General features: G+C 35.8%; 3 protein-coding genes across 3 annotated transcripts; 1 reads left to right on the forward strand and 2 right to left on the reverse strand.

Moving 5' to 3' along the window:
- Positions 1-12,845: 12,845 nt before the first annotated feature.
- Positions 12,846-17,141, reverse strand: LOC110611523 (protein FAR-RED ELONGATED HYPOCOTYL 3-like). Its single transcript, XM_021751907.1, has 3 exons — positions 17,089-17,141; positions 13,666-13,748; positions 12,846-13,126 (listed from the first exon to the last, which is right to left on the reverse strand). Exons 1-3 carry the CDS (start codon positions 17,139-17,141, stop codon positions 12,846-12,848), a joined length of 417 nt encoding a protein of 138 aa, XP_021607599.1.
- An 8,668-nt stretch (positions 17,142-25,809) lies between these two features.
- On the forward strand, positions 25,810-29,326 carry LOC110612369 (protein RGF1 INDUCIBLE TRANSCRIPTION FACTOR 1). The gene is made up of 4 exons (XM_021753142.2): positions 25,810-26,259; positions 27,779-27,853; positions 27,994-28,134; positions 28,855-29,326. The coding sequence occupies exons 1-4, from the start codon at positions 25,963-25,965 to the stop codon at positions 29,173-29,175; spliced, it is 834 nt and encodes a 277-aa protein (XP_021608834.1). The 5' UTR covers positions 25,810-25,962; the 3' UTR covers positions 29,176-29,326.
- A 1,248-nt stretch (positions 29,327-30,574) lies between these two features.
- On the reverse strand, positions 30,575-42,434 carry LOC110611299 (protein SUPPRESSOR OF FRI 4). The gene is made up of 7 exons (XM_021751523.2): positions 42,076-42,434; positions 41,358-41,458; positions 35,927-36,050; positions 32,570-32,973; positions 31,853-32,007; positions 31,709-31,762; positions 30,575-30,983 (listed from the first exon to the last, which is right to left on the reverse strand). The coding sequence occupies exons 1-7, from the start codon at positions 42,267-42,269 to the stop codon at positions 30,912-30,914; spliced, it is 1,104 nt and encodes a 367-aa protein (XP_021607215.1). The 5' UTR covers positions 42,270-42,434; the 3' UTR covers positions 30,575-30,911.
- Positions 42,435-69,518: the final 27,084 nt, after the last annotated feature.

The following is a 69,518-nucleotide window of genomic DNA, read 5'->3' on the forward strand; positions in this document are numbered from 1 at the left end:
CATAGCGGAGGAGCCCTTTGTTATCGAATCTGAACTCGACACTGGTGCCTGACTGAACAGTCCTGGCAATTTTTACTAACTCTGGGTCCTCATGCTGTTTCTGAGCCACCTGCTCCAGTAACACTGGTATCACTCTCATCTGTGCTATCAACACACCTGTACCAGATAACTCTAGCTGTAGCCCTTCGTCGATGAGCTTGTAAAACTCCATCACCACAGGTCTTCTCTCTGCTGCTATATGGGACAAACTGCCTAGTGATTTCCGGCTTAAGGCGTCTACCACAACATTCGCCTTACCCGGATGGTACTGAATCGTACAATCATAGTCACTCAACAATTCAACCCACCTTCTCTGCCTCAAATTCAGCTCTCTCTGACTCAGGATGTACTGTAAACTCTTATGATCAATGAAGATCTCGCATTTAACCCCGTAGAGGTAATGCCTCCACATCTTGAGTGCAAAGATAATTGCCGCCATCTCTAGGTCATGGGTGGGGTAATTCAACTCATGCTTCTTCAGCTGTCTAGAAGCATAAGCAATCACCCTGTCATTCTGCATCAAAACACAACCCAATCCCACTCGAGACGCATCACAGAACACTGTGAAGTCCTCATTATTGACAGGCAGAGCTAACACCGGTGTTGATGTTAATCTTCTCTTTAACTCTTCAAAGCTCTCTTCACACTGGTCCGACCACTCGAATCGCTGATTCTTCTTAGTCAGTTTAGTCATAGGAGCAGCTATCTTTGAGAAGTCCTGAACAAACCTCCGATAGTAACCTGCCAGTCCCAAAAAGCTTTTAATCTCTGTTACTGATATGGGTCTGGGCCAGTTAGCTACAGCCTCTATCTTCTTGGGGTCTACCTCAATCCCTTCTGCTGACACGACATGCCCCAAGAACGCAATGCTCCTTAACCAAAACTCACACTTCGAGAACTTGGCATACAAATCTTGCTCTCTCAGTGTCTGTAGAACTATCCTTAGATGCTGGGCATGCTCCTCTGCATCTCTGGAATACACTAAGATATCATCGATGAAAACAATAACAAAGTGATCCAGATACTCACTGAAAACTCTGTTCATGAGGTCTATGAATGCTGCAGGGGCGTTAGTCAACCCAAATGGCATTACCAAGAACTCATAATGCCCATATCTGGTCCTGAAAGCTGTCTTTGACACATCTGCCTCTCTAACTCTCAACTGATGATACCCGGACCTCAGATCTATTTTAGAAAAATAACCTGCTCCAGCTAGCTGGTCGAATAGATCATCAATGCTAGGTAGAGGATACTTATTCTTGGTAGTGACCTTGTTCAACTGTCTGTAGTCGATACAAAGTCTGAAGGATCCATCCTTCTTTCTGACAAACAACACTAGAGCACCCCGAGGTGAGGTACTAGGGCGGATGAAACCCTTATCTACCAATTCCTGCAACTGCTCTTTCAGTTCTTTTAACTCTGCTGGCGCCATCCTGTAGGGAGGAATAGAGATAGGTCTAGTACCAGGCAGCAATTCTATTTCAAACTCTATCTCCCTACCAGGTGGTAGTCCTGGAAGTTCGTCTGGAAAAACATCTGGAAATTCACGGACTACTGGTATTGAGGCTGGTTCCCTAACCTGACTATCTAGCTCCCTCACATGAGCTAGAAACCCCTGACAACCCTCCTAAGCAAACGACGAGCCTGAAGGGCTGAAATCAAACCTCTAGGTGTCCCCCTCCTGTCTCCTCTGAAGACACACTCTGACCCATCCTAGTCTCTGAGACTAACTACCTTGTCTCTACAGTCCAAATGTAATACCCGGCTAGACTCCGGTATCGGAATTCCTACCGTCCGGTGGAATCTCTGGTGTCGGAGACTTCTAGAAGGGTAAAATCATGTTTTTATAAAAGGTTTTAATGTGTTTTGATGATTTTAAGTAAAGAGGAAATGAGTTTTTGAATGAAAACAACCTTGGAGGAAAACTCAGGTTCGGCCGCCGAAACTCAAAGTTCGGCCGCCAAACATGCATGCATTTCGAGTGTGCCTTAGGCTCCCAAAGGCATAAGTGAGGGAAGTCCAGGTTCGACCGCCGAACCTCAAGTTCGGCCGCCGAACATGGCATGCATGCGGAGGCACGTTCGGCCCCCGAACGTGGCCTGGCCAGCCACTATAAAAGGGTCCCTTAGCCGAAAACGGGCGAGCTTTTCTCCCCATTGTCGGCCAAGGTGAGCTCTCCACCGTTCCTCACCAATCTTTGAGTTTTTCCTTCAAATCTTTCACGATTTTCACAAGTTTTCATCTTATTTTGAAGATTTTCAAGTTTTGAGCAAGTTTTGGAGCTGTGAGGTTCAAGAACTCAAATCTCTCCCATCTCCGAGTTTAGGTCGTCTCTCTCTCGATCTTCAAGAGGTAAGAGCTGATCTTAAGCTCATTGCATGTTTTAAGTAAGTTTTATGAAGATCTATGGGGTAGAATGCATGTTTAGCTTATGGTTAGGTTTATGAGCTTATGTTGTGTCTTTGAGCAATGTGTTGTTGTTGTGTGTTGTAGTTGGGGTTTAAGATAGTTTGAAGCCCCTAGGAGACAATGTATGTATATTTGCATGATTTGAATGAGTTATATGCATGTTGGAGTGAGAAGGAGAGGTTTTGTGCAAAGGGAACCGAGTTTCTGCCCTTTGGCAGAAACCAGGTTCGGCAGCCGAAGGACTTTCGGCCGCCGAACCTGCCTGGGAGGTAGGCCTTTCGGCTGCCGAAGTTGCCCCCGAAAAGAGACTTTCGTCTCTGTCTGGGACTTTCGGCTGCTGAAGGTACCGCCGAACCTGCCTGGGTTTCGGCTCTGGAGGGACTTTCGGCCGCCGAAGGTGCCGCTGAACCTGCCCTGTTCAGCCTTCCTTTGCATATTTTGCATGATTGTTTTAAGGTGTTTTAGGGGGTTTTTGGGGGATGTTTTTAGAGTTATGTTCTAGTTGTTTGGTCCCTCATTTGAGTCCACCTGTGTAGGTTCGGACCCGAGGAACCGAGGACCTCAGCAATGAGTCAGCTGCTTCTGTCAGTGTCAGAGCTAGCCAGAGGTGAGTAGAACTAAATTAAACCTTTTATCTTACGAAATCAAATGCTTAAAGCATATTCATGCATCATGTTTATATATAATAGGTTGATTGCATTAGTCACACGAATATGTTGCATTGCATAAAATGTTGTTGATGCGGATGAATGTTGAATGATCCATTAGCCCTCATATGTTATGACATGATAATATGATATGGAAGTCCAGGTGTGGCCTGCACTACGCCCCTGGCACTATGTAAGAGAAAGACCGGACGTGGCCTGCACTACGCCCCCGGCACCATGGATTATGTATGTTATGTTATGTATAAGAGAAAGACCAGGTGTGGCCTGCACTATGCCCCTAGCATGATTGGAATATGTAGAGGGCTAAATGGTGACAAGTTCATCCTTGATATGATTAGTTGTGATGTAATGCATTTCATGTTATCATATGTTTTAAATGTTTTATTATTCTGCTCACTGGGCTCTTGTAGCTCACCCCTTTCCCAAATTCCCCAAGTTTGCAGGTACAGAGTAGACCAGGAGGTCAGCAAGAGTATTGAAGTCATTTGTATGTAATAGATAGAATGTGGACATGATAAAATGTAAAGTTATGAATAGTTATGTTATGTATAATGATATTGAGGTTTAGAAGTGTGCTTGACCATAGTTTATTGTAATCCCTTGTTGATACATGATCTTAATATTTATTGATGATTATGATTAACCAACTCAACACATGTTATGCCACCCATTGGGGGCATTGATGAGGTCCCACAGAGGGATCAAAGTTTATAGTTATGTCTATGTTCAGTGCATGCACAGGTTGAGTTTGGTGTATGAGAGAATGAATGAAAGAAAAGTTTTAAAATTTTTATGTATGATTGTTGATCATGTATGGGATTAAACAGGTTTACAGGTTACATGTTAGGCTTGTTACGGGTCCCGGCGGCCTTAAGCCGACCTGGATCCTAGCGCCGGTAGCGGTCCGATTTTCGGGTCGTTACACCAAAGTTGTAACAGCCCATGGGCCCACACCAGTGAATATTGTCCGCTTTGGGTTCACGCCCAGCGTTCTTCCCCTCACGGATTTGTTATGACTCGTCCACTGGGGTCTCTTGGGGCTTGCCCTTATAAGGCTTCCCCCCTCCTTACCTCTTTCCGATGTAGGATACTTTTAATCCACCTCATGGGGCTTCTACCCCCCATAAGGTCTGAGCGTCCTCGCTCAGCACACCGTACTCATGAGGCCCAGGCTCTAATACCACTTGTAACAGCCCATGGGCCCACACCAGTGAATATTGTCCGCTTTGGGTTCACGCCCAGCGTTCTTCCCCTCACGGATTTGTTAAGCCCCATGAGGTGGATTAAAAGTATCCCACATCAGAAAGAGGTAAGGAGGGGGGAAGCCTTATAAGGGCAAGCCCCAAGAGACCCCAGTGGACGGGTATCAGAGCCTGGGCCTCATGAGTACGGTGTGCTAAGCGAGGACGCTCAGGCCTTATAGGGGGTAGAAGCCCTATGAGGTGGATTAAAAGTATCCCACATCGGAAAGAGGTAAGGAGGGGGGAAGCCTTATAAGGGCAAGCCCCAAGAGACCCTAGTGGACGCGTCATGCGGAACAAAACCGTGAGGGGAAGGACGCGGGGGAAGGACGCTGGGCGTGAACCCTGGGCGTAAACCCAAAGCGGACAATATCCACGGGGTGTAGGCAGTTCCACTGTGCTACTCTGGTGGACGCGTCATGGGGAACAAACCCGTGAGGGGAAGAACGCGTCATGGGCCCACACCAGTGAATATTGTTCGCTTTGGGTTCAAGCCCAGCGTCCTTCCCCTCACGGGTTTGTTTATGGGTCAAGGGATTTACTACCCTGTCTTCCCAAAACGCGTCCACCAAAGTAGCACAACGGAACTACCTACACCCCGTGGATATTGTCCGCTTTGGGTTCACGCCCAGCGTCCTTCCCTCGCGTCCTTCCCCTCACGGTTTTGTTCCCCATGACGCGTCCACTGGGGTCTCTTGGGGCTTGCCCTTATATAGCTTCCCCCTTCCTTACCTCTTTCCGATGTGGGATACTTTTTAATCCACCACATGGGGCTTCTACCCCCCATAAGGCCTGAGCTTCCTCGCTCAGCACACCATACTCATGAGGCCCAGGCTCTGATACCAATTGTAACAGCCCATGGGCCCACACCAATGAATATTGTCCGCTTTGGGTTCACGCCCAGCGTCCTTCCCCTCACGGGTTTGTTTCTGGGTCAAGGGATTTACTACCCTGTCTTCCCAAAACGCGTCCAGTGAACCCTGGGCGTGAACCTAAAGCGGACAATATCCACGGGGTGTAGGCAGTTCCGCTGTGCTACTCTGGTGGACGCGTCATGGGGAACAAAACCGTGAGGGGAAGGACGCGGGGGAAGGACGCGTTTTGGGAAGACAGGGTAGTAAATTCCTTGACCCAGAAACAAACCCGTGAGGGGAAGAACGCTGGGCGTGAACCCAAAGCGGACAATATTCACTGGTGTGGGCCCATGGGCTGTTACAAAAGTAGCACTATATGCAGATAGCCAATCCATCCCTAGAATGACATCAAAATCCGTCAAATCTAGAACCACAAGGTCAGCTGGAAGGCATCTACCCTCTATAAACACCAGACTGAAGCGACAGACTGACACTGCCACTGACGGGTCACATTTGGGTCCACTGACCCAGAGAGGACACTCCAACTCAGAAATGATCAAACCCAACCTCTCCACGGCTCTTGAAGCAATAAAAGAGTGAGAAGCACCGGGGTCCATCAAAGCATATACATCAGAACACCTAATGATGAGATTACCTGACACCACTGTGTTCGACGTATGTGCCTCCTCCTAAGTCACAGTGAAAATCCGTGCTGGGGCTACCGGACCTCCACCTCGGGAACCTGCTGCTGACATAGAGGCTGACCCTCTCCCTCTATCTCTGCCACTACTCTGAGGCATGGCTGGAGCTGCTGGCTGTGCTACACTGCCTGAGATCATCTGCTGGGATGGTGCCACAAAGGTCGCCTGAGGACATTCCCGAGCAAAATGTCCCTCCTGCCCACACCTATAGCAGGCTGAAGATCCCACCCGACAAGCTCCTTTGTGTGGTCTCCCACATCTCCCACATACTGGACTATCTGTGCCAGAGCTTGAGCCACTACCAATTCCCAGACCCGACTTAATCTTGCTCCAGAACTTATTCTTTGTACCTTTTGCCCTTGCCCATCTCTTGCTGCCTGACATTGCTGTACTCTGTGAAAAGGGATTAAGCTTGGATCCTGAAGACTGTGCCTTAGATTGTTTAACTGTCCCCTGAATAATGGCACTCGCCTCCATCTTCCTGGCAGCATCCACGATAGAGTGGAAACTCTCTTTCTCTGCTGGAAGAATCAAGGAGGCATACCTAGGATGCAGTCTCATAGTATATCTCCTTGCCTTCTTCTGGTCAGTATCATAGGCTTCACCCACATACTGAAGCAAATCCAGGAACTTATCTGTAAATTCATCAACACTCATCTCTTCCGTCTGTCTCAACTGCTCAAATTCTATCACTTTCATCTCCCTAGAATTGTCAGGAAAAGCCCACCCGGCAAACTCATTGGCGAACTCTCCCCATGACATGCTGTCCATCCTGGGATTCACATAATTCTTCAACCATTCGCGTGCTTTCTTGCACTTCAATGTGAAACCCGCCATTTCAATGGCTCTGCTATCATCAGCTCCCAACTCATCGGTTATCATTTTCACCGTTCTGAGGTACTCAAATGGATCATCTCCCGTATTGAATTTAGGAGCATCCAATTTCAAATACTCTGTCATCTTCACTTTACTTCCCCCAGATGAGCTAGGTTGAGGTGCTTGGACAACAGGGACTACTGGTTCAGGTGGGGGTGGAAGAGGTACTGTATCACTTGGCTCTGAGTATGCTGTACTTGGATGGATAGGTGAGGGTGGATACATGGGATATGGTGGGTAAAAAGGAGGATAAGACATCTAAGGCATGTAAGTAGGATATGGGGCAAAACTAGAGTACTCCGACGTACCTCCCATCGGATACCCCGGGCCCTGAGGAAAGGGTGGATAGTGGGGTGGATAACCAGACCCCGAGGCCTGAGTGCCTCCCTGAGATTCTCCCACACCCTCTTCAGACCTGCCCACACCCATGCTTTCATCTATTGACTGATCAACCTCCATAGCCTCCCTCACTTCCTCTGACCTCCCTCCTCGAACTGTTCCTCTTCTGCTCTCATCAAAAGACCTTCTAGGGTCCCTTGACGTACCTTCCCTACTTGATCTCTGAGACCTCGCCCTTGGCAATGCAGAAGGACGAGCATCTGAACCCTCACTTTCTGATGGGACTCCAATCAATCGTGCAGATCGACGAGTTCCTCTCATCTTAACTCTGAAAAAACACAACACATAACATTGCACATCAGCATATAAACAGCACATCTCAGTAATGCACAAGCATACATCATGACATTTCACAGCATCAAAGAGACAGGACTCACCATCCTATCCTAGTGGACATGATTTCCTATTGTGCTTGACCTCCTCTAACCTCTATGAGCCCGACACTCTCTATAGGTCCGATCATATGAACCTAGGGCTCTGAGACCAATCTGTAACGACACGAAAATCGGACTATCACCGGCACTAGGATTCAGGTCGACTTAAGGTCGCCGGAACCCGTAGCTAGCCTGCTATACTCTCTGTGTACCTGTAAAAATCCCATACATGATCATATATTTTCTGTGAAAATAAAAACTCTTCTCTAATCCAAGGCTCAACCTGTGCATGCACTCTCTCTGTGCACAGACCCCTTACTGGGTCCACACAATATCTGGTAAACCTGGTTTTTCACACACTCATAAAACAGTTACATAAACAGATCATGTATACAAAAGGATTTACAAACCAAATAAGTCAAGCACCATTCTAACTTTATACACAACTATTACATCTTTTTATAATATTACATGTCCACACTATACTATTACAAAACTCTTTTATCTTCCTGAACTCTTCTGAACTTTTCCTGTACACTGAACTTGCAACACTGGGGTTAAGGGAGTGGAATGAGCTACTATAGCCCAGTGAGTAGAACAATAAATCAGTTATTACACATGCTTTCATGGAATGCATCACAACACAAGTAAGTCACATCAACTCGGGTGATCATGTCCCCAAATAGTCTCGACATCCTATCCTCGTGCCAGGGCATAGAATGGGCACCTGGTCTTCCTGTACACAACATCTGATACTTACCATATACCGTGCCAGGGCGTAGACTGGGCACCTGGTCTTTCTACCGTGCCAGGGTGTAGAATGGGCACCTAGTCTTACTCAGAGACTATTGGATCATCCACTTTCACCCACACATCACAATGATAGAATGCAATGCAACATATTCGTGATTTCTAATGCAATCAACCTATTGCATAGTTATGGTGCATGAAATATGCTCAAAGCATTCAATTTCTCAAGTAAAAGAATTAAGTTTAGTTCCACTCACCTCTGACTATCTCTGAATAGACTCTGCAAACTCTGAAGCAGTACTCACTACTGCACTCTCTGGTTCCTCTGGTCTGTGCCTACACAGATGGACTCAAATGAGGGACCAAACTAACTCAAGAACAACTCTATAAAACTCCCCAAACATCCCCTTAGACACCCTAAAACAACCATGTTAATCATGCAAAGGAAGGCTGGACAGAGCACATTCGGCGGCAGGTTCGGCAGCCGAATGTCCTCTCCAGAGCCGAAACTCATGCACCTTCGGCGACCGAACTTTTACTTTCGGCAGCCGAACCCTTTTGGGGGCAAGGTTCGGGGGCTGCCAGGCACTCCAGAGATGAAAGTCCACAACCTTCGGCGGCACCTTCGGCGGCCAAAACCCCCCTCCAAAGCCGAAAGTCCAAACTCTCGGGGGCAAGCTTAGGCAACCGAAGCCACCTCCTCAGCATGTTCGGCGGCCGATCCTTCCTTCGGCAGCCGAAGCTGGGTTCTTTGGCAAGGCAGAACCTTGCTCTGCCTCACGCCAAACTTCTCCAATCTTACCCAAACTCAAACACCACAAATCCTCAACACACATATACCCAAGTATATGCTCAAAAGGGTCAAAAACTACCTTATAACCCCAACAAACAACAGAACACAACATATATACATGCTTTCATCAACAAAACACCAAAAACATACCAAGAACCCTAATCATGAAACTTTACCCATAAACTCGATAAAACCTCCACAAATCATAAAAAGAAGTTCAGGATCTTCACTTACCTCTTGAAAAACAAGAAGATGAACGATCCTAGCATGGAGATATGGAGAAACTCTCCCATAAACTCTCCAAACTTCAAATCTTGGGTTTTTAGCTCAAAACCTTCAAAACAACATCAAAACCTATCAAAACTTTGCAAGATTTGATGAAAACATGAAGAACACCCAAGGAAGACATGGTCTCACCTCTGTTTGTGAAAGGAAAAGCAAATCTTATCCTTTAACTGACTGAGGGCCTTTTATAGATGGCTGGCCTGACCACCTTCGGCGGCCTAACGTGAAACCAAAAGCCATGCATATTCGGCGGCCGAACATTACCTTCGGCGGCCGAACCTGACTTTTCTTCCTTGGTGCTTTTCTTTCAAAAACTCATTTCCTTTTCACTTTAAAACTATATATCCTACGCAAATACTTTAGAAAAACATAAATCGTACCCGTCGAGAGGATTCCGACATCCTGGATCCCACCGGAAAGTAGAATTCCAATGCCGGACTTGAGCCGGGTATTACACAACTAGCCTTGGACCAGATCTAACTTTTGCTGTCGACGTCCGATGGAGACTCACGATAGTTTTTCAGAAAGGGAATTTCGAGACGCATGACTTTTAAAAGTGTGACGAGGACTGTAGGCCTGGTAACAAAATTCGATATGAAAATTGCATCGTTTAGAGGTCAATTTTGCATTTTAATTATTTTTTTTAGATATTTTCGTATTTTTGCATATTAGGGTTTTGTTTCTATTATAAATAGTCTCCCTTAGCTATTAGAAACTCACTTTTCAATCTTTGAAGAATTTAAATAAGACTGTTCATCTTTCAGCCTATCTTTTTTCTTATATCGTCTTGGCCAAATAATATTAGTTAAAACTCCTGACAGAATCTAATTAGTCCTTTATCAGCATATGCCGAATAATGATATGTGAAAAGTGTTTGTACGAGAAGGAAAAGATTTTGCATATATGCATGATGGGATCAGAGAGTTTCTACTGCATTTTGGAGTAAATAAAGATTATACTCCGCAATTTGTTCTTCTGAGTCCACAAAATTTTGCTATACGAATTTTTACACTTAATGGAAGTGAGATATCTTATCCTCTATGGTATACAGGTATGTTTTATGTATTTGAATATGGATTTATATGTATTATTTTATTTTTTTTATCATAAATGCTTTTTAAATATTTAGGAAGCAACTTACACATTCGTTCATGGAGTTTTAAGTTAGTTTACAAAACAAAAGAATGGAAATATAAAGTGGTTTGTTTTTATGTATCATTTAAATATTTCATTTTAAAATTTCTCTCATATATTTATCATCTTGTTTATCCATTTCTACGGTTTATTTCTATGCAAGAGTCTATGACTCAGATTGGCATAGAAAATTACACTGTCAATTTTAAGCGTGTATAGAGATCAATTTCTTTTAGAGTTGGATACGTATGTTGATGCATTCAAACGAAATCTATGAGTAGTCCCAGATGGATAACTCGATTTGAAAATAAATGGATCTCATTTGTGCGATTTTACAAGTTAAAAAAATGTGATGTCTACAAATTTACTTCGCATGGTATAGATCCAACAGTCTTCTATGTATTTGTGAAGCGCCATGGCAATGAGATATAGAATAAAATTGTCTATTATTTTTGTACTTTGTAAATAAATTTGAAGCTGTATAAATGAAATTATCTATGGTTTTTATTACATTAGTGAATAAATTTGAAGTTATATACCTGTATTAATAATACTTAATTTCACTATCTTAATATGAATAAATTTGAAATTCAAATGATTATTGTGTATTTTATGGTATCTTGCATGTAGAAAAATAAGATTTTAATATGTATATGCAATAGCCACTATATAAATTGTTTGTATACAGCCACACAAGAAAATTTATTCATAAAATAGTAATGAAACTAATGCTATAAATAACTTCATTTAGAATGAATAAGTGTCCAAATTTCACATGAGGCATGTTGAACATCGCAAAAGTTAAACTTTATGACTATGTAATATAAAAATAAATAAATATCTTCAAATGCTAATCCAATGTTTAGTTGTATCAGTAGAGTAAGCAAAAAATTCATCACTAATGTTGGGAGACAAATTTCCAACAGCAATATTTGAAATCTGATAAAAGAAAAGATTTAAATGTTAGAATAATTATAAAGTTTGTAGAATTAAATTAACGTAAATATCACATACTTGATTTTGAAATTCTTGAGTCAAGACATTATTTGCAACTCGTCTATTTACACGGCCTCTTGAACATCCTCTGCCACACCTACCAGTAACTTGTTGTATAGGATTAAGACGTGGCCTTCTTTCAAATGTACTCCTAAACCAATTACTTTGTGGACGTCCTCGGCATGCTGCAACAACTAGATTTCAAACAAGAATAGTCAGAATTTCTAAATCTTCATTGCCATCACAAGGATCCTCGACATTTAAGTCTTTATAAGCATTTTTTGATCTAGCATCCTAATTAACAAGAATGAATTTCAAATTCTCTAAATGTTCCTTCATATACTGAAGTCTCGAGATGCTTTCCATAGCTATATCTGCAGCTTCATTAAAAATTTTGTCAATTTCTTTGAAATTTTTATATTCCGCTGTAATGTGAAGGTACCCTGCATCACAAATTATCTTATTGTGCCTAGGCTAAACATCTCTTCTTCATCTCCTCAAGACATATCTCTCATAAATCTCTATGATATTTTTTTTAAGGGATATCAATTTTAATATGTGAGTATATAGTATGCCTCTAGACTCAAATTTCCTACAATTGCATTTGAATACATTACCTTCTGCATTGTAAAGTACAGTATATATATGCTCCTTCATATAATAGTTGTTCATCAAACTTTTTTCCATCATTTTATGCTGTTCAAATTTTGGCTCTATAAATTCTTCATCGCCATCATTAGCATCAACACCTGCAGCTGGTTGATACAAATCGCAATACCAAATTCGCTTGATATCATTTTGAAATTGTTTAAATATGGATGTAGTGTATGCCTCTTGAAATTGTCGCTCCCATTTAAATTCAAAAATTCAATTCACAACTACATCTTTGGATCTAAAATCAGCAAAGAACTCATTCTCATCCTTGTCTCGTATTGCAATCTCATATTTCTCTACAAATTGCTTTAAAGTGCTCATGGCATTAACATATCCATCAAAGTAAGCATGCATGTCTTTGCTCCTTTGAGTTGACAACATTCCAGCCCAGAAAAGGTGATTGACATAAATAGGAACTCAAAACTCCCTTTCATTGTACAACTTCAACAACCATTCATTATTTTCTAGATTGTACTTCATCGTAAATTTATGTCAATTTCTCTTGAATATTGTAGGGCTTAGGCTATCATAAATAAGTGCAATAAATTCATTTCTTGCTTTGTCATACTCCCTAGCTCCTCTAAACTTCTTAGAACCTTACACAATGTGTTAAATAAAAAATCTATGGATTGTATTAGGCATGACTTCTCTGATTACACTTCTCATGCTCTCTCATTGATCAGTCATGATTGCATAAGGAGCACGACCTCTCATCGCTGCAAGCCACATACTGAAAATCCATTTGAAACTTTTAGAATCCTCATGAGAAATAAGTGCACTGCCTAATAGAATTGATTGTTCGTAATCATTTATTCTGATAATGCTAGCAAATGACATTCTATAATGATTAACAAGATATGTTGTATCAACTATAACAACATCACAAAATTCTTCATAAGCTGCGATGCTTCGAGGATGCACCCCAAAAAAGTTAGTAAGCCTCTGATCCTCATCTGTATTAATCAAGTGAAAAAAATTGGTATTCTATTGTTGCATTCTTAAAAATATCCTATTGATGTAATCAGTATCTCTATTTTCAAGCTTAAGCCTTCGTGTTCTATCAATAAAATTTCTATAATATCTTGGGAGACAACTTAAATGTCCAAGACCCCAGCTTGCACTTCTAGGAGTCTAACACTTTTGCTTGGCCTTATTCCAGGAATGTCATGTGCTTCAAGTCTTCTTTTTATGACTTGAGGTAGACTCCTGTGTGCTCTCATGAACATAGACATGTTAGGGTCTAACTCATGGTTATGATCTGTGTGTAAATTTATCACTTGCCAATAGCCATTACTTCTTAAAAAAGCATTTAGACGTGCAGGAAAATTTATTCTCTTTGAATACGATTCAACATAAGATTTTATTCCCCTATCACAGCTAATTGTCTGGTATTTACATATATTATCATTGCCTTTGGAAGCATATTTTTTTTAAATACTAAATACTTTCTCTCTAGTATAAGAAAGGTAAGCATCAAATAGAATATTAATACTTTCATAATACATGCCAACAGCTGGAGCTTGATCTCTTCCTACTGACTGAATTTCATCAACATTGTTATTGTCGCAAGATCCACTAACATTAGATAACCCATCTAATTCATTATCATTGAAATCTAATTGTACTATCTCGACTCTCTCTCCATCTCCATCTTGACCGTAGCTTTACTCATCTCCGCTTACACTTTGACTTTGACTGTGTCCAAAAATATCAAAAAGAATACTATTATTATCATAAATATATTCATAAGTAAATCTTCTTATACATATGGCCAGCTGATTCTTGCATTTTTTAGTGATGGAGAAAGCGTGCAAATAAAGAATTGAGAGATAGAAGTATAATCTTCAACGTGGACAGAGGAAACAAGTGTGAAATTTTCATTTTCATTTTAAATTTTTATGTCTTGAAAATGAAAATTTTATTTATTATAGTTACCTCAAAATTAGATAATATAGTCAGAGGGAAATTATCATGAGAGAGAATTTAAAATGGTGGAAAATTTTACCTCCAAAAATAATAAAGGGTAATCTAAGTTATACTATTGTGAGACTCATTTGATCCACAAGAATGCCGACCAACTTAATCTATCAAATTTTTTTCTAAAAAAATTATATTTTTTAATATATATAAAAAAGTAAAGTGAATAAAAATTATAAAATAGATAGAGTAATAAACTACTTAAAATAAGCTTAAATGAATTAAATGTGGAGCACTAAAGTTGAAATTAACGATATTAATTTTTTTTTTAACTTGAAATATTACTTTCAAAAATATAAAATTTTTAAGTTAAATTTAATTAAAATAAATGGAAACAAAATTCTCACTGTAGCAATCAAAGGAAAACTAGCTAAGACATTATGTAATATCATTAACAAATAAGGAATACGAGAAAAATAAAAACCAAAATAAGATCAGCTGCTAAGGATCAAATATGAGCAATATCAACACTAAAAGAGTAAGCACAAAGCTAAAAAAAAAAAAAAAAAAAAAAAAAAAGGTGAGGGAATTCTCATCCTTTCTCTATTAATATAGGGAGAGAAAATTCTCTCCACTTTACTATTTTTTGCTAGGGATTCAAGATCATTTTTCTGCTGCTTTTGGTTGGCTTCTACTGCCTATTGAGCATGAAAAGCCTCTATCCCCTAACTTGATTCTGGAATTCCCTCTCTATTGCCAAATAGAGTTGTGAATAGTTTTGCTTTTGATTTAGGGTTACCTCTATTTTTTTTCCCAGTATTTGTATCGTCTCTCTATGCTTTTCTATAGATTCTAATAATTGCATGTCAGTCATTGTTGTTTCTCCTTATATATTGGAATTGATAGGCGCAAAAGCTAGTATCCGACTTTTCTAGGTTTTGACTTCCAAATATCAATGAATGAAGTTTTCTAAAGTGACTTGAGAGAGTGATATCTCGCTGGATTAGAAACTGAAGTTTACCACTTATTAGGCATGAGTGAATAATCAATGATACAGCTAATTATTAGGTCTACTCTTCTCCCCTTCATCCAAATTCATGAAATTCTTATGTCTGATAAGAAAAATTAAAAATAAAAACAAACTCATAAAACTGCCTTGTTCTACTTCTGTCAGACACATGTAAAATTGCATTAATTTTTGTAACACCATCAAAATTAATTCATCGTTACTCTTAATAGATAAATAAATTAAAAAAATAATGATTTAAAAAATTTCTAAACTATTTGTATTTTAACTAATATATTTTAAATTATAAAAATTATTTAATATGTTTTATATTAACCACTTAAATTTATATATATCAATAATTAAATTGAATTATTAAATTTTACAAAAATTAACATATGATTATTCTAGTCAGCACTCTAAATTAATATTTAATATAATCTAAAAAATTATTCTGAGAAATATCATTGTTAAAATTGATAAAATTTTTTAGAAAAAATTATTTTATTATTCTTGAAATATACGTAATTATGAATTTATCTATTTATGTTTAAAATTGAATATTTTAGTTTTTAAAATTTAATTTCATCAATTCTTCTACTTTTAATATGTTGTCCTACCCAATCTAGTCAATGAATTGGTGAGAATACGTACATAGAGTTAAAGACTTTTAGGTCCAATCGAGATAGAACTAAGATTTAACCAGAATATTATAAAATAAATATTATAATATTAATAATAATTTCTTAGTATTGCTTTATATATCTTAAAAATAATTATTAAAATAAATTCACCTAAATTTTGAGATTCAGAATATTTTTTGAAAAATAATTTAAAATTCCATATAGTAATATTCAATTTTATATAATAAAATACTTAAACTAAAATTTCATAATAACTAATAAAAATAAATAATAATGTATTGAAATTTATAACAAAATAACTAAAAAATTTATGTATTTTTTTACTTTATAAAAGATAGTAAAATGAAAAATATATAATAATTTATTTTACTTAGTAAAATTAAATTATTAAACACAATTAATTTTCTAAATTGCACTTTAAAAAAGTTTTCTTTTTATAAATAACCGGTTATTGCTAATAATTACTTATATTAATATCACTTGCTTCGTTGTACAATTATTAGTTGCGAAAAAATAACAATTAGTTTGGTAGCCTTAATGGTTAAATTAATAAAATTGATTGTTGGTGATACAGGGTTTCGATCTTGCTATAAACATTAGAAATTATTTTTTGTTAAAGGTAATCGGTTTGATTTAAAAAATTCAACTCAAACCGAATAATTTAACAGTTTGTTATTTAATCAGCTGGTTCACAACGGTTTAAAACCAATTCTCTAAAATTAAGAGTTTATAGATAAATCCAACAGGACTTTAATTCAATTTTCAGTTAAATTGGTTTGACTTATGGATTCGGCTGAATTTAATAACCATAATGAAGGCAATAACCAAAAGCTTTAATTCAATTTCTACAAATAAATAAAAATTTAATTATTAAAAAATAATAAAATTTATTATTTAATCTATTGAAAAATTATTAATCAATTTTAAAAAATTATATTAAAATAACTTCGAGATTTTAAAAATTTATAATTAGCATTTTACTTTTTAATATTATAAGTATTTTATTATTTAGTATGTGTAGTTTAGAAGAATTCATTGGCTAGTACTTTAGTTTTATTTAATTCATCCATATTGAGAGTATTTTAAATTTTTTATAATATTTTAACGGTTAAAATTAATAAAAAGACTAATTAATAGATTTTTTAAAATAATAGAAATATTTTAATATATTTTTTTTTAGAATTGAAAAAAAACTATTTAATAAATTTTTCTATAACACGTAGTTTTTTCTAAAATATTTCATCCTATCAAACTCATCAGAGATAAAATCCATGTTCAAGACTCAAGAAAAACAGTGTCATCGAAGACAATCAACCAAAGGGAAGGTGTATGCACAGTGGGAACAAACCATAGAGGCAAGGCATCACTGAGCACACCCCTCACGCCGTTGTTGCTCGACATCCGTCCCTCTGAGTGCTCACTCGTCCATCTGATGTTTGTTCATCTCTCCACCATCATTTAGCCCACCATCATCATGTTGTAGTTGGTTGTTGGTCCAGTGTTCAGTTATCGATGTTGATCATTGCCACTTACCACTCGCTGCTCTACACTGATCCTCACTACTCATCACTCCATGCTACTCCTTGCCATCTTGTCTCCAATTACTTTTGGGTTGAATGAATTTTTGAGCTATGAAATTTGAGAGTTGAATGTGTTGTTGAAAGAAAAAAAAAAGAAATTATATTTTAATTTATTTTTTTGCCAAATTTATTTTTTATTTTGACAGAATTAAATTTTAAGAATTAAAACGTTATGTTCTAAAAATAAAAGAATATATTTATTAATTATGTAATATCTTAAATATTAAAAAATATTTTTTTTATTATTATTATCCATTTTGAATTATATTAAAATATTAATTTAGGATGTTGATTAGAATGATAATACAGTATTTCATTAAATTTAATTGTCTAACTTAATAGAAGGGTGTAAATAAATTTAAATAATTAGTATAGAGCATATTAATTAATTTTAATAATTTGTATATGTCTACTAAAATGTAAATAATTTAGAAATTTTTTGTCCATCATCCCAAAAAATTTATAAAGTGTATGGTATTTTCTATCATTCCTCCTCTTTAGATTATAAATTCATTGTATATTTTTTTAAAAATTTTTAATTTAGATTCTTTTAGAAGAAAATTAATTTTATTATCATATTTATTTTCTTTGACTCATAAAAATAAAAAGTAATTAAGAGAATAAAAAAGGAAAAATATTCTTTATATTTCTCTATTTAATTTTTTAAAGAAATAATTTTACATTTATGTTGAAAAGTTATATACAATAGTAAGAAAAAAAATCATATCCCTCTTTTTTTAAGATATTATTTAAAAAATTTAAAAAAAAATATTTTAATTTAAATATAAATTTTTATTTATAAAAAATTGAATTATTAATGTTTTCAAAAACTTACGTATAAAAAATAAATTTTATATTTTTTACATGTTCAAAATATCTATTGTTAATGAAAAATTTTATTGTAGAAAGATTGAAATAAAAAATAAAAAATTATGATAAATTTGTAAATTTATGAAAATAAAAAAATATAAAAAATTACATTTGTTTTTACAATTATATCCTACTATTAACATAGTGTTTAACAATGGTCTACAATGGCAAGATACGATTAATTAATAGGCATAGTTTGAGATATATAATTGTTAAGAAAACAAAATTAGGGTATAATTATTAAAATGGAAAATTTTAAAATTTTTCACCATTATTCTATTTTAAATTAAGATATTTGACTTAAAAAAGCCAAACGTTTACCTGTATTAGGTGATTTTATCTAAACATTTTAATTTAATATTTTAATTCAAAATTAAAAGATTTTATAAAAATTTTATCCTAATTTAAAAATTAAAATTGAAAAAATATGCTTTTGATAACGTAATACTGCAGGTAGCTTTTTTATTATTAAGCATGAGTTTCATATAAAAAAATAATTGATATTAAAAATTAAATATTTACCTGTTTTAGCGATTTTATCCAAATCTTTAAACTTTAATAATTTAATTCAAATTGAAAGATTTACATAATTTTATCCAAATTTAAAATCATATTTAGGGAGAGTGTGATTTACATATGCAATATGATATAAGGCTTTCTTTATTATTAAAAGTGAGATCCATTTTATATTTAAACTAATCTTACCAACAAATGAATATTACCAAAATTTATTTTAATCAATTAAAATATATTTTTAATTAGTGTCCCTCATTTCTCACACTTTTTCTGGATCTCTTTATTTGTTTCTATTCTTACATATTGCAAAGTCTTGAATACTATCAGGTCTCACATGATTTCTGCGAAGTATATTATCATAGTGTTTGAGAAGTAGTTAAAGACGGATTTTCAATTTCCTCTGGACCCATTTTTTTATTGACATTTTGGTTGCTCAGCTACATCCCAATAGTTAGAGAATCTTGGTAAGTTTTCGGTTTGTTTGCCTTAACAACCATATTGAATCGAATGTAGTCTTCTTCTTCCACCTGTACCAGTTGGGTACTCGATAAAATAAAGAGTTTTGGTATTTTAGTAGGCAGAAACACTTGACCATATTTGATCAGATATCTTCTTCATTGAAGTGGTGGAAAAATAAGTTTTTTTTCCTTCACCATCGAATGCCTGAGAATTTTGGACACCTTCAAACAAGCTAGCATTTTTAGGTGGAAGTGAAGAAGGATGGGTCCCCCCACGGAGAGAGGAGGATGAGGCTTAAGCCTCTCTTTTATCTATGGTCAAGTCTTTGAAGAAAATTGATATCACCCAGGCAGTGAGGGGCACTGTTTTGTCCTTGTGGAGTCCTCTTCCAGCGAGCCAAACTCGAAATCCTCACCTGCCCAGCTTCCCAGCTTTTGGGAAGGCGTCTCCCTAGCTGGAGATCAGGGTACTTTGTTTTCTAATTTTTTTTAGATTTCCAACTGTCTTGCTTACTTACTTCTTTGCTTTTTGCAAATATGGCTGGGTCAGGAAACAGATTTGCCGAGGCGGTACGTATTGCACGCAAAGGCAAAGCTGCTGCCAAGACAACTGATCCTCCCTCCAAGTGCGCTTGTCAGGTGGAAGAAGTGGTCATGCTTCCTCCTATCCCCCAACCTACAGAAGAAGAGCTGACTCTCTCGCAACCTAGGTCTTTTTCCATGGGTGCTTTTACTTCTACCCCTATTCCTGCTGACCCTGCTCCTGCAAACATGGGGATTGAATCCTTGTGGCCTCCGAGAATCCAACACCTAGCCATGGTGCTAAACCAAGCACCCTCTCTCCTCGACAATTTGACTCTTGTTGTTCTATTAATCAAGAGTACCCTTAGGCCTGCTAATTGTTGCCGCCTGAATGGTGTTGAGACATATGAGCTTTTTGACAATGTTTTACATTCTACCTTGGAGAGTGCTTTGTGTACTTATGTGGCCAAGCAGAACCAAAAACCCTAAGGCGAGAGTTTGGCATTTAAGAGACATATAGGAGGCTCTTGATGGAGGAGTGTTCGAGGTTGAAGACTCGAGTCGAGAAAGTGGAGAGCACCATAAAGAAAACCATGGAGTTAGTAGATAAGCTTCAGACAGAGTTGAATGAGGCCAAAGCTTCCTAGCTGGTCCTTGAGACTCGAGTAAAGACTGTCGAGGATCAAGTGGCCATGCTGCAATGCCAAGTCATAGAGCTACAGGCTCAAGTGAGGGGGCTCGAGCCGCCTCTACCACGGCTACTGAGCTCGAGAGGGAGCTGCAGAAAATAGTGGTCCAAGGTGGGGAGATGTTCATGCGAGGCCAAGATTCGGTAAAGAAAGAGTTGGTGAAATGATTTTCTTCTGAAGATTTTTCTTAGATAGACGACATCTTCTTTGAGGAGGAGGGAGATGGGGTTGAAGAGGAGGAGGGACATGCTTAGCTCAGTCCCCATGATTGGGCCTTTATAGACAATGTAATAGATGTAGAGAGTACTGATGTAATAGAGACTCGAACGGGGGAGGCTGAAGATGTTCCTCCTTCTATATAACTGTTTATGATCTCAATAAAAACATTTTCTCATATCTTAGTTAGTATTGTCACTAAGCATTTATATGTCCCACACTCGTTCCCCATCCTTATCCAAGACTTGACAAATTTCTTTAAAATTGCTAAGGGTTAACACCCATTCACCATAGTGGTAATGGTTTGAAAGCCTATGACCAGTGGGAATAATACTCGGATATATGGCCTAGTAAATGCCTGCCTTATGACCCAGTGAAACGCGCCTCGTGATCTTGTTTAGTGGAATCAATGCCTAGATGGTCTAGCAAAACCCGTCTTGTGGCCTTATTTAGTGAGACCAATGCCCGGATGGTTTGGCAGAATCCGCCTTGTGACTTAACCTGGTGAAACCTGCCTTATGACCTCATTTAGTGGGATAATGCCCAGATGGTCTGATAGAATCCGCCTTGTGACTTGACCTGGCGGAATCCGCCTTGTGGCTTTCTTTAGTGGGACTAATGTCGGATGGTCTGGCAGAACCCGCCTCGTGACCTGGCCTGGTGGAACCCACCTTAGGGCCTTATTTAGTGGGACTAATGCCCGGATGGTCTGGCGGACCCACCTTGTGATCTAGCCTAGCAGAACCTGCCTTATGGCCTTGTTTAGTATGACTAATGCCCAGATGGTCTGGTGGAACCCGCCTTCTAAACTGTATTGGCGAAACCCGCTTGTGGCCTTATTTAGTAGGATCAATGCCCAGATGGTCTGGCAGAACTCACCTTGTTACTTAGCCTGGCGGAACCTGCCTTGTGGCCTTATTTAGTAGGACTAACGCCTGGATGGTCTGGTGGAACTCGCCTTGTGACCTAGCCTAACGAAACCCGCCTTGTGGCCTTGTTTAGTACTTGGTCCTGTCTTGTTTCTTTGCTTTCTCGGGGTTAAGCTTAGGTGGCCATCTTATTTTCTTGTCATTTTTCCTAATCCACAATAAAATACGATTTTATGAGTCACTCAAGAGAATATAATTCTTATACTTACTTTGATCATCCCTTCTTCAGGAATTGGGATAACTCCTGTGATCTCCTTTGTGTCCTTGCCTTTTAGGCCTTTGAGTTTGCTTTTGGCTCACTCTCTTGTCCTCTTTTAACATTTGGACTTCGTCATCCAACCTACTATACTTTTGAGCTTTATCTATCAACTATTGATATGTTGCGGCCGGGATTTTGATTAAGGAATCCATGAATTTGACATTTCGCGTTCCTTCAATGCTTCACATGTTATCTCATAATTCAGTTCTTCCACCTGTATGGCCTTAACATTGAACTGTAAAATAAAATTCCTTAAAAATTCGCCCTCTCCTTGGCGGATCTTCCGCAAGTCATAAAAGTTTTTTAGGGGGTATACACGTAATAAATCTAGATTTAAATAATATAGCAAACTGTGTAAAGTTTTGGATCAAACTTGAGCTCAGATGTTGGTACTATTTATGAGCCAAACCTATGAGTATTGATAAAAACACTTAGCATAACACAAAGTCATTGATATCCAAAAGTTGCATGGTTGTCCTGAAGATTGCCAAGTGGCTTCTAGAATTTATTGTTCTATCATACTTGTCCAAGTTAGGCAGCTTGAACTTGGTTGGAAAGGTTTCTGCTAAAATTTCTTTCGAATAAAGTGAGACACTATCTAAGCCAAAATCTTCTCTTATTCCTTTTGGTACCTTTGCACAACTCGTACTAACTTTCAATCAATGCTTTTTTGGAGCTTTATCTGACTCATCTTTGGACTCGACCTTTCCTTTAGACCATCTTTTATCTGCTTCCGTTTGAGCCCTTGGGGTGTGTAAAAAGGCTTCCCCCTTCTTCGGGAAGCCATGTGTGATGCCTCCTTTAGGGCCTTGTACTGCCCAATAGTAGCATGCAATTTTTTGTTATACTGGAACATCTGCTCATTATTTAAATTATTGAGGTCAGCTTCATTGACTATTGGGAGGGTATTTTGCTTATTATCCGGAGTGAAAGAAATGATGATAAGCGATATTAGCAGTAGTTCGTGAACTTCCGACCATTTTGACTGTGGAAGGAGAGAGATATTCTTTTATGAAAAAAAAGAGTAGGAGACTGGTCGTAATCCAAATGAACGGTAGATTCAAAGGATTTCCCCACAACAAAACCAAATGATGTTGCTGAGATTATATTGATGACGTGGTCAGAATACAGTTACGCTGTGATTGGTTGGAACCTGCAAGGAAGATAATGTGAGGTGTAGGTGGGTGCCCACGGCAGCCACTTCGACGCTTAAGTTAGAATACTAGAGAAGAGAGTAAATATAATGAATTGTTTAGACCTTTTATGTGAGAGAAAAACGTATCTTTGCCTTTATAATTCTTCCCTTTTTATACTATAAGAGGGTAGAGACAATCATTGTATTTCCCGATGAACCGACGATAATGTGGCGGGCAGTTTGATAGGTGGTATCACCAACTAATAGGTTGGTGATCCCGCGCTCATAGGTGGAACAGAGATATGTGGGGCTGTCCTTGTTTAACGGTAACTTTGTATCTAGGCTTGCCTCATTTGGGGAAGGTGAGTCTTGGGGATAATTCGAGTGTTAAGATGCCCGGGTCTTCCATTTTTAGGGTAGGACTGTATTACTTATCAAATCCTGGTCATGTGGTCTTTCTCTTGTAGCGATAACTCATGGATGTTTTTGGGCAATTGTTATGTAACATCAAGTCTCCCTCATTTTTCACGCTGTTTCTAGATCTTTTGATTTCTTTTTATTTTTATATATTGCAAATTCTTAAATATAAAAGTTATGATTTCAGTGAATTGAAGCGAGGATAAGGATAATTCGGTTACATCGCTTCTTCATCACCTGCATCATCGATGATGATGGTAAGTGGAAAATATAATACAAATGGAAGAAAATTAAAACAAAAAATAGTGAGAAATGAGAAAGAGATTTAAAATATATTTTAATTTATTACTTACATGTCACAAGGTTTGTATAGGTATCAATTAATAATAAAAAAGTCAAATTATCACATCATCAAGAACATACTTTTCTTAACTGCGATTTCAAATTAAGATAAAACTTATGCAAAATTTTTAATTTTAGATTCAATTATTAAAATTAAATTATTTAAATAAAATTGTCAAAACATATACACATTTTGTTGGATTTCAATCATATTGATATGCAGCAGAATAATATGAAAAATAAAATTTTTCTTACTAACATGAATTACGTTTAAATGAATAAAATAATAAAAATAAAAAAAATAAATATTTTTTATTTTCTTTACGACTTGATTAGGTTATCGCAAACTACAATCAATCTAAGTGTACAGTTTTTAATGATATTCACACAGAATACCAATTAAAAAGTTTTTTAGAATAAGTACAATCTCTAATAATATTTATACAAAATACTAATAAAAAAATTAAAATAATTCTAAGGATAAAAAAGAGAATAGATTTTAAGTTTTAACTCTCTCTCTTTACCTTCAAATTCTAGAAACTCTCAAAATCGACCATTTTATATTAAAATTCTAAAATTTTAATATAATAATATTTATTTATTTATTTCACTAATTAATTAAAATTGTCCACACACAAGACTGATTTGATGACAATTTGTAGAATTTGTTATGTAATATATATCATTTTTTTACTTTTTATGTGGCAAAAGGAATTGTCACAAAATATTAACTTATGCAATTATGTAACTAAAACATCATTTAATAAAAATGTTTATTAAAAGTTTGTATTCAAAAATAAATATTACAGCATACAAAAGTTTTTCATGACAATCTACCATTTTGTTAATTAGCAGGTAGTGTGAATATCTTTTTAAAGAGAAAAAATTTTTAATAAAAGAAAAATATAATGTGGGTTTTAATTTTAAAATTTATATATTATTCATTGACTGTAAATAGTAAAATTAGATAATAATTTGAGTTTTTCATAACTATTTTGTAACAAAAAGGTAAAATTACTATTTTTTAAGATTAAGTCTAATGAAAAAGACTCGACTACTTTTGCTTTATTTTAATTTTAATCCTTGTATTTCAATTAGCAAAGTTGGCGGAATTTCCTTAATTTCATTTACCCTACATTTGATATAATTTATTTTATTTAAATAAATTGTTATACTTACTTTAAAAATAAATATTTTATAAGTAAAAAAAATTGAATTTTTCATTACAAAATAAAAAATTATAAACTAATTGAATTAAATATTTATAATTACATATGAGAATTCAATATTTGTTAAGATTGAATTTTAGTTTTCATCACAAGTTAATTTTGCTAGTTGTTTAATTAGACCAGTAATGCCTCAGTACCATATTTCATTAAATTAAATTATGCAAACCTCTTACTTAGAGTATTAGAGTGCCGGTATGGGTAAACCCTATTGTTTTTTTTTTTTTTTTTTTTACGATAATTTATTTTATAAAATCACCCAAATAATTGTTTCACCCCTCTAACTATCTTTCTATATTAGATCATTCTATTAGGACATATGATATTATTTAGTTGATATTCATAATAATAAAAAAATATTTTATATAATTATTATATATATAAAGATCCTATAAATGCACTCATAAATTTAATTTGATGGTAAATATATCTGAATAAATTTGAGAGGTCTCAAGTTCTATTTCTCCAATTTCAAAAATAAGTATGAGTTTGTATGATAGAGATAAGCGATACTATAGCTGTAAGACAAAGACAAAGAAAAAAGAATAAAGGGAAGAGGGCGTCTTCCCCATATTCAAGTTTACACATACGTATTAAAACCTTATTCTTTGAATTTTAAAATATTAATTAACGTATTAAAAATTTTATTTTTTAGATTTCAAAACATCAGTTATATAATAATTGTAATTATTATGAAACCTATATAGAATAATGCATGCACAACCCAAGTTACTTGACAATTTCTCACGAGCCTCTTTATTATTTGGCAATTTTGGCATCGGTGGAGACATTACGGACACACTCCTTTTTCCCCACTTCTCTTGGAAGGACACATTCTCTCTTCCTAAAAACGACAATAATTCTGAACCTCCTGAATTTAAATAGAGTAAGGTGTACATACACATTGCCATATTACTAGCTGTTTTAGTTTTTTCTTTTTATTAAGCATTCCAAGCATCTCTCTGTCTCTCTTACAAGCTTTATACGCTTAGTGTTTCACCAATACTTCGTACTCTCTCATACAGACAATTACAAGTTCCAAGAAACACAAGACCAAGTAGACATGGTCAGAGAGAATAGGTACAAGTACAACACATCATCAGTTGGCGGTGGAAATGGAGAAGCAGAAGCAGGTGGTGGTAGTGGTGGTGATGGTGGTGGCGGTGGTAATCAGTTGATGATGAGTAGTAATACCATTAAGCCTGCATGGCTAGAAGGATTAATGGCGGAGACTTTCTTTGGTGGTTGTGGGGTCCATGAGAATCGTAGGAAGAATGAGAAGAACATCTTTTGCTTGCTTTGTTGCCTTAGTATTTGTCCTCACTGCCTCTTTTCTCATCGTTCTCATCCTCTTCTTCAGGTATACAATCCACTTACCCATGCATATAAGCTTCAAATTCAACAAGTTTGATATTTTCTTTCACCCTTTTCTCGACTTTTCTCAAGGTTGTTTCTTCTCTCCGATGTCTTTTTCAGCTTCTCATCCTTTAATGGGTATTTTTATTTTCTCTGAATTCTACAACCAAATATATCTTTTCTTTTTCTTTTCCCCTTCAATTTCTGTTCGTTGGTGGTTTCTTTTCTAGACTTCTCTTTGCTTAAACAATCAATTGAACCCATATGATTCATGTACAGTTTTGAACAGTACAAGTCCTTTTCTTTCAGCTATCATTATTTGGGGTTTCTATTCATGCTGTCTTTTATTGCTTCTCTTATAATTCCTTGGTAGGTCTTTGATAATTATTCCAAGTAATACACAATCTTTACTTCTCTTCTCTGGGGGCTTTATGGAATTTTCTTTCTTTCTTTTGTTTCCTCCTTTTTGTGTAACAGTGAATTTTCTGCAGTTCCTTCGTTTTGATTAATAATTGCTTTCAAGAGCACACCAAAAATGGTTTTTCTTTTCTTAAATATAATTTTCACAATGATTTTTTCCTTAAAATTTCCTGATTTGCACTAATTCATAATATTTCAGCTTATTGTTCCTCTCATAATGCTTCTGCTTTTATATGATCTTAATCCAACTCATCTATAAACTCTCTATGGAGAAAATCTCTGAAGCCCTTCTGCTGGAAATTATAACACTTCTGTTGAGTTCCTTCCACCCAATTCTTGTTTCTCTATGAAATTCTATGCTCTAGGTTATCATAATTTCCTTTTTGTTGCTTCTTCTACTTTTTTTTTTCTTTGGTGGTGAGCTTCTTCCCATTAGAGTTTTGATTCAAGATTCTCTTATGCATCTCTTTTATATGAAATTTTCTATTTTTTTTTTTTTTTGAAAAAAAATATATGATTCTCTATAAGCGGATTATCATGTCTCCCCTATTCCCATCTTTTGGAATTGGATTGTTCCCCATATATGGTAGATTTCTTTCTATCCATTACTCCTGCAAAGGTTCCTCACCTGTTGCTTTCAATGAAAGCGAAAGTTTGACCATATTTTTCTTTATTATTCATTATTTTTGAAAAAAAAAAAAAAAGAGATAAAAAAAACACATTTCAGTTTCATAATTTATCATCTGCCCAGTTCATTTATGTTTTTTCCCCTATCTTGAGAGGTTGGTTGCCTACTTTTTCACCTAAATTTCAACCTAGTGGGGTGAAAATTTAACTCCACTTTCATGAAGTAATTGCAGGCATCTACCCCACACATGCTGCAATTCACATGTACATTTGGAAAAATTATAATGCGCAGCCCTTGTAGATACCATAGTTAAATATTAATCATTAATATAGTGGGACCTACATGGAACCAACCATAATGAACCGTGCATGTAATTTAACTGGTTTTGTGCTTCATTAATTCCTGTTAATCTTTAAATTTCCTTGTTAAGAATCTTTGGATGAACCTAATTAAGGTTTCTGATCTCATGTGACAGGTGAGAAGATATGTTTATCATGATGTTGTAAGACTGGGAGATCTTGAGAAGCTTATTGATTGTTCTTATATTCAGGTACTTGCAGCTAATAATGGTGGTGAAGAAGATAATTATGCAACTCACTGGAATTGTTAATTATGATTTATCTGATCTTTTCTATTGCATAAGCTGATGATGATGATGATGATGATATGTGGTTTTTGTTTGTCTGGCAGCCCTATACTATAAACAGTGCTAAAGTGATATTCTTGAATCAGAGACCACAGTCAAGGTCTTATAAGGGCTCTGCCAATGTATGCTTCAGTTGTGACAGGATTCTCCAAGAGCCATTCAACTTCTGTTCTCTGTCCTGCAAGGTCCATTTCAATTCCTTTGAATGGTTGTTTTGATGGGTTTTGGTCCTTGACTTGTAAATGTCATTTTTGCAATTCTAGGAATTTTTTTTTTCTATATAAGCATTTTCTTTTGTCTTTTGCATTGTCAAATAAATTTTTTAGTTGAATGTGATGTTAACAGCTCTGTGTCTCTCTCTTTCTAATTCTATTCCTACCCTTGAGCTACGGCTAAACACTTACAAGTTTTGAGCCATACTTGGAACCCTCCCAAAAAAAAGGGAGAATTATTCTCAAATCCCTGTATTTTCACAAATTCACTAGTTTTTGCCAATTTTAAAATCACTAGATTAAAATGTTTTTAGCTTTATAAATTCAAATTGCTTAGCCATTCTATCAAAAAATATGTTAGTCTTGATCAAAAAGATTAAATAGTATGATATTTAAAGTCTCAAAAATAAATAATATGCATAGTTAAAATTATAAAGATTAAATAGCGTATGAATTCAAGATAATCAATGATTTCCTTGAGGAGAACTAAAGAATTTGATTTTATAAAATATATGGATATTTTAATTGAGTAATTTTAAAATAAGGATGAACCAGTGAATTTTTTAAAAGTTCAGGGACCTAATAGTGATTCTCCAAAGAAAAGAAAAAAAAAATTATTGACATCTTGGTAATATTAAGCTTTCAAACTCAGCATATTTCCTTTGATGTTAATTTTTGAATCTGAAAAAACAGGTTGATCACTCGGTGGAACAAGAAGAGGACCTCTCTGCCATTTTATACAGAATTGATGAATCGGAGTTTGAATTTTCAGAACTGGAAGGACTGAGAATGGACAGCTCTGAGACAATTGATGAAGATAGTCACATTGTAGAGGAGCAAGTGCAATTCAGAGGCTCATCATGCTCCAATGACATCATCATCAATTCTGGAATTTTGAAGGAATCCGAGGTCCCACAAAGGAAGCAGAAAGGAGGAAGTGGTTTCCTTCCAGGGTTTGTGCTTTCATTGAGCAGCAGAAGAAAGAGTGCTCCTCATAGGGCTCCCCTCTCTTGATTAACGTTCAGAATATCACATCAGAAACAAAATCTGATATATAAATATATATTAAAAGTTTAATTTGTTTCTGCATTATGATCCTAATTTTCTTTTTGTAATAAAAGAATTTGTAAAATTGTATTTTATTATTTTCAAGAGACCTCTCTCCTACAGCGATGAGTTTCTTAATTAATAACATACTAAACTCAATTAACAACATACTTGCATCCGTTACTATAAACTTTTTTGGTAATGTAATAATAAAGAATTTAATAACAGAGTTATAATAGAATTCAATATTAGCCACTATCAAGACATTCAATTTTCATATTCTATATATCTCTTTCTTCTGAATTTCTCGTTCAGCAAATTCTTATATTGATACTGTCGCAAAATTATACTTTAAAGAAATATTATCCATTTATTGGTATACTTATAATTTAGAAAAACTAATTTTTTTTTAAATTTTCTTTAATTTACTGCAATTTATAACCCTATAATGCAATTTCTAATTGCAAGTCACAAACGAATTAAAGTTAGTGCTGGCATTATTTCAAGAGGATTAAAATTCAATCACCTCATTATTTCAATTTGGCAATGTGTATGTAAAAAATACTTGAATTAATTCATTATTTTAGGTTTTTAAATAATTCAATTAATTTTGTAAAACTAATTTTATTTTTTTTATTAATTTAATTAGGTGTAATTTTGTAAAACTAATTTTATTTTTTTTATTAATTTAAGTGCAGAAGTGAACAAATAAAAAAAAAAAAAAAAAAGAATATTTAAACCGGAGAAGACCAATGGTTGAGAGAAATAGGGTCGACCATCCAAAAAAAAAACAGAATATTTGGTTAGTAATAAATAACCAAATATTACTAAATATTTTTTAATTAATTATTACTAGACGTCAAATTAGAGTTAAAAATTAATAAAAAAATGAAAATGAATCAAAAGTTTAAAATAATGTGTCCAAAATCAAGTTCAACCAAACCAAATAAAACCAAATCAACCAGTTTCGCTGGACTTGGAATGCGTGAAATTTCAATTTGTCTAATCGACCAGTGGCCATCCCGCCAATAACTGGACTGCAAAAATTATAAACCGCATGGTCTACGTCGGCTACGAGGTGCAACACGGGCTCCTTACAGACCACAGTGGTGCTTTTCTGAATGGGATCGTTTTGTTTATATATTCATGGTGGAGTAGGCAAGGTAGGGTTTTTGTATAGTGTTTGGAAAAACATAGATACAAGGAATACTTACGAGTCCAGTGGGAAGCCATTCATGAATACAATGAAGGGTAGGGTTTGCGAGGACAATAGGCACCACGTCACTTGTTTTCTCCTGTGTTCATAGATATGTTGAATTTCTATTTGTTGTCTTAACCAAACATGCATAAGCAAGAGCCATGGTCATGATTCAATTTGATGACAAATGGAAATTCATTCCAGTACCACCAAATCATATAATAAGTTACAACGTTACCCAGAAAAGAAGCAATTTGAAAAAGAAAAAATTCAGCACCAGCTTGTCTAGGCAAACTCAAAATCTGTATATCCTAACAGACTTTTGATGAATTAACAAAGAAAAAAGAAGCAGAAAAATTGGATGTTTGCTACACGCTAAAGAATGGCTCTGGTCTACCTCACTTTCTCATAAAGAATACAACATACATGATTTGAACGTTCTCTCACGGGATCCAAGCAATGATAGTTGTGAAGAGAAGCTCCTCGCTGTTAGCCACTAGTTGATCTAAAATGCCATTCGACCAGCAAGCCTGCTTTCCAGTATCCTTCTGTCAATGGCCGCATCAATTGAACTCATCTGAAAACATGCACCAACCACATAAAAGGATCAACATATGAACTGCGAACATAAACTAATCAGTTAACAAACCAGATATTTGAAAGCTTGGTCCTATGCAAAAGATGTCAAACTTTGCGAAAGAAGCTGACCTGGGCCAAGTCTGAATTCACTGTTCGACGATAAAAATAAATTGTAATGATGCTACGAATGAGCAAAAATCTGTTGGGTATCATCTTGTTCCACCCAAACCCCCACACTTCGGAGTCAAAGCATAGGGCAAGTAAATAAAACATAAATCCAAATTTCAAATCAGCAAATACATACACTCATAAACTGAGAATGATGCTAGGATGGGATATCCTCGAGTTGTTTCCAGCAAGCTTGTCCAAATTGTAATTACTAAATTACCATCATAAATAAACACACGCACACCCCTTGAATCTTCAACCAACCACACATTAGGTGGCATTGGTATGTAAACAAGAGAATTGCAGTCAAAAAGAGCTAGCATGCCTTTAATCAATAAGATTGAAATTCAGAACATATATACTCAAAGACCCACATCTTTCGCTATGTGGGATTCTAGAAAAAGAAAATATAATTCAGAAACTCATACAGTAAATACCTCTCTAAGTAGGTAATATTGAGTAAACAACTGTATCTGAAAGCACAAGCATAAAGCCTACCCATCTGGTTAGATGTGCAAACCAACTCCAAATATTAAAGAGGTAGTCATAACTTACCTGGCTAGTTTCATCATGCACCTGATACCTTGCTAAGGACATTCTTCTTTCCTCCTATAAATATTTAAATATATTAGCATGTATAACTGAAAAATTTTCAATAATACAACAAACAATGACATTCCTAATGCAGAATCAACTGACCATGGACATTGCCTCATCATCCCAAACTAAATAGACCTCATTAGCAGCTGCTTGGGTTGCAGGAGCTTTGTTAGCAATTACAGGGGGTGGTCCAATAGAAGGCCCACCAGTATTTGGACCAGAGGCATATGAATGTGAATTGGCTAATGTCCCCCCTGCAGCAAGTATGCACACAATAAATTAAGCTATGTTTGGATGTCAAAAATAGACATAAGGGAGGTTGATTTGATTTTAGCAAAACTTATTGATAAATTGTGGATTTCAAATAACACTGTTTTATGGATAAGAACCTTCTGGAGTGGATTTCAAATTTATAATATAAATTATCTCAGATCCATATTATATAATACAAATTATTTCAAATCCATACTCAAATAGGATGTTCTACCCATCAATAAATATATATTCATAACTCTAAGAAATTGAAAAAAATATATATTTAATTTATCAAATTCAACTCTCATATTTTAAATTTTCCTATTTAAATGAGAGGTTAATTTTCCTATCTAAATGCAAGGTTAAGGATCAATGTGTTCCAAAAAAATATCAACTTACTATTGTTTCTTGTAGTGAAAGTTTACCCCTTTGTTTCATTAACATTCCAGTACTAGAAGTTTAAAAAATGTTTAACAAAAAATCAACCACAAATCATTGGCGGAGAATACCATTCTGGAAAGCCTATTTTAATATCAATCAACAAGGGACAAGTAATCAAACCTGGAATACTTGTATGGAAGCTAGTTGTCAGAGAACTGTTAGCTCCTGAATGCACATCCACAGAACCCTTAACTTCTGCAGGCGAGCTTGATGAAATATTTGGTGAAGGCAAAGGAGCAGAAAATGGTGAACTTTGAGGCAAATTATTGTTAACAACAGGAAATAATGGTTGTGAGACAGGAATAGGCGGTGCAGATGAAGGCAGTCCAGGAGGAGCCACTTGTGCAGGTGCTGTAGATGAGGGCAGAGGAGGCCTTACATTTTGCACTGGAAACAATGGCTGTTGTGCATATCCAACTGGAGCAGGAGGTGGAATTGAAACAGCAGGAGGTTGTGGGAACCATGGCTGTGGCCGAGGAGGAAGTGGCCAACCAGCAGGAGGGACTGGCACAGCAGAATTGTAACTATGGACAAAACAAGGAATACAACTTTCAATGAGAGGCTGATCACACATGCCATTTACACAAAAGGAGGGGAAAAAAAAAACAAAAGAAGAACACATGAGAATAAGAAACTTGAGCTTTCCAAATTATTCCTCACAAAATGCTGCCATGTGCAGAAAAATAAAAGTGGAGCTAGTGTGTGCTTTTAGGTCCTTGAAACTGAGGTATTCTACTGCGTTGCCTTCATCACATCCTCTGAAGGCAAGACATATATAGTTATAAAAAATGGTGACAAGTCAGTTGTAAATTAAGATGGAAATCATAAATCCACAATATACATTATAGATGCTCGGAGCAGAAAATAGTCAAGAAAAATAATGATGGCAAATTCAGGCACCCATGAATACAGCTTAGATGACAAGAATATCTGGAAAGAACATCAACGCAAATGTAAATGTTATAATATGGTGCTGTTTCATTAACCCATGAGATTGGGACCTTAAATTTTAATATGTATATATATATATATAGATATATATATATATATAGATATATATATATATATATAGATATATATATATATATATATATAGATATAGATATATATATATATATAGCTATTTCCACTAAATAATCTACCATGAAATCTACGCATACAAATTATTTAATCCCATCTGTCTGCCTTCCCCAGACTTGACCAATTTTTAACACTTTCATCATAAGAGCAATTCTGGACCAAAGTGTCTCTGGACCTCCCAAAACCTCTGCTATTCAGGCAGGGACAAACATGAAGCCTAGCTAACCCATGAGATTATCCACCCAGTTACGTTATTTTTCCATACCAAAAATGGATGAAGAGAAGCCTTCTCAGTGCATACCCAACTCTATGGAATTGTGCAGCATGCACACGTTTCAATTTGGCTGAGATCTGACAGGGACATCAACCCTTGTTCATTTTTGGGTTTAACTATAGTTAAAGGTAGCTCATGCATTCTTGGTAATTGGCATTGGTTGAATACAAGGGATAGAGACAGTGTTATGAAAGGGTGCGCACCAGGCGCCAGGCAGCCGCTGTGCCTGAGGCGCCCTCAGGTGCGCCACGCGCAAGGCACGGGCGAGGCGCCCGTGCCCTTCCAGGCGCCCTCTATAAAAGGGCTTCAAAATTTGCCCTAGACTTTAACAACAACTTCAGCAGCCGCAGTAAAGAGAAGAAAAAGAGGAAGGAGAGGAAGAAAAATCCAACGTTTAAGACTTCAACATATCTAGATTTCATCTCTTCAGTTCATTCTCAACATATAATTCTTTTTTTTTTTTTTTTTTGAGTTTATCATTCTACTTCCTTTCTTTATTCTTTCTCTTTTTCTTCCTTCTCTTTCTCTTTACTCTTTCTCTCACCATGGTTGTCATATTGCTGGTATGTTGCTCTGCCATTGCCAACCAGCTTGCTATTGTGCTGTTACTGTTGATTATTTTTTAACTTTATGTTAATTATCCGTTTATATTATTATCATGTTAATTAATCAAGTAAACTGAGATTTGTGAATATAGTTAGCAAACAATAATTTAGAGTTCATTGTGAATGTGAATTGTGGATTGTGATAATGTGATTTGTGAATTGTGATAGTAGCAAACAAGTAAAGATTATATTGCATTTGATGTTTGGTACTTGATTTTATTGCATTTAGCTTTATGTTACTTGAATTTTAATTGATTTTTTAATTTTTATCTTTCTGCGCCATGAGTTGCTCGGGCACGCGCCTGCGCCTTGCGCCTAGGTTCCAAACCCCCCTTTGCGCCTTGAGCCTTCCACAACTATGGATAGAGAATAGGGGCCCATGAATAGTTGAATAAGCCACTACCTAGAGCCGATCATTTTTCAGATAAATTGGCTGATAGCTCAAGCAAATATTCATCTGCATCCCTAATATTGATTAATTAATCTTTTTGTTATGGATCAGGCGAAGGAGGGTTCACCAGGGGTTGCCCAGGAGGACTAGTGATGTGTTTTCGAAAGAAGAAAAAAGAAATGTCAGAATCTGGAACAAAAAGCTAGATGGAAGATGGGTATAGGAGACAAGTTGGTAAAAAAAAAATCACTGAAAGAAGGCTGCCTGTGGATTCTCCTTGTAGCAAATCACAGCAGCTGCACTAAAGATGATATAAAATGGAACCAAGAAGAAAGGAGAGGCATGTGGAGAATCTCAGTCAATCAACAGCATTATTGCTGGGGCAGGAGTTATCATTCTTGCTGTAATTCTGTTTCTTAGTTTATTTTACTTGTATTCAGTCAGTGAGTTAAGAAACATCCATTATTGCTCTGTGTGAACTATCGTATTGCTCTTAATGCGAAAATTAAATACAAATTCCTCTTTTCTGCTTGTCTCTGTTTCATTCAAGTCCTTTATCACTTTTATTATGTGTATCTTACTGTACCTATATTTTTCAAACAAATATTTATCTTATATTTTCAAATGCAGAAACATAAAATTTAGTTAATGCTTTTTTAGAAAAGATCTCATAAAATTTACTTAATTTTTTTTAGAAAAGGCTTATCAACTGATTTAAACCAACTAGAAAGGAGTTGTTTTGATGTTATATACACATATATACATATCAGGCAACTGAAAACTCATACACTTAAATCATTATAAACTCCTTGTTTGACAAGTAATAAATTCACATGTACAATATTCAAAATTTAAGGCAAACATGTTTAAACCAAACCACAACGTATTTGAGAAGATTCTAGCACATCACAGGTATTGCACCATGCCCAGTTGAAAAAAAAAATGAATTTAACAATTGCCATATGAGGCATCCCTATAGAAGCATATGTAATGCATGCATTCAAACCTTGCTTGGAAATTGTTCATCCAAACACTAGCAACTGTGATCAATGCTCGCATAAAATTTAAGCACAAATTAATAGCAATCTTTTAATTTTAGCAAAGAGAACAGAAGTATGAATACATACATTGGCTGTATTCCACCTAAAGTTTGTGGAGAATATCCAACACCCAATGATCCTGGCACTACACCACCAACGAGCGGAGCAGATGGAACATCCACTTTGGCAACTTTTGACGGTGCCTCTTCTTCTGAAAGAAAGTTATAATTTGTCAGAAAGGATAACTTGTTAGCACACACTATGCACAGACAAAATATAATAAATCAATAACAGGTAATAAAAGTATCGCTTCTACCTCTTTAGTTTCTAGCTCCATGCAAGACAACAGGTTCATGTAAAATAAAGAATGAATAATTGCAAAACACATCATGCAAGTAAGGTGTACAGCTCAATTAAGGTTAGCATGTCAACATAAAACAACTCACTGACCAAGGCCAATTTTCGTTTTCTTAACTATGATCTGACAAGATTCTTAACTAGAATTGAACCAAAACAAACTAATATAAAGGCAAGCCATTTGAATCAAATCATCCAAACTAAATAAATAAACAAATAAGATTTTTTTTTTTTTAATTTCAAAGGTTACATCGCATTGCATCAATCAAACTCATTCCATTGGGAACTCAACTAAATGCAACCCTAGCTAAAATGATTAACAAGCTAGATAAAACCTTCTCTATTCACCACTTCCCATCACTTATGTTGGGAAAAGTACTTTGATAGTGAAGGCAATGAAATTATAATAAACATTGTGTAAACCATCAAAGTAGCAAGAGTCCCCTATATTTTCAGAAAATAACTTGACAATATCATGTCTATGTAAATATCTACAAAGTTGACTTCCTATAACATATACATACATATATATATATATATATATATATATATAGAGAGAGAGAGAGAGAGAGAGAAAGGGAAAGAGAGAGAGTTGAGGTATATCCCAAGAGTAAAAATGGTTACGTATTTATATATAAGTACACCTATAATTAAGCTAACTAATTAGGGAGTAACACAATTTCCATACAAATATCTACATAGCTTACTTCCTATAACAAATGTATGTGTGCGTGAGGCCATAATGCCTCATTTCAAAAATGCCCTGGCCCATAGTTACCAGATTCTCTTAAACCCCTGAGAACTGCATTCCAGATACTATGTACTGAAATGCGACACTTTTGTGTCCCTAATCATTGGGAGACACAATCTGAGTCCAAAAAATAGAGGTTCCAACAAGAAATTAAAAGATAGAACACCTATGATAAACCTAAGCAATTAGGGAGTAATACAATGTCCATACAAATATCTACATAGTTGACTTCCTATAACAAATGTGTACGTGCGTGTGGCTGTAACGCCTCATTTCAAGAATGCCCTAGCCCTGTAGCCCATAATGACCAGATTCTCTTAATCCCTGAAAACTGCATTCCGTATACTACGTACCGAAATATGATACTTTTGTGTCCCTAATCATTGGGAGACGCGATCTAAATCCTAAAAATAGAGGTTCCAACAAGAAATGAAAAGATAGAAGAAAAGAAGAAAGATAAACAAATATGCATGTGTGCCATGCAAGCACAAGTAGGAAAAGAAGATGAAGAAGGAAGAAGGAAGAAGGAAGGCTATAACAAAGAAAAAATAAAAAAGAAGAAAGTACATTTTAGAACACTTTAGATAAGGTAGTAGATTTGAATGTCCATGGAATAGGTGGAAATGTTAATTTGGAAGTTCAAATTACTATTTTATTAGTTAAATTAAATTATTATTTTTTTATTTAAACTTTGAAATACTTTCAAATAATATAAATATATCAACTATTAGTCACATATTTAATTATATAAACATTATATTATATTGCATAAATATAATTTATATGCCCCAAATTAAATTAGCGTCCCAACTATATGTACCACTAGTCAAATTAGCGTACCCATTAAGCCTACCCCCTTATGTATCCTATATTTCACTAATTCGTGTATTACCACGACTCAAGACCCTTCTAGGTAACTATGCCCTAGTCTCACCTCTCGCCTAAGACCATCGAACACTCCATCGCCTTAGTGTTACCTCCAGCCTTAATAACATTTCATTTAAATAAACAAATAATATCAATTTACATGATCATCTGCAAAGCAAGTCATAAACGGTAAAAAAAAAAAAAAACAAGGCCAATTAAAGCTTAAATTGATCTTGTTTAACCACTCAGACTGATAGAGAAGAGATTGTGTTCCTTCTTCTCTGCAACTAGTGTTGGTAAGACAGGAAGAAGTAGCCTATGGCTTTAGGCATGAGGCGAGGGCCTTTTGAAGTGAGAAACCATATCCAATATTTTTTACACACATATAGCAAATCAACTATATAGATATTTATACTACTCCCTTCTTAAGTAGTTAGCATAACTATAATAACATATATATACAAAGAAGTCAACTATGTAGATACTTATATAGACATTATATTATTTGATTCCTAGTTAGTAGTTAGTATAATTATAGGGATATATATCCCTAATTAGTTAGCAAAGCTACAAGTATGTGCCTTCCTAACTAGTTAACATAATTACATGATATACCAAAATAGTTAGCATAATCATGGGATATACATCCTTAATTGGTTAGCACAACAATAGGGATATTTCGCTAGCATAATTATAGAGATATACTGTAAGATAGGACCGAGAGAATGGATTGAGATGAGAGAAGAAATAAAATTTGTGTGAGAACTGCAGAGAATCCAATGAGAGAAGAAACAGTCTGAGAGATGAGAAGAGAATTGAGAGAAAAGAATGTTTTATTGATCCTTGAATGAATGTGAGCTATTCACAATCCATTCTCTAATATACTTGCAGGTTCTAGTAACCATCACTAACAAACTTTGACTTTAGTCAATTCAAGTTTCCCTCCAAAACTAATAATTGCCTCTTAACCTTTTTCTACTTTTTATTTCTTCTAGAATATGTAACATGTGCATCCCTAATTAGCTAGCATAAATATAGGAATATATCCCCTTAATTAGTATCTAAATTTATTTCCAATCAGCTACTTCAAAAGAAAACTATGGATTAAGGTTTAGTGTTTAAAAAGCAAAACAAATAAAAGATCCTACCAATTTTTTTAAGAGGCGGCACCTCACCTCATGCCTCGAGCAAGGCAAGGCAACACACCTCGCCAATGCCTTTAATAACATTGTTTGTGATAGGCATAAAACCTAATACTTTTCTCCTATGTGCATTTATTCCCTTTGTTAATAAAGGAGAGAGAGGGGGGGAGAGAGAGAGAGAGAGAGAGAGAATTACTACTATCTCTCTCTAGTATTTCTTTACTAGCATTTTAAATTATTCACTTGCTTCCTCAAACATGTGTCATACATCAAAGGCCCACTTTGAATTTATTTGGCCTAGTTTACCAACCTATTTATGGATTTACCTAAACTTAATTTATGATTTTGTTTTTAATTGTCCCTGCATGCCAATTTTAGGGGAGAAATTGACCTTTATTCTCTAAAGGAGCTAAATTCAAACAAATGCTAATTTCAAACTGGCAATGCTATGTGAAGCCTTCTCCTCCATTGCACACTCCCCATGTCCAATTGCTAGACAACAAATCAATTATAATTCTACATATCAAGCACTGTTGTTAAAATCTTATGATTCTCAATTTGAATTTATAGGGTGAATTTTAAATGTACTTGAATCTTATGGTTCTTGATTCGATTTCATATCCTGATGATTCAAACATGCAAGGTAAATTGCAAATGTACTAGAATTGTTGACTAAATCGAAAGAATCAATAGTATCAAGGTGACCTTATATTTTCAAAATTTAAGATCTCATTCATTTTTGCCATGAAAAGAGTACATAAAATCTTTTTTTAACTATTTTTCTTCCACCACCCATTCTTTTTCCCTCTCCATCTTCTCTCTTATTCTTTTTTCTTTTCAGTTAATTAACTTAACTAATTATAGTTGTCAAGTTATGATAAATTATATTAATAATATTATAACTTGCTATCTTGTTTTATTATTTAATTATTTGATCAAATTTAAATGAGAGTTTCAGCATATGTATAACGATATTGTCTACAATTCCAAAGTTCATGATTTATAATATTAAGTTATATAACATAGAAAATACTTTTTATTCTGTTATAAAAAATATTTCTAATTATATAAATGATAACTATATATCTATCAAAATTACAAGCTTTTCTTTACTTATTTTTAGCATATATATTATTTTTAATTAACTTTTAGAATTTTTATTGAATCTTACGATTCGATTCTCAATTCATAGATGAAGCAATGTTATCAAGGCGAAAAGCGAAACTAAGGTGATAGGATTCCCTATCGTCTTAGGCAAGAGGTGAGGCGACACCTTTTTGAATTGAGAAGCCATACTTATATATATACATATATGTGTGTATATATGTACGAATAATGTAAATATATTGTAATAACCCTTCTTAATTAGTTACCATAATTATAAGGATATATATTCCTAATTAAATAGTTGAATTACAGGAATACTTATACATAAATATGTAAATTTTTCAATATTGAAACATACTTGAATAATGGAAGTCAACACTATAAATATTACATTTCTAATTAATTAGCGTAATTTTAGGATATAAATTCCTAGTTAATTAGAATTATGGGGATATATCCTCTCATTTGTGTGTGTGTGGGGGGGGTGTGTGTGCGTGTGTGTGTGTTAGGGGTGTACATTTCTAATTAATTAGCATAATTTTAGGATATAAATTCCTAGTTACTTAGCATAATTATGGGGATATATCCTCTCATCAGTACCTAAAATTTAGTTCTCCAATCAGCTACTTCAAACGAAAATATAGATTTGGGTTTATTCTTTAAAAAGAAAGAAAAAATGCATGTTATTTTCAAGAGGTGACGCCTTACATCGCGCCTCGAGCAATGCAAAGAAAGGTGCACTCCTCTTGCAAGAGACCTCGCCTAGCACCTTTTAGCACCTTTAATAACACTAAAATGAAGATTCTGATTCTCAAATTCTCAATTTGACAACTACAATATCAACTCTCACAAAGAGAGAGAGGTTGAAATTCAAAAAGCTCATTTAATCTATGCAGCTACAAGAATAAATGTCAGAACTACACACTGACCATAAATCTGCATAAATGGGTTATCATCAAATTATACTTGCTACACATTCCAAAACCAACTGACTAATCCATGAGTATTGGAGCAATCCACATTCCATATCACATTCTCTTGACCTTGCAATCCATGAATTTGAGCGGTAAACCAAATATTAAATTAAAAAATAAATAAAGAGAGTGGGGAATACAATTATAAATAATCTCAAAACTCTAATTCTACCGACAGCCACACATCTCTTAAGGGAAAACATATTACCAATAGCAAATTCACTCAACAAATTAACCTAGAATGATACTAAATCTACACAAAAATTCACAGGCATAATATTAAAAAAATAACTTGAAACAGAAAAGATCAAGTTCCTTACCTTCTTCTCCATAGTGTGCAGCTAAGATATCCGGTGGGATCCCTTGCATGCCGTATATTTCAATATCAGTTGATTCTCTTCCAGGCTTTGCGTTGGGAACCCTAAACAATTCATCACCTCCAAGATCAGTGAAATTGAAATATTAACTAAACACACAAAACTTTTGAAAGAAGTATTAAAGATAGGGTAAAAACTGATAAAAAGTGGGAAAAAAGGGCCATTAAGGTGCTATGAAGACATGTAAAACTCTCCACTTGTAAGATAACTTTCCAATATATTTTAAGAGAATCGATAACTATAGCTGTTAGCATTAGATTGATCAACTGCAATGATAAAATGGAATCAGATGCTCTCAAAGTAAAGATTTAAATCTTCCAGCAATTCTCTTATTAATACTAATGCCTCGAGAACCAAAAGCACGCACAGAATCTAAGTATTATCAATTCCAAATAATTTATAAGCAAATTGACCACAAACCCAATTCGTTACTGGTAATCCTCATATGATTTACATAGCGCCTGAAAATTTTTTCAAAACGCAAACAGCAGTCTATTTCCCTAACTGTTTGTTATCAAAAAAAAAAAAAAATTAGCTTCAAAAGGAAACAGAGCGTTAGTTTTGCAATAAAAAAAAATTCAAATGAAAACAACGAATATCATCTCAAATTCTCTATCAAAAAACTAAATAGAATAAGATTAAGAGATTGATAGAAAAGTACTTGGTGACGCTCTCTTTGTGAACCTGGAGGACATGGATGGCCATCCCACCAGCAGTGGAGAGCTTCTTGTGACAGACATGACACTTGAAGTGCTTGGCCTTTTGATGCTGCACTAGAATCTTCTCGTCATCGAATTCACGATCACAGTAATAGCACCACACCTTCGACGATACTCTCTTCTTCTTCTTTCCCATTTCACTCTTCTCTTATATTTCTCTCTCCCTCAAGCGAGCTCAGAATCTCTCTTCTTCTTATACTTCTTCGATTGCTCTCAACTCTCTGAAATTGTTGGATTAGGGTTTCTGTTTTCTGATCTGTTAAATTGGATTGGTGATGACGGCACTTTTATTGAGAATCCCCAAACTCGCTCGCCATGTCATCTCATATAATGTTCCGCTCGTGGGTCCCACCCATGTCCAGTTATACTTCCTCAAATATAAGCTTAATTATTTTTTGCTAAATGTTCAAATTTTACCCCATAGTTATTCCAAAAATTTTAATTAATTATCTTAAATTTTTTATTTAAATTAACTCATAAATTTTAATTTAAATTCAGTTTAACATAAATATACAATCTTCTATATTAAATTATTAATTTAAAACAAATATAAAAAACTATGTTTCACAAAATTTTAGGTGTATTTATGTTAAAATTTTAAAATTTTTTTATTATTTTATAATTTAATTTAAATTTTAAAAAGTTGATAAAATTAATTCAAATTATAAATTTTATTATAATTATATTTAAATTTAAAATTTGAATTGAAAAACGTATATTTTACCATTGCAGTAACATATTATAAAATATTTTATTATATTCATATACTAAATAAATAAATATATTATTGATATAAAAAATTTAAAATTTTTTATTATTTTATAATTTAATCTAATTTTCAAAAATTGGTATAATTCAATTTAAAATTTTTATATTTATTTATTCGTTCTTGTTTGATCTAGTGCAAAAAATATAACTTTAATTTTTTTCATTTGCTATTATTGTTTGCAGAAATTACAACAGTTTTATATTTATTGATTTTATATTTTTTAAATGTATTGCAATATCAATTATAATAAATTTCACTATATTCGTTATAAAAATTATTTTAATATAATAAAAAATAAAAATTATGGTATTATTATGTACAATCCTATTAATCTTCTCTTACTATTCAATAGTACAAATCAAAGCAGGTATAAATATAAATATTGTATTAAGAAGACATAATTTAAATTTAAAATAATTAAGAGAATCAGAATTAAAAAATAAAAAATATATATTTTTGTTATAATTCATTGCACTAAATAGATAGAGTGAAGTATAATAATAGGATTTAGAAATTTATCGGTGAAAAAATGGTAAATACAAGGATTTTGAATTGATTTATATTAATTGTTAAAGTTTAAAATTAAATTATAAAATAGTTAAAAATTTTAAATTTTTTATATTAATATTATTTATTTATATAATATATGAATATAATAAAATAATCCATCATCGTTATCAAGTCAGTAAAATATACTTTCAATTTAAATTTTAAATTTATGTATAATTACAATAAAGTTTGAATTTTTGAATAATTTTATCACAATTGTAAAATAATAAAAAGTTTTAAATTTTTCTAGCCCTAAATTTTATACTAAATTTCTTGAGTTTTTTTTTTAAATTAAATTCCTGGATATCTTAGTTTAATTAAAAATAAGAAACTTAACTTTTTTGTTTTTAGAATAAATTAAGTTTGAATTAAAATTTTTAAGTTAATTCAGACAAAAAGTGGAAAATCAATTAAATTACTTCTCCAGTTTTTAATGATAATTTATTTATTAATTCATTAAATTTAATTAGTGATACAAATCACTTAAATTCAATATAGTAATAAGAGAAAATTATTTTCAAAAATAAATAAAAAGTATTTTCTTTATTAATTATTGATGATATAAAACACCTGGAAAAAAAAAATCGTCAGCCGTCATTATGAAATAGGGCCACGTGACAAGTACTAGATATGTAGGATAGATGGTCCATCATGAAGAAGAAAAATCTGGACGTCACAATGCCCGGACCATTATCCGTCCCTAGCAAAAAGAGTCTCGGCGCTAAAAGTTATCGTTAATAAACATAGTCTAGAGTATCTCCATCACACCTATAATCACGAAATTACCAACCTGTTAGCCGGCAACATCTCTTATCAAGCTACTAGTCATATTATCGTCCAATTATCGGGAGATGCCATATTTACCTTCACCTTCTTACAGTATAAAAGAAGAAAAATCACAGAGGAAAAGATACGCTATTTTCTCACACAAGAATTCTAAATAATTCATTATATTCTATCTTCTCATCGATATACTGACTTGGGCGTTGGAGTGGTTGCCGTGGACACCCACTACCACCTAACGTTCTTTTCCTTGCAAGTTCTAACAAATCACAGCGCAGTCCCTTTTTTGCCACGTCATCAATTTAATCTCAGTAACATCATTTGGTTTCGCTGTCGAGAGTCCATTGGACTCTATTTGTTCCTTTAGATTAAAGTCGGTCTCTTGTTCTTTTTTCTTCTAAGAAGGGAATCTTTCCTCTCTAATCTCTCTAAATGGTCAGAGTCGTACATGTCATTATGGAATGACCAAATAAGGGAAAAAGGGAAAAATAAGCGTGTGTCAGAGGATGTCTTGTCTGTCCATCAAAAATCATAGACTAAGCAAGAGATAAGGTTCGGTCCTGCTGATAAAGCAGCCAAATTCTTTCAAAATAATCCACTGATCGTTAAGATCCTTCTAAACCGGTACGAGGTAAGGCGGGTACTTATAGATACAGGTAGTTTTGTTAATCTTCTCATCTTAAATGTTTTTAATGAGTTAGGCTTAGATAAAAATAGTCTTGTCAGAGTTTCCTATCCTTTAATGGGATTAGGAGATAAGACCGTGACAGTGCTGGGTACCATCAATCTTTCCTTGGTATTGGGTGATGAGAGGTATAGGCGAGAATTTTATATAGAGTTTGCGGTGGTAGATATCCCATTTGCGTATAATGTGATACTCGGCCATCTAATCCTAAATTGTTATAATATCATTATTAACATGGGTGTTATGTGTCTTAAGTTTCCAACTCTAAAGGGAATAGCAGTAGTCCGAGATAATCCGAGGTTAGCCAAAGAAGATTACGGACACCCAACAAGAAGCCTCGAGAAAGCAATCATGTCTATCGACTTATTGGAAAAAATGGAATCTCATGTAAAGCTAGAACTAGCAGACCTGGTAGAGGAGGTCTAAATAGCAAACAAGCAAAAAGTACGGTTCGACTGGCGAAACAAAGACCCGCCTGCTAAAGTTGCTAAAGAGCCAAGTGTCAACTTTTGCTTGGTCTCAAAGGATGTTACGGGTGTAAACCCGGCTCTTATCACCCACAAGTTATCTATTGACAAGAACGTCAATCCAGTCCAATAAAAGAAAAGAAAGTTCACACTAAAGAGGCAACAAGTGATCAAAGAGGAGGTTGATAAACTTTTGAGCACAGGATTAATAAAGGAAGTACAGTATCCCACGTGGTTGGCTAATGCGGTCCTGGTGAAGAAAGCTAATGAAAAGTGGAGAATGTGTGTGGACTTCACTAACCTAAATAAAGCATGTCCGAAAAATCATTATCCATTTTTCGTCCATCAACAAATTAGTGAACTCAACCTCAGGTCATACGGTAGTCTCTTTTCTTGATGCCATCTCAGGATATCACCAAATCATAATGGATACCAAGGATGCAAAGAAGATCACATTCATAACAGATGAAGGAGTTTACTGCTACAAGGTAATGCCCTTTAGTTTAAAAAACACAAGAGCCACATACTAAAGGTTGGTATCCGGAATCTTCAAGGATATGGTGGGATTAATGGTCAAAGCATACATAAACGACATAGTGGTAAAAAGCCGATCATTAGAAGAACACCCGGAGGATATTCGGAGAGTCTTTGATGTCCTGGACAAGGCAGGCATGAAGTTAAACCTGGAAAAGTGTCCCTTCGGGTAAGGGCTGGAAAGTTTGTAGGATATATCATTTCAGAAAGGGGCATAGAGGTGAATCCTAAGAAGTTCAACGCTATCCAAAACATGGAAGCACCCAAAACTATCAATGAAATACAAAGGTTAAATGGGCAAGTCACAAGATTCATATCATGCTCGGCCAGAAGGTGTCTCCCGTTCTTTAAAGTCTTAAAAGGTAAAGGTAAGTTTGAGTGGAGGGAAGAGTGTGCAGAGGCATTTAAAAGTCTAAAAACCTTTTTATCATCTCCTCCGTTGCTAAGCCCGCCTATTGAAGGTGAAGTTTTGTTCCTATATTTATCTGTGACATGGAAAATAGTTTGCTCGGTGCTCGTTCGCCAGAAAAATGGGGAAGATAGCCTAGTATTTTATGCCAGCCAAGTTCTGAAAAAGACAGAGTTGAATTAGCCCCCTCTTGAAAAATTAACGTTTGTAGTACTCATGTCGGCCACAAAGTTGCGACCATACTTCGAGTCACACACCATAGAAGTTAGAACTGATTACCCTCTACGAAAGATTTTACATAGGCCGGAGTTATCAAGACGATTATCCACCTGGACAGTAATATTGTCGGTCTATGATATTAGGTATGTTCCAAAGAAGGCCATGAAAGTTCAAGTACTAGTTGACTTTGTCACAGAGATGACTCCACCATTAGAACCTTCAGAGTCCTCTAAAGCGATCATAGAATAATGGAAGGTCTGGACAGATGGAGCCTGCGGGCCGAGGGTTCAGGAATCAGGATTCTTTTTTAGTCTTAAATCGATATAAAGCTTCAATATGTGGCAAAGCTCGCCTTCAAAGCCACTAAAAATGTAATCGAGTACGAGGCTATGATAATGGCCCTGAGAATCATTAAGGAGCTAGTTATCCAAAAATCGATTATTTTTAATGACTCACAATTGGTTGTTAATTAGTGCTAGGAATAATTCAAAGTCTAAGAACCGGACCTTGAGGAAAAGGTCTGGTTGTTAAAAAAGAAGGTCAAAGATAGGCAAGGCAACTGCGAACTTCGCCTAGTAGCCAGAGGCAACAATGAAGAGGTAGATCTTCTAGCCAAATCATAGTAGCAGGTAAATATTACTTGACTCAATCATTCCAGTTCGAGGAGTTACACACTCCAGTAACGGAGATGGAAGAGTCTTTCCCCATAGAAGAGGGGGAATCGTAGATGACACTCGTATACAAATTCTTAAGATAAGATAATATGCCAGCTGATGAGTTATCAGCTAAACAGGTAATAAGGAAATCTTCTAAATACGCACTAGTTGATGGTTGGTTGTATAGGAGGTCATTTACACAGCCATGGTTGTGATGTGTTGTAGAGGAGGAAGGCTAGGAAATCCTAAAAGATATCCACAAAGGTAATTATGGGAGCCATGAAGGAGCATGGACAATCACCTAGAAATCATTCAAACAAAGGTACTACAGGCCAATGATAAAGTAGGATGCAAAGTAACTTGTCCAGAGGTGTCAAAGATGCCAAGTACATGCAAATATTCCAAGGATCTTGAGAGAAATGCAAGCGACCATTGGAAGCCTTTGGCCTTTCTTTCATTGAGGGATAGACATCCTTGGCCCATTCCCCAAGACGCCCGGGTTAAGAAAGTTTGTTATTATGGTAGTAGATCACTTCAACAAATGGGCGAAAGCTGAGGCAGTACTGTCTATCACTACCCAACAAGCAATCTCTTTTGTCAGTAAAACTATATTCATTCGATTCGGAATATCCAAAATAGTGATCACCGATAATAAAACTCAATTTGCAAGCACTAGGTTTAGAGACTTTTGCAAGAAATGAAAAATTGAAATAGGTTTCAACTCAGCCTACCACCCCCAGTCCAATGGTATAAAAGAGGTCACAAACAAGACCATATTACGAAGGCTGAAAAAAAAAAGACTCGACCAAGCCAGAGGCAATTGGCCCGAGGAGTTGCCTCACATATTATGGGCATATAGGACTACTCCCAGAATAGTTATCAGGAAAACACCATTTTCCCTTATATAAGGCCAAAGCAGTAATCCCCATGGAAATACAAGTGAGCAGCTTAGGACACAATGCCCTAAAATTTCAAGACACCCGAAGAGATGCAATTCAATTTGGACCAAGCCAAATTCTTACGGGAAAATACAACAATCAAAATGGCAGTTTATAGAAATAAATATCCAAAATATTCAACAGTAAGGTCAGGCCATAAGCTTTCAATTTGGGGGACTTAGTCCTCAAAAGAAAAAACATGACAAATGGCAACGTCGGACCTGGTAAGCTGGGTGAGAATTGAAAAAGATCATTTAGAGTCTCAAAGGTTATTCACCTAAAGTCCTATAAGCTGGCCAAACTAAATGGTCAAGTTATTTTCCATGCATAGAATATTTGTAATTTGAGAAAATGTTATCAATAATGAGTTACCGAGATTATTTTCATATGTTGTGTACTCTAGTGATAATGAACGATGGGTTGCCTTCCCCAAAAGAAAGAAGAAACAAGGCCACAAGGCAGTTTTTGCTAGGCCAAGTCACAAGGTGGTTCACGCTAGACCATTCGGGCGTTATTGCCACAAGGTAGTTTTCACCAGGTTAGGTCACAAGCCAGTTCATGCCAGACCATTCGGGTGTTGGATCCACTAAACAAAGCCACAAGGCAATTTTCGCCAGGTCAGATCACAAGGCAGTTTTCACCAGGCCAGGTTACAAGGCGGTTCCCGCTAGACCGTTCGAGCATCGATCCCTGTAAATAGGTCACCCGCGCCAAAAGAACTAAGAGAGGGGTATATTAATCCCTAAAGGACAAGGGGGAGGCCCATCGAAGGATAATTTAAAGGATAATTTTGATAAGGCGAACTTGATAGCCAAGAACCAAGATGAATAAAAGCCACTTATTACGAAAATGCCCATGGCATCATACGGGGTAAAAGTTCATACCTGCCAGTCCACATTTTCGGATATTCATTCTATTCTACTAAAGTTTTATAAGAATCATTCCCTAAACCGGGGGTTAAAATCCACAAAAGAATGTCTTTGTTGCCGAATAAAATAGGCAAAATAAGTACGTTTATTACAAAAGATTACAAGGAGATAAAAGGAACTCAAGTAGAGTCTCTATTACATTAGAACCTTCAAGAATCTATTGATAGAAACTCCATCTCATTCTATGGGAAGACACCATTTGAAAAGCCATGCAAAGAGTTATCTTTGTAACTACCTTCCTAGTCTTACCATCAAAATTAACCTTGCATACCCCAACCCCTTTCCTTAGGATCACATTACTAAGAAGGCATTATAGTCTGGCTGGTTGCAGCCCTCACTACCAAGCAATATGCTTGCACCTTCATGAAGGTCTAAGCACCGCGACACTAAGGAAGCATTATAGTCAGGCCATATACAACATTCAGCAGTATGAACGCGCCTCCATAAAAATCCACCTTCAGCTGCTCTTCATAAATCATAATAATATCCTCCACACGGATCTGATTATCCTTAAAAAAAGGAAAAAGAAAGTGCCCCATTTCATATCTCCTGAAGATGGTAGTCACAAAATACAAAAGAGACAGGAGGGTTCTTATACAATGGTATAGCCAGAAAATTCTTTAATATGGACCAAAGAATAAAGCCACCATTATGACCAAGGGAAGACAAAATGATGCAAATAGTCAAATTGTACCACAGGGTCAAAAGGACAAAACATCACCTTCGAATTTGAAGAATCAAAGACCAGTGGTGGGAGTGGTGGGACCTCTGATAATCCATAACAACTGCCAAAGGAAAACTGTGAGCTTTCATTATGAGATAGGGCCACGTGACAATGACTTGATACGTAGGACAGACGGTCCATCTCGAGGAAGGAAGATCCGGATACCACAACACCTGGACCATTATTTAGACTTGCCCATCAGCAATAGGAAGAGTCTCAACGCTAAAGTTACTGTTAATAAGCATAGTCTAGAGTATTTCCATCACGTCTATAATCACGGGATCGCCAACCTGTTATTCGGTAACATCCCTTATCAAGCGACTGGTTATATCACCGGCCAGGGGCGGAGGGAAGGTACGGCAAGGGGGGGCACGTGCCGTACCGGCGACCGGAAAATGCTTTGAAGGGGGATGAAGGTGCTGTAGCGGCGCAGCCGGTGGTGCCGCAGCAGCGCAGCCGGTGCCCTACCAAAGGGAAGCTCCTGGCTCCGCCACTGTCACCGGCGGATTATCGGGAGATGCCATATTTACCTTCACCTTCTTACAGTATAAAGAGAGAAGAATTACAGAGGCAAAAATACGTTATTCTCTCACACAAAAACTCTAAATAATTCATTACATTCTCTCTTCCCATTGATATACTGACTTGAGCGTCGGAATGACTGTCATGGGCACCCACCACCACCTTATATTCTTTTCCTTGCAGATTCTAGCCAATCACAGTGCAGTCCCTTTGCGGTCACGTCATCATTCTAATCTTAGCAATATCAATTATATGTCGAATTTATATGAAAATAAAATAAATTTATTTTTGAATTATAAGATATTTCTATTTTAATTTCTCTTTTTCTTTTAAATAATAAATATTACTTTCCCTGTCCCATAATTTTTATTCACTTTGTTCATACATATTAAGAAAGAAATTTTTTTTTCATTGGCTTTTCAATTATACTCATCTTAAAGCCATTAAATGTATTAAATACTGAGATATTTGAATATTCATTTAGAAAAAAAAACAATTAATGAGAGATTATTTTGAAAATAAAATAAAGTTAAATAGGATTATAATAGTCAATTTATATGTTATTTGGAGGAGTAGTAAATGTTTTCGTCTCATGTCTTTTTTTCTATCTCTATTATTTTATTATAAAATATTAATTTTTACTCACTTATTGAGAACGTGCATCACACACTTTAATTTTCTAGCATGTGATGGATATATATGGGCTTTTATAAGGAGTTAATGGCTTATTTGGCCAAAAGTTTTAAAATGATTTTATTTGGCCCTCAATAAAAAGTATAAGAGCAAAATTGTACATATTCCCTTTTATTAATTATCTAAAATTAATCTCTTATATTTCTTAATAGATAGCACTTAAAAGATCTGGTATGCAACTCAGTCTAGATGGGCAACATCTTATTTTACTGGGTAGCACAAGAACACCCATCATATGTAGGTAACCTTTGTATCTTAATATCATAGAAAATCGACTCTCATTTTATAGGATAAGTTGCTAAGTAATAATATAGCATATATGATTCTAGATAAGGAAGATAGATTGTTTGTGCTCAACACCAATATCAAAAATATAATGATTCCATTGCATAAAAAATTATAATAACTATTAAGAATATTTTTATGCTGTAAGGTTGAAACTAGATTAGTAGCAAGAGTAGTAATAAAGAATAATGAAATAAGTGGAGATGTAGAAGGTTTATTATCAAGATGAGATGATCGAAGTGAAGACATTAAGTTTAATATTGATTTGAGTCAATCAATACTAGAGTTCGTGTGATTCCTTTATTTACATATGAGCAAAATTTATTGCACATGAAAGAATAGAAAATCAAGATTAGGGCGAATATGTACTTTGTGTTCAAAGTGTAATCATATCTAAAAGGTGATAGGATTTTGTGTTCAATATGCACTTCTAAAATAGGAGATGTGCAAAAGTCCTGGCACATATCACAAGATATAAGATCAAACTGGTGGTATTAGAGCTCTTGCCGGATCTACATCATCCCATGAGGCAAGTAAATTGAAGGAGTGCAAAGTTGAATGTGTTCAAATCGAAGAAAAACAACAAATGTAAAGGACCATATCAAAGTTATGCATAAAAACCTTATTAATTTTGTTTTGATATTTATATAATTTTAGATATCTTTCTAACATGTATAAATTAAGTTTGAACAATTAATATTAAATTGATTTTTGAGACTTCTCTAATTATATTATTGAAATATATTATTATTATTAGTTAAGAATAATTACCTCTTAGTTTATGTTAGCATTTAAATTTTAGCTATATTAAAAATGAAAAATACAATTTATACTAGTAATTTTTATTATCGATTATATTGAAATGATTAGTTAATATAGACACTTACAAACAGAAATGAAAAGAGAATATTTGAAATTACGAGCAGATTTTCAAACCAGCATTAAATGATACAATTGAAAAAATATTTATTTGTGATTGCAAAATTAACGATCACAAAGAGATTATAAATGGATATTGATATAGGACTGATTAGATTCCGTCAAGAGTTTTAATCAATAACATTTTGTTAAGACGAAACAATAAAAACGAGAGGTTAAAAACCGAAAACTCTTATTGAAATTTTTGAAAGATAAAAAAATATCTCAAAACAGTCAAGAAAATGCTATTTATAATAGAAAAATTCTAATATAAAAAATTATAAAAAATTCAAAAAAATAATTAAAATACAAAATTGACCCTAAATGGTAGAATTTTCGCCTCAAACTTTATGATAGGCCTACGGCCCTCGTCACATTTTTGAAATTCATGCTTCTCGAAATTCTTTTTCCAAAAAAATTATCGTGGATTTCCATCGGATGTCAACAATAAAAATTAGGTTAGGTCTAAGTCTGCCGTAAAATTCAAGACTAATTGCTCCGTATCAGACATTCATTTGTAATTAGCATTACAAATAAAATTTCGCTCACGATAGAATATCCTTTTGTAAATTAATAGCTAAATAAAAAGAAATTGCAAATGGATTGAGGGATCCGTGTATAATACAAACCAAATGTCTATTTGTAAATTTATTTATACTATAAATAGATTTTTTTATCCACTTGAAATAAAATTACAAAAGAGATTTACCAAAATGACCTTACTTATTTGAAATCCGTTTATAAATTTAGACTCCGTTTATTTTGCAGAAAATATTTTTTTAGAAAATATTTGTAATACACATTACAAACAAAATTTCGTTCATGATAAAATATCTGCTTATAAATTAATAGCTAAATAAAAAGGAAATTGGAAAAAGATTGAGATATCCGTATATAATACAAAACCAAATGTCTATTTGTGAATTCATTTATACTATAAATATATTTTTTATCATTTGAAATAAAATTACAAAAGAGATTTATAAAAATGGACCTTATTTATTTGAAATCCATTTATAAATTTAGACTCCGATTGTTTCGCAGAAAATGTTTTTTTAGAAAATATTTGTAATATGCATTACAAACAAAATTTCGTAATACTTTTTAAAAAATATTTGTAATACGCATTACAAATAAAATTTCATTCGCGATAGAATACCCGTTTATAAATTAATAGCTAAATAAAAAGGAAATTGCAAATGGATTGAGAGATCCGTGTACAATACAAATCAAATGTCTATTTGTGAATTCATTTATACTATAAATAGATTTTTTATTCATTTGAAATAAAATTACAAAAGAGATTTACAAAAATGGACCTTACTTATTTGAAATCCGTTTATAAATTTAAACTCCGTTTATTTCACAGAAAATATTTTTTTAAAAAATATTTTTCGTATTTTCACAAGTTTGGAGCACTTAGAACATAAAATGTTTTCTTAGTTAAAAAGGAAAAAATAAGCCTAAGGAAAACAACTTCCTCTTTCATTTTCTACACCTTAAAATTCTTATTAATATTCTTATTAATATCTTTATATATAAATTTGTTAGTAAATTTTATTTTTAAAATTAAAATTACATAATAAAAAATAAGTTATCAAGTTCGAAAATATTTTTTAAAAAATTATATTTTACAAATAAACAGAGACTCAATTACAAACAGAAATTTCTTTACAAAAAAAATATTTCTGTTAGTTTAATTAAATCTTTTTTTTTTTATCATGTAAAGGTATATTTGCATTTAGAGGTCTATTGGACCAAACAGCATATACAAGTCTAAGAAAAGCCAACCCAAATCCAACAATTAGCCCAAACCCAAACTTAGTCCACACACAACTCTCACACAGTTCTGTCCATCTCCTTCACCATCTGAAATCGTTGAGCACCGAAATAAATGGCATACTCAAAAAATCAACATGTACAAACAGATTTAGATGAGAAAAATTTAATAAAAACCGTGATCCAGAATAAAGCATATCAACCAAACAATCCTTATCCCAGACTGAAGCCACCCATCACCAGACAAAACCAAGATGAAAAAAAAAAGGCTCGCCACAGTACTACTCGAAGGGAGGCAATGCGATGCGATAGAACTCTTATGGGAGCGGTGGTCACCGGATACATCGGCGCAGTCCCGAGGTGTCAATGTTGACATGCAAGAATTTTCCCTTGAAGCAGAAATGAAACTACTAGCAGAAGAAAAGACGCGAAAGCCGCAACCCCTCAACGCTGGGCAACAACCAAAATAGATCCACACAATAACCAAACAAATAAAATTCAACACAAAACCAAAATACATCACCTAATAGAGAAGAGACACGGAGGCAAAACCTCCTCCCTGCCAACGAAAACAAACCGATATCCCTCACTCTTCTCTCTATCCTCTTTCTCTAGACCCTTCGAGTTCTTCTTTTAATTTCAAGTTGGTTTTCTACTTGTGTAGCTGCCACTCTCTCTTTTATTTTTAAGTTCTAGTTTAATTAAATCATAAACTTCTAATTATAAAAGAGTAAATATAAATAGATTAAATTTATTTTTTTATTCGATTTTGAATGCACTTATTCGTACAAGTTAATTCATAAGTAATATTAATTTATTATTTTACTTCTTAACAATATTTTATATATTCCTACTTTCTAATTGTTAAAACATAAATTATTTTCAAAATATTGGATGTACTTTTTAATCAAGAAACATTTTTATCTGTAAATTAAATAAATCATTATTGACTTTGATAATATAATCTGAAACCAATAGAATTTAACATATATTATATAATAATTATAAATAATTTTATCTACTGGTGAAAAACGTCGTAATAAAATATTAGAAATTTCTACCGTTACTTGATATAGGAATAAAATCCACTAAAGTAAAAGTTATGTTTTTAAAGTAATCATTTTATAAAAAAAATATTAAATTACCAAAAAAATTGAATTTTTAATTTTATAAATATATTTTGTATAAAATAATATAATTTAATAACATTATTATTAATAGTATTTTATTTCATTTTTTTATAAAAATATGTTATTATATTTATATTTTAAAGTTTTCATATTTTAAATATATATATATATATATATATATATATATATATATATATATATATATATATATATATATATATATATATATACACCAACAAAAAGCTGGATCGAAACATACACCAAAATTTACAGGACTAGATTCAGAGTTTTTAATGATTTTACAGATTATAACTTTCAATGGTACGTGACGTTGTAGCCCAAGTTTCTTCTACGACACAACAACTTGCCGGATTGAAGAGGCCTGGTTTTCCAGTCTATATACCAAGAAAGTTTAAGAAGAGAAATATTACTCTGACCTCAAGAGGTCACTGGCCTAAGTAAGAGTAAAATTTATGGCCTCACAAAGTCATTGACCTTTAATCTATAAAATTCATAACAAGCACAAACAAATAATACAGATTTCTGATGTGGAAGTTCAGTCTGAGCTGCAACTACAGAGCATACTTAGGCAACAAAATAACATAAAGGTTTTAGGTTCCTGCAACCTTAACCTGGAATCCCCAGAATTAAGTCTGAATGAGGAGGGAGAAGAGAAAGGTGCCGTCAACACGGGCTTATTTAAGTAGCAGATATAAAATATGCAGAAAGTAAATAACATAAAACTTACTATGATCTTATTTATACTTGAAGGTTTACAAAGTTTCTGAAAACTGATATAGAAATTTTACAGATAAGTGTGAAGATAGAGAAAATAGAGAGAGAAAATATATGCGTGCCTTCATAAGGGGAGAGGCTCCCTTTTTATAGAAAATTTTCAGACTTTTACTGTTGATTCACGCGGCTTTTACTGTTCATGAATAGTAACTTGTACGGTTGATGAATAGTATGTCTACCACCTACTTTTACTGTAGATGAATAGTATGTCTGCCACTTGCTTTTACTGTAGATGAATAGTGCTTTTACTATAGATGAATAGTGGTCTGTCTACCATTATTTTTTCGTATTTGTTTTTACTCTGATTCTGAAGATGATGATGATGAGGACGTGAGGTGTCCCGTTTCTTCCTTCCTTTTCCTTTTTTCTTTACTTTTTCTTTCTTTTTCTTCCCTTTTTCTTTTACTTTGTCAGTCTTGCTTTTAATTTTTATTGCTGGTAATATCCCATAATAGTCATCTTCATTGTTGTCACAGTGAGAAGATGCCGGAGTTTTACTGAAGGATGACGTTCTTGACGTTGTCGACTCCGATTTCGAACTTGACTGTTTTTTAGGCTTCTCCTGCTAGATTTTTTCTTTGGAGCTTTTTTACTGGAAGAGTGTTTTGATGATTCTTTACTATTGGACTTTCTTTCTTTTAGTTCCTCAGACTTTACTGTTTCTCCTGAGCCCAATTGGCTGAACATCTGTTGACATATTATTTTATATTCTTCAGGAGTTTTAGCTGTTGCTAGCATAGCTTGGCACTGGGCCTTTTGAGCCCCAAATGAAGACTCTCCTTGCAGGGCCAATTTACTAGCATAAGATATTGCAGGAAACTGGGCTTTTTTAAGAATCCAATTTTTTACCACAATTTCAGTGGTGGAATTTTTGAATGATCCCCACCATTTTACTTTGTACTTTTTTACTATGGCCGGAATATTTAATTCCGTTGTATACTGAAAATCAAAATACCATTGGTATGCCTATGAAATAAAAAATTGGGTACAAAAATACATCAAGGGGATATATATTTTTCACTTGGGTGAGGTTTATAATGAGTTTTAAAATACTGATATACTTGGAGTACTTCTAGTGATAGGACCTCATCAGTAATACCCCTATATTGCCACCATTTTAAAAACCAATTAGGAAATTTAGTGGTGGTTTTAATACTTTGTTGGTCAAAATATATCAACCACGAATGAGTAGTGGTTGGGTTTTGAATACAAAAAATATTTGTCCATGCATCTATGTAATCAAAATAGTTATACAATGTAAAATACCTTTTTAAGGTTTTAAACTGTATTGCAGTGTATAAACTCGAGATCGACCAATCTTTTGGATGGACGACCCGTTTTTTTTGAATGGAAGAATATGCTATTACTCCTTTATGATGTTTATCAAAATTGTGTTTTATCCGGGCTGAACCGGTTTCTTCCAAAATACTTTGATAATACTTCCGAGGCTTTGAAACATCTTTTGGCCTGAAAAACCAATTCTCAGGATAATTTTTTCTAACTACTTCCCAAGGATTTATGTCATTAAAACCATGTTCTATTTCTATTTCAAATTCTGAAATATTCTTTAAAAACCATTTATAAACACCAGAGTTATAACCTTGAGAAGATTGGATTTTTGGCAAACCCACAGCCTTCAACGGATTTGATAAGTCTTTACTGTCTACCGTTTGAGACAGACTAGCCGTACCATGAGCGGACATGATCGCTTTAGTTTTAGAAGCCATACCTGAGTCCCCCGAAGAGGATGCTATATTTTGTAGAGCTTTGATAACTTCTGGCGATTTACTTAATTCTTCTATCCATCTCTTTAAATCTTCTGGGTTTTTATCTTGGGCTTTTTGGGTTTTATTTAGGTCTTGTGAATGTTCAGGGAGGGCTTTAGAAGTAGAGCTTGGGCTTGGGCTAGATTTTACTTCCTTCTGCTTATTTTTCTTCCTTCCCATTATTTTGTAAAAATTCTCGAGTTAGAAAATCTGGTATATTATTACTACTTCCTTTAATGTACTCAATTTCAAAATCAAAGATACTTAAAATCGCTTGCCATCTAGCAAAAATCTGTTTAGAGGTAAGGTTTTTAACATCTTTCTTCAAAACATCTTTTGCCGATTTACAATCAATTCTAACTAAAAACTTTTGATTTAATAAATCAGACTGAAATTTATTTATACAAATCACAATACTCAAAATTTCTTTTTTAATAGTAGAATAATTTAATTGGGCTGAATTCCAATGTCCTAACGTAAATTGGATTATATTTTCTTTACCACTTATCTTTTATTTTAAAATTCCTCCATATCCTACGTCTGAAGCATCTGTCTCTACTATTTTAAAAGTTTCTGGATTAGGAAGGTATAAACATGGGATTTCTTTTACTAATGATTTTATGTGTCTTATAATGCTGGTATGTTCTTTAGTCCATGGTCCAGCATTTTTCTTAAGTCTATTATGTAATGGTTTTATCATTCTGTTTAGATAAGGATAAAAATCTATGACATAATTTAAACATCCCAAAAATCTTTGTAACTGAGTTTTATTGGTTATTTCATATGGGAATTTATCTCCAAAAGCCATTGTCCTTTCAATGGGTTGGATTTTACCTTGTTCTATGTAGTGTCCTAAAAATCTAATTTTAGTCTGGAATAAATTCATTTTAGTTTTACTTAGGGCTAACCCATTCTTCCTTATTACCATACAGAATGTCCTTAGATGTTTAAAATGTTATTCTATTGTTTGGTTAAATATCAATACATCATCTATATAAACTATACAGAATTTTGAATAAGAATTAAATATATCATTCATAATTCTCTAAAATTCTGAAGGAGCGTTCTTTAATCCAAAAGGAATCACATTCCATTCATACTGTCCAAAATGGACTATGAATGTCGTTTTATATCTATCGTTAGGGTGAATATGAATATGCCAATATCCTGATTTCATATCAAATTTACTAAAAATATTTGCATTAAATAACCTATTTAAAAAATCTTTTTTATTAGGAATTGGGTACCTAATCCATTTTAATGCTGTATTTAATGGTTTATAGTTTATAACTAACTTTGGTGTTCATATTTCTATTTCTGCACTTTTATTAACATAAAAAGCTGCACATGACTAAGGACTTCTTGATTTACTTATTAATTTTTTATCTTCTAACTCTTTTATTTCTTTTTTACAATGTTCCATTACTTCTGGTGCCATCTGTATAGGTCTAGCCTTAGTTGAAATGGTTTTTTCATCAAAACCTTCTTCATAAGGCAGGTCTACTATATGTTGTCTCCTATTCCAGAAAGCATTGGGGTGATATGCACATAATTCCTTTTCCATATGCTCTTTTAAATTCTTTATTTTCTCTTTTATATTATCTTTTTCTAGCTGAGTTTTAATCCTTTTAAAATGTATACTATTCTTTAAATCCTTTAAATCTTCTGATTTATATTTTATTATAGAATTTATTTCCATTGTCCTAATGGAATGTGCCTTAATCAGATTTAAATTTTTTCTCTTAGGCTTTTTCTATGAAGTCCATTTTAATCCTTTTACCATTTGTTTTAACTTCTATACAATCCTCTTTTACCAAATAGGGTGTTATTAGATTTATAAATGGGGTTCCTAGTATTACTATGTGATTTATCTGTTGTAATAATAAAAATACAGTTTTTATTTCTAAATCCTGATTTATAATTAATGCTTCTGTCTTTCCTAAGATATTTAGACTAGTTTTATTTGTTGTTTTTAATTTTTCTTTAGTCTCCTGCCAAAACCTTTTAGGTACTAAGCTTGACTTTATACAATTTAGGTCTGCTCCTGTATCAAACATTGCTATAGTATTTATTTTAAAGTCTTCTGATAATTTAATTGTTAATTTTATCAAATATTTTCTAGAAGTTATTTTTGTAGTAATAATATAAAATTATTATCTATCTCTTCACTCTCTAACTGATTTATTTTATCTTCTTCTTCCTCATCCTCATTCTCCTCATTAGTCGAAGATGATTCAGAAATTAATTGTTCTTCTAAAAATTTTATTTTCTTCGAATCCTTCTGAAGTTGATTCCTTAATTCTTTTACTTCACTTTTTATTATCCTGATTTCCTTTTGTAAATCTTCTATAGAGGCTGTCTGCTTTGGGTTTTTGTTTTTACTTAATATTTTAGTTAAATCATAAGTCTGTTTTTCTATTTTAGGAATGATATTTTTAACTTCTTCGGATTCATCGAAACTTTTAATTAATTTTTTAAGAAATTTTTCTTTAGTAGTACTATCCTCTATACTATTTACTAGTTCCAATAATGAACTCTGTTCTTTAGTTAAAATATTTATTGAATTTTCTGACGAGCTAGTTCCTAACTCATCAATCTGGTTCTCACTTTCTGAAAGATCTGATTCTGTAGTTTCTGAGTCTATATATAACTCCTGAATTTTATTTATTATTTCTTCATCTAAATCTAACTCATTTAATTTTTTATTAAACTTACAAAACTTAGATGTGTAATGTAACAGCCCGCTTACCGGACCATCACCGGCACTAGGATCCAGATCGGCTTAAGGCCGCCGGGACCCGTAGTAAGCCTACTGTCAACTCTGTGTACCTGATAAATCCCATACATGATCACACTTAAACTTAAAACTGTTACTTACTCTTCTCTCTCTTTTTTTTTTTCTCTTTCTTTGCTTGACTATCTTTTCTTTTCTTGAAACTTTTCTCATCCACTAAGCCTGGACTATGCATGCTCTGTCTGTATGCACTCGAAGAGTGATACCTGCTATGGTACCATACAGTAACTACAGAGATAGAAAGACTATCATGCACCAAGCCTAGCGCATCATAACAACATTATCTCAATCATAACATGATCATGCGCAAAGGGATAAACATACACTAGGGCCAAGCACAATTCTATAACTCAATACATAACTTGCTATTACATCATTTCTATACATTACATAAACTCTGTACTGTACATCATTATCATGTCCACTTTTCTATACTATTACTTATGCCTTTTACCCTTGCTATCTCTTTCTCTTTCTCTTCTCTGAGGCCCTGAAAAAATGGGGTTAGGGAGAGGGATGAGCTGCTAAAGCCCAGTGAGCGGAATCTATAAAAAATCACATTTAAAACATGCTATCATATGATGCATCACTGCACAAACATTTCACATCTCGGATTGGACATGATCCCAAAACTCCCTCTGTCAGTGCCCGGCTCCCAAAGGAGCTCACACAGGTCTTTCACTAACTACTCATGGTGCCCGACCCTATAAGGGCTCTCACAGGACTCATCCAAGGTAAATGCCCGGCCCCAAAGGAGCTCACACAGGACATACAATAATGACAGACTTATGGGCTATTGAGATCGCCTCGGTCCAATCCACATATACAAGTAATAATGCAATGCATCAACTTGATGAATACTAATGCAAAGCATCCTACATACACATAGCATAATGATGCATGAATCATGCTAAAACAATTCTTAACTTTTAAAATAAAGTTCTGTTCCACTCACCTCTGTCAACTGCTGGGCAGTCTCTGTAACTCTAACTCTGTGGGCCTCCTTGGTCTCTCGGGTCCGTACCTACACAGGTGGACTCAAATGAGGACCAAACTTACTTAAACATAACTCTTCATAGCTCCCCAAAACCCCTCTAAAACATCATAGGCATGCATGGAAAAATGGGCAAAAGAAGGCTGGACAGAGCACCTTCGGCGGCACTTTCGGCGGCCGAAATCCCTCTCCAGAGACGAAACTCATGCATGTTCGGCGGCACCTTCGGCGGCCGAAAGCCTCGTCCAGAGACGAAACTCATGCACTTTCGGCGGCCGAACTCCCTCTTTCGGCGGCCGAAAGCCTCTTTCTCACCCAAAAGCCTAGCTTTCGGGGGCAAGGTTTGGCAGCCGAAACTGCCTCCACAAGGGGTTCGGCGGCCGAACCTTGCTTCGGCGGCCGAACCTGGATTCTCCAGAAAGGCAGAATTCGAGCACAACTCATGCTCTCAGCCTCCAAAACCTATCAAACACCCATAACATGCATACCAACACTTCTCGACTCACAAAGAACATAACTCATGCATATAGAGGCCTAAAAACTAGCTCAAGCCTCAAAAACAACAACAAAACTCATAGAAACTCATATGATCAACATATGCTCAAACTCATGTTTATACCCCCAAAACATGCCATAAAACTCTCTAAAACTCTTAAAACTTACTTTAAACATAAGGGGAGGTGAGGATCCATGCTTACCTCTTGAAGACCTAGAGGATTGATGATCCAAGCTTGGAGATGGGGAAAAACTCACTCAAAATCTCCAAGTACTCAACTTTGCTTCCTTTTGCTCAAAACTCTAAAACAAAGCTCAAATCAAGTTAAAACATGCAAGATTTGAGGAAAACATGAAAAATCACACCAAGGAGAGCTTGAACCTACCTTTGACCCAAAAACAGAGTGTTTACCACTCAAGTCTCGGGCAAAGGGCTTTTGTAGTGGCCAACCGACTCTTCCTTCGGCGGCCTAACGTGCATGCGAAACCATGCAACTTTCGGCGGCCGAACTTCACCTTCGGCGGCCGAACCTGGCTTTTGTCCCCTTGGCCTTTTCATTTCCAAAACTCAATTTTCTTAACTCAAAACATGAAAACATGAGAAAAACACTTAAAAAACATCTTAAAAACCTTTCTTATACCCTTAGGGCAAGCTCCGACATCCTCGAATCCCGACTTCCAACGGAAAATCCGCCGGAACGCAGGAATTCCGATACCGGGGTCTAGCCGGGTATTACATTCTCCCCCCCTTAAGAACATTCGTCCCCGAATGTTCCTCTTTAACTCAAAACAGAGTAAAAACAGAACATAAAGCACATAGAATGACAGCGTAATAGCTTATGCTTCTAGACAGCTGAAGAAGCACGAGCTGAACTATCCGACACACGATCTTGAGATGGCAGCTGTTATCTTTGCACTCAAGATGTGGAGGCATTACCTCTATGGGGTGAAATGTGAGATCTTTACAGATCATAAGAGCCTACAGCACATCCTGAGTCAGAGAGAGTTAAACTTGAGGCAGAGACGGTGGGTGGAATTGCTTAGTGATTATGATTGCAGGATCCAGTATCATCCGGGAAAGGCAAATGTTGTAGCCGATGCCTTGAGCCGGAAATCACTAGGCAGTTTATCTCACATTACAGCAGGGAGGAGGCCGGTGGTGAAGGACTTCTACAGATTAGTTGAGGAAGGGCTACAGTTAGAGTTAACTGGTACAGGTGCTTTGATTGCACAGATGAAAGTTACACCCGTGTTTCTGGAGCAGGTGGCTCAGAAACAACATGAGGATCCAGAGTTGGGCAAGATTGCCAGGACTGTTCAGTCAGGCAAGAGCGAAGAGTTCAGATTCGACGACCAAGGGATTCTCCACTACGGGCATAGACTATGTGTACCAGACGATATTAGTTTGAAAGGAGACATTATGAGAGAAGCTCATAATGCGAGATATAGCATTCACCCTGGAGCCACCAAGATGTATCAAGATCTGAAGAAAGTTTATTGGTGGCCAGCAATGAAGAGAGAAGTGGCACAGTTTGTGTCAGCCTGCGAGATATGTCAAAGGGTGAAGCTAGAGCACCAGAAGCCGGCTGGAATGCTTAACCCACTGCCGATTCCAGAATGGAAATGGGAGAACATAGCGATGGATTTTGTAGTGGGGTTACCGACGACGTCCAACAGACTAGACTCCATATGGGTGATTGTGGATAGACTGACTAAATCTGCTCACTTCATTCCTGTCAGGAGTGGCTACTCTGTGGACAAGCTAGCGCAGGTGTATCTTGAGGAAGTTGTGAGGTTGCATGGGGCTCCTGTTTCTATAGTGTCTGACAGAGGACCCCAGTTTACCTCCAGGTTTTGGCGAAGTCTGCAAGAGGCTATGGGCACAAGATTAGACTTTAGCACTGCTTTCCATCCACAGACTGACGGACAGTCAGAGAGGACCATCCAAACCATAGAAGATATGCTTCGCATGTGTGTGCTAGATTTTGGCGGATCTTGGAGGCAGCATCTACCCTTAGTGGAGTTTGCCTACAACAATAGTCATCATGCTAGCATAGGGATGGCCCCATATGAAGCTCTGTATGGGCGGAAGTGCAGGTCACCAGTTTGTTGGGAAGAGGTTGGAGAAAGGTCCCTAGCAGGGCCTGAGTTAGTAGAGATCACGAATAGAGTGGTGCCCATTATCAAAGAGAGACTCAAGACTGCTGTTAGCCGGCAGAAGAGCTATGCAGATGTTCGCAGAAAGCACATAGAGTTTGAGGAGGGGGATCTGGTCTTGTTGAAGGTGTCTCCAATGAAAGGGGTGGTTCGTTTTGGGAGGAAAGGTAAGCTGGCTCCGCGGTACATTGGACCTTTTGAGATTTTGCAGAAGGTCGGAAATGTGTCGTATAAGCTTGATTTGCCTATGTCTATGGAAAGAATCCATCCAGTCTTCCATGTTTCGATGCTCAGGAAGTTTGTGTCAGATCCGAGTAAGGTTCTCAGTGAACCAGATGTGGAGATCCTAGGAGATCTCACGTATGTAGAACAACCAGTGCGGATCATTGACACCCAGATCAGAAAGCTAAGGAACAAGGAGATCCCGATGGTGAAAGTCCTCTGGAACCACCATAACATAGAAGAGTGCACCTGGGAGACACGGGAGTCTATGCTCCAACAGTACCCCCATCTCTTTTGAGGTTATGAGTTGAGGGTTCATGTTGTTACATGGATCATATGATGTTAAAGTTTATGTTATGTTTTCAGAAGCTAAGATGAGAGGAACCCGTCGATCAGCTAGATTGACTGGAGCTCCGCCCGAGAATGAGGGTATGGAAGGGCGTCCCCCTGCTTTGCCAAGAGCTATGTCCCAAAGGGCAGGTAGAGAAAGATCATCAAGGGACCCTAGAAGGTCTTTTGATGAAGGCAGGAGGGAAACAGAACAGAGAAGAAGATCTAGTGATACAAGGGAAGAGATGGAAGTGGATCCCAGAAGGGATGGAGGGTTAGGTGTTGGCATGACTGAGGAGGATGTGGGATCATCACAGGGAGGCGGTCAGGCCTCGGGGTATGGTTATCCACCCCACTATCAGCCCTACCCACAGGGCCCAGGATATTCGATGGGAGGTACATCGGATTATCCTAGTTTTCACCCATATCCCACATATATGCCTTATCCACCGTATTACCCCCCATATCCACCATATCCCATGTATCCACCCTCACCTTTTTACCCCAGTCCAGCATACTCTACACCAGAGAGTTCTGCACCTCCACCACCACCACCAGTGGTACAACCAGAAGCCCCAGTTATCCAAACACCTCAACCTGGCCCATCTGTGAGGAGCAAGGTAAAGATGACTGATTACCTAAAGTTAGATGCTCCTAAGTATCAATCAGGAGATGATCCGTTTGAGTACATCAAAGCAGTCAAGATGATAGCAGATGAGTTAGGTGCAGATGATACCAGAGCCATTCAGATGGCAGGGTTCACTTTAAAATGTAAGAAGGCGAAGGAATGGTTTGGCGTCTATGTGGACCCTAGGTTGGATAACATGTCTTGGGAGGAGTTTGCTAATGAGTTTGCCGGATGGGCATTCCCAGATAGTTCGAAAGAGCTAAAGCTGATAGAGTTTGAGCAGCTCAAGCAGACAGAGGATATGAGTATTGATGAGTTTACTGATAGGTTTATAGAGTTGCTGCGGTATGCAGGACAGGCCTATGATACTGAACAGAAAAAGGCTAGGAGGTATGCTATGAAACTGCATTCCAGGTATTCCTCTTTGATCCATGCAGCCGAGAGGGAGAGTTTCCACACCGTGGTGGATTTAGCACGGAGAATGGAGGCGAGTGCCATTATACAGGGTACAGTGAAACAGCAGCCGGCACAGTCCTCAGGTTCTAAGACCCCAGGTAGGGGTAAGTCAGATCCCTCTTCACAGGGTGCAGCAACTTCCAGTGGTAAGAAGTGGAGTGGTTCCACTCAGAAGTCGAGGAAGAATAAGTTCTGGAACAAGATTAAAGCAGGTCTGGGATTGGGCAGTGGCATGAGTTCAGGTTCAGAGGTTCCAGTGTGTAGTAGGTGCGGTAAAGCGCACAGAGGAGTTTGTCGCTTTGGGATTACAGGATGTTACAGGTGCGGCCAGGAGGGACACATGGCTCGTGAGTGCCCTCAGGCAGCTTTCACGGCACCATCCCAGCAGACAGCTCCAGCTAGCATGCCACAGCCACCAGTTTCAGTGATGACGCAGGGCAGAGGCAGAGGGAGAGGGTCAGCCTCTTCATCTGCAGGTCCCAGAGGTGGAGGTCCGTCAGCTCCGGCGCGGATTTTCACGATGACACAGCAGGAGGCAAACACTTCTAACACCGTGGTGTCAGGTAACCTTCTCATTGGGTGTTCTGAGGTGTATGCTTTGTTAGACCCTGGTGCTTCACATTCCTTTGTTGCTCCCAGAGCCATAGAGAGAGTGGGTTTGATGACGTCTGGGTTAGAGTGTCCCCTATGGGTCAGTGGCCCTAAGTGTGATCCATCGTTGGCAGAGACAGTCTGTCGACATAGTCCAGTGTTTCTAGATGGTAGATGCCTTCCAGCTGACCTTGTGGTTCTAGAGTTGACAGATTTTGACGTCATTCTAGGGATGGATTGGCTATCTGCATATGGTGCTACCTTGGACTGCAGAGACAAGGTAGTTAAGTTCAGAGATGAGGATGGATCTGAGTTTGTCTTCAGAGGAGACAGGAGGGGCACACCTAGAGGTCTGATATCAGCCCTACAGGCTCGTAGGTTGCTCAGGAGGGGATGTCAGGGGTATCTAGCTCATGTGAGAGAGCTAGACAGTCAGGTTAGGGACCCCAGTTCAGTGCCCGTAGTCAGAGAGTTCCCAGATGTGTTTCCAGATGAGCTTCCAGGACTACCACCTGATAGGGAAATAGAGTTCGAGATTGAGTTAGTGCCTGGTACCAGACCGATCTCTATTCCTCCCTACAGGATGGCACCAGCAGAGCTTAAGGAGTTGAAAGAGCAGCTACAGGAGTTGGTAGACAAGGGTTTCATCCGTCCGAGTACCTCACCCTGGGGTGCTCCAGTGTTGTTTGTCAGAAAGAAGGATGGATCCCTGAGACTTTGTATCGACTACAGGCAGTTGAACAAAGTCACTACCAAGAATAAGTATCCTCTACCCAGGATCGATGATCTATTCGACCAGCTATCAGGAGCAGGTTGTTTTTCTAAGATAGATCTGAGATCGGGCTATCATCAGCTGAGAATCAGGGAAGAGGATGTACCTAAGACAGCTTTCAGGACCAGATATGGGCATTATGAGTTCTTAGTGATGCCGTTCGGGTTGACTAACGCCCCTGCAGCATTCATGGATCTCATGAACCGAGTTTTCAGAGAGTACCTAGATCACTTTGTTATTGTCTTCATAGATGATATCTTGGTGTATTCCAGGAATGCAGAGGAGCATGCCCATCATCTGAGGATAGTCCTGCAGACCTTGAGAGAGCATGGTTTATATGCCAAGTTCTCCAAGTGTGAGTTCTGGCTAAGGAGCATTTCATTCTTGGGGCATGTAGTGTCAGATCAAGGTAGAGCAGTGGACCCCAAGATCGGCTTAAGGCCGCCGGGACCCGTAGTAAGCCTACTGTCAACTCTGTGTACCTGATAAATCCCATACATGATCACACTTAAACTTAAAACTGTTACTTACTCTTCTCTTTTTTTTTTTTTTTCTCTTTCTTTGCTTGACTATCTTTTCTTTTCTTGAAACTTTTCTCATCCACTAAGCCTGGACTATGCATGCTCTGTCTGTATGCACTCGAAGAGTGATACCTGCTATGGTACCATACAGTAACTACAGAGATAGAAAGACTATCATGCACCAAGCCTAGCGCATCATAACAACATTATCTCAATCATAACATGATCATGCGCAAAGGGATAAACATACACTAGGGCCAAGCACAATTCTATAACTCAATACATAACTTGCTATTACATCATTTCTATACATTACATAAACTCTGTACTGTACATCATTATCATGTCCACTTTTCTATACTATTACTTATGCCTTTTACCCTTGCTATCTCTTTCTCTTTCTCTTCTCTGAGGCCCTGAAAAAATGGGGTTAGGGAGAGGGATGAGCTGCTAAAGCCCAGTGAGCGGAATCTATAAAAAATCACATTTAAAACATGCTATCATATGATGCATCACTGCACAAACATTTCACATCTCGGATTGGACATGATCCCAAAACTCCCTCTGTCAGTGCCCGGCTCCCAAAGGAGCTCACACAGGTCTTTCACTAACTACTCATGGTGCCCGACCCTATAAGGGCTCTCACAGGACTCATCCAAGGTAAATGCCCGGCCCCAAAGGAGCTCACACAGGACATACAATAATGACAGACTTATGGGCTATTGAGATCGCCTCGGTCCAATCCACATATACAAGTAATAATGCAATGCATCAACTTGATGAATACTAATGCAAAGCATCCTACATACACATAGCATAATGATGCATGAATCATGCTAAAACAATTCTTAACTTTTAAAATAAAGTTCTGTTCCACTCACCTCTGTCAACTGCTGGGCAGTCTCTGTAACTCTAACTCTGTGGGCCTCCTTGGTCTCTCGGGTCCGTACCTACACAGGTGGACTCAAATGAGGACCAAACTTACTTAAACATAACTCTTCATAGCTCCCCAAAACCCCTCTAAAACATCATAGGCATGCATGGAAAAATGGGCAAAAGAAGGCTGGACAGAGCACCTTCGGCGGCACTTTCGGCGGCCGAAATCCCTCTCCAGAGACGAAACTCATGCATGTTCGGCGGCACCTTCGGCGGCCGAAAGCCTCGTCCAGAGACGAAACTCATGCACTTTCGGCGGCCGAACTCCCTCTTTCGGCGGCCGAAAGCCTCTTTCTCACCCAAAAGCCTAGCTTTCGGGGGCAAGGTTTGGCAGCCGAAACTGCCTCCACAAGGGGTTCGGCGGCCGAACCTTGCTTCGGCGGCCGAACCTGGATTCTCCAGAAAGGCAGAATTCGAGCACAACTCATGCTCTCAGCCTCCAAAACCTATCAAACACCCATAACATGCATACCAACACTTCTCGACTCACAAAGAACATAACTCATGCATATAGAGGCCTAAAAACTAGCTCAAGCCTCAAAAACAACAACAAAACTCATAGAAACTCATATGATCAACATATGCTCAAACTCATGTTTATACCCCCAAAACATGCCATAAAACTCTCTAAAACTCTTAAAACTTACTTTAAACATAAGGGGAGGTGAGGATCCATGCTTACCTCTTGAAGACCTAGAGGATTGATGATCCAAGCTTGGAGATGGGGAAAAACTCACTCAAAATCTCCAAGTACTCAACTTTGCTTCCTTTTGCTCAAAACTCTAAAACAAAGCTCAAATCAAGTTAAAACATGCAAGATTTGAGGAAAACATGAAAAATCACACCAAGGAGAGCTTGAACCTACCTTTGACCCAAAAACAGAGTGTTTACCACTCAAGTCTCGGGCAAAGGGCTTTTGTAGTGGCCAACCGACTCTTC

Source organism: Manihot esculenta, chromosome 3 (genome assembly GCF_001659605.2).
Source record: "Manihot esculenta cultivar AM560-2 chromosome 3, M.esculenta_v8, whole genome shotgun sequence".
Classification (NCBI taxonomy): domain Eukaryota; kingdom Viridiplantae; phylum Streptophyta; class Magnoliopsida; order Malpighiales; family Euphorbiaceae; genus Manihot; species Manihot esculenta.

Excerpts from the sequence above, each read along its gene's own strand:
- LOC110611523 (XM_021751907.1), bottom strand. The coding sequence starts at position 17,141 with ATGTCGAGCAACAACGGCGTGAGGGGTGTGCTCAGTGATGCCTTGCCT. Across the intron at positions 13,749-17,088 it reads AGTGATGCCTTGCCTCTATG|TGGATCTTGCGACAATAACA; the intron begins GTTTGTTCCCAC and ends ATCTAATGTTAG. Across the intron at positions 13,127-13,665 it reads TGTTGGCATGTATTATGAAA|ATGAGGATCAGAGGCTTACT; the intron begins GTATTAATATTC and ends TGATTAATACAG.
- LOC110612369 (XM_021753142.2), top strand. The coding sequence starts at position 25,963 with ATGGTCAGAGAGAATAGGTACAAGTACAACACATCATCAGTTGGCGGT. Across the intron at positions 26,260-27,778 it reads GTTCTCATCCTCTTCTTCAG|GTGAGAAGATATGTTTATCA; the intron begins GTATACAATCCA and ends CTCATGTGACAG. Across the intron at positions 28,135-28,854 it reads TCTGTTCTCTGTCCTGCAAG|GTTGATCACTCGGTGGAACA; the intron begins GTCCATTTCAAT and ends CTGAAAAAACAG.
- LOC110611299 (XM_021751523.2), bottom strand. The coding sequence starts at position 42,269 with ATGGGAAAGAAGAAGAAGAGAGTATCGTCGAAGGTGTGGTGCTATTAC. Across the intron at positions 36,051-41,357 it reads TGCACACTATGGAGAAGAAG|AAGAAGAGGCACCGTCAAAA; the intron begins GTAAGGAACTTG and ends ACTTTCTTTCAG. Across the intron at positions 32,008-32,569 it reads CTTCCATACAAGTATTCCAG|GGGGGACATTAGCCAATTCA; the intron begins GTTTGATTACTT and ends TACTTGCTGCAG.